This window comes from Melopsittacus undulatus, chromosome 4 (assembly GCF_012275295.1).
Source record: "Melopsittacus undulatus isolate bMelUnd1 chromosome 4, bMelUnd1.mat.Z, whole genome shotgun sequence".
NCBI lineage: Eukaryota > Metazoa > Chordata > Aves > Psittaciformes > Psittaculidae > Melopsittacus > Melopsittacus undulatus.
In genome coordinates this window covers 38234458-38306546 of record NC_047530.1, presented here as the reverse complement: position 1 = coordinate 38306546, position 72089 = coordinate 38234458, and the positions used below count along the sequence as shown (strand labels likewise).

Below are 72089 nucleotides of genomic sequence, written 5' to 3'. Positions count from 1 at the left end.
AAAGTGAAAAATGTACATGCATTTTTACTCTGATATCTATGAGAAAAAGGTGTGATGAATACAAAAGACAGAGGAAAACATGAGTATCGATGTTGTATACTTTTCACAATGTACAACTGTATATAATTGTACTGTATTGTATAGAATGTACATTATAGTTTGCAGGATATATACATGCTAGTTTAGCTGCTGGCCCTAGGTAGCATTCTGTTTCAGTTAATGGAAATGTTGTGTGGCCAAGTTTTCACACATAATATTGTTTCAATTAAAAATATAGAAATATTTTCCTCTTGCAAGTCATTCTGATCCCTTTTTTATGCATTTCTTAGTATAGTACCATCTTTAAATTGCTGCAGGGGCTTGTGGGTTTCAAACTTCTCATTTCTTCTGAATTTTTATCCTCCTGGTATTTAAAAATCATGATAACTGATAAAAAACAAAACCCTGAACTCATGAAGAAACACGAGGTTTAAGTTAGAAATAGAAAATAGCTTAGTATGCTAGTGGAAACAAATGGTGATATTTACACAGTCTGTTTATTCTTTCACTTGATTTTTTTCTCTCTGCTTTTTATGTTTATCCTTTCCATATAGTAGCCATATTCTGATCTGAGTTGCATTTTTGCGTTTCCAATGTTTGAATTTCCCATCCATAATTAATACTACTCTAATAATCTTTAGGAATGACTTAAGGTACTACCCTTCACCATCAGTTGTCCAGGGCTATTTTTATGAACAAATGCACTTTAGCAAGGGTGCAGTCTGCACTTTCTCCTCCCTACTCTGCTCTCTTCCATTCCCTGTCACCACTGACAGCAGTGGAGGTGACCCAGGAAGTATTTCCCTCTTTTGTACTGTCCCACTCCATTTCCTTCCTTAGGACAAACTGAAAAGAGAAATCACCAAACTGCAGGGGTATTTGTAGACTTCTGGAGCACAATACAAGTCTCCCCCTGTCAACTGACTGTTGAATATCTCGTTGAATTTTCAGGGTTGGTTTTTTGTTTGTTTTGGTTGGGTGGTTGGTTGGGGTTTCTTTGGTTTGTGGGATGTTTCTCTCTCTGCTCCTCTTACATATTCTCCCTATCCTATCCTGATTACTTGCCTTCCTTATCCTATGCCACTCAGTTTTCTTTCCACTGAGTCTCTTGTAACTAATGTATTCATAAAAAAACAGGTGTGTCCCTTGCAGCCTGACCAGTCTGTCTAGCAGAAGTAAAATCTAAGCTGGTCTTACCTGGGGAGCTTATTCTCCATAAACAGCTGAGAGATCTCCATTATCAAGGGATAGGAGAGAAGTGATTTGTATTTCTAAAAGCACAATAAGAGGAATGCCAAAGAGGAATGAACAACCACACTTGCAAATAAGGATCCCATCTCAGTCTTCAAAGTCTTTCTATCCAGAAGAAATGCCCTATAGATTCAGTGAATCAACTTTCTGGAGGAAAGACAAGCCAATAGTCTTAAATAGTGTGAGGAATGCTGACAAGCAAACCACTCCTTAATCTGAGAAGAGGTTGGAACGCCACGGTAAGAATAGCAGGTTGGGAACTTGATACCATCTTTGCCTTTTTTATATTTTGTTAAAGCAAAAAAGGGACACTTCTATGAACAGCCAGCAGCAGGAGTAGCTCCTCTGAAACCTACTCTGACCAGAGAAGTGGGCTCCTACAAAGGGTCTTGCTGGACCTGCAGAGGTGAACTCTGGACTGTGGGGAAGTTGGAAGCTAAACAGGAGCACAGTGCTAAGACTTTCCTCGGCATTGCCAAGTAACTCTTGCACCATAGAAAGGATCATCTGCAGTCACAGGGGCTGAGGTCTTGTGAAGCCCCTTTTGTTTCTCCCTTCACATAAGTTTCTCCTGACTCACATCACACCTTACCTGCAAGCTGCTGTGGCTAATAAATACTAGGAAGGAATGAGTTACAATGTCATCATAAACCAGGTGACACACAAACTCCTTCTAAGCAGTACATAGTCTGATCAAGAAAGAAACAAACAAAAACAAACAAAAAAGCATTTTTGTAGAAAATAACAATTCGTGTTTTGACAAAAAACAAAATTTGGAGGTTTCTGTGTTTATATTGAACTAAATAGCAAAATGCACTGAGATCAAAGGTTTTAAATTAGACTCTTACAGAAAATATCTTTTTACTTAGTGCAGAACTGGGAATATTTCTCTTCAAAAGATATACAACCTTAAATGAAATCTAATGCAATAAAACAGCAATTTGAACTCAGAATTGTTTTTCAATATCTGGCTATAGAGCCATATAATCACTGGTGCTGAATTCTTAAATTGAAGTTAAAAAAGATGGATAAAGCAATAATATATAAATGGATATCAGTGGAAAATAAGATTATTTAAGGAGTCTCATCTCCTTGGTGGATAAAAATAAGATATTCAGGTAATTTTCAAAATGCAGAGCTATCTTATACAATGGAGACAACTAAAAAGTACCATTTGCTAGCCTGCAGTGAATGATTTGTAGTCATCAGGATCCTGCAGGTAATTGAGGATATCTGCATTGACATATTCTGCACTACTGCAAGAATACTATTGTAATGAACCAGCACGCGTACGAGTGTAATTGCCCTCTAGTGCACAGCATTGGAACTGATGCCAACTGTGCCATAGGACCGCACTGTTCAAGAAGGAAAAAAGATCCTGAAAAAGAAATCAGAAATGGAGGGAGTCAAATCCAAACCCCAGTGGTATCAGAGGCTCTGACTAGCCATGGGTGTGATAATGGAGGGAATCCGGTTAGTGCACACCAAAGCCGTCCTGCGGTCTGAACCCATGTCTCCAAGGTAAGTGGAGAAGAATGGGGGATTTTCTTCAAAACCTCAGGGCTCCTCCAGACTCAAATGCTAACACAGACAGGGCCATTAGCAGCCTAGATAACCAAAGGCCTCTTGTTCTGCATCACTTCCAGTTGTTTGCACAGGGTCATGTTTCACAGGAGGCTTAGGGTGGAGTTCCATAACCTTGTAGCAAAATCTGATCCTATCAGAAGGTATCTGATCATATCTGAATGTATCAGTAGGAAATGTTCCAAAGCTGCTGATTCTTTCCTTATGTGCAAGAGAATGAGCCCTGTATTCCCCATGCAAATCACAGGATGATCCCTTCCATGCTTGTGAGCAAACATTGAACTAAAGTCTGCAAGTAAGTTTGTAGCTCCAGCCACTTAGTTGGGTATTTTCGTGGTATTATTTCGTACTGCATCAGATGTAAGAATTTGCCAGTAATGGAAGGGAATTATTAGATAAACCATTGCACAGGAGCAAGGTGCAAAGGAGCGAGTTTACACAGCAGATGAGAGATGATGTTAGGGCAGCATGAAGATGTAAGGTTGAGAACACAGATAAGTCAGAAACCAACTTCACTCATTTGACTGCTTGTGGAATAGCCATGGTGAATGAGCAGAGGTAGTGAGGAGTGGAGTCCCTGTCATCCTCCCAAAGCAGGTGGAGCTTCTGCAAATGCTTTATTATGACTAGCCTTACCACAGCATCCCCACCCTGGTCCCTCGCACAGCCCCTGCACCTTCCCCAAGTAGAACTGGTAGGGATAGAAGGCAAATACTAAAGGCCTTTTTTTTTTATTTATTAAAATCTCCTAACCTGTTTCCACTGATCTTGTTATCTCTAGCTGCAAAGTAGCAGTCACTGTTGTTTTAATTAATTTGCCTTTTCTTGCTTGCTTCAGTCCTAATTCCAGTTTGCATGGGTGAGCTGCCCATTCTTTCCCCTCACTACACTTCCTTATAACAAGCTGGGTTCTAGCTGTTGAATCTTCTTAAGGTCGGGATGAAGCCTGGATTCCTTTCAAGCCAGTGGTAAAATTCCTACTGACTTTCACATAATTTTTTCCCTAGTGATTTCAGTATACTGTGTCTTCACTATCTGTCTTTATGCAAGACCTCATCAAAGTTTCAAATCTGCCAAAACTGTATTTGAGAGTTTATACTCTTACTAATAAGATCTACACATTTTTAATTCATCAACTTAAAAGAAACAAGACCATTTCTGCAGATCATTTTCCTTGTTATTGCACCATTGTCCTTCATTTCAGAAAGAATAAATACATTTCCAATGCAGTTAGATCCTATCTACAGTAGCACCAAAGAAATGGCCTCTACCACCAGACATTTGCAGCAAAACTGTGTTATTACATTTAAATTTCCAAGATGCAGTAGCCAGCAAGTTACTAGAGTTCTATTATAGTTGTACTACATGAACTGCACATTGTTATGGTAATGACAATTTTTTTCTTCCCTTTGAAGTAGCAGTGTAAATATGAAGAACATCACATTGGTCTTGGAATGATATTTTCTTTGCCTCCACTTTGTGTACCATGCAGTAATCAGAATTGCATAAGAAAAAAATTAAAACACGATGTAGCTCATTCAGTGTTCCTGCTAGCTTAACAAAGGTCAAAACTAAACCAAAGCATCTGTAAGTATTAACTTCAAAGTAAGTGAAGTAAAACATAATAGTACTTTACCTGGCAATCAGCCATGACATCCAGGAATCTGGTCTTCAGGTTCAAGGATGGCCCTGGGGCAGAATTCCTATCAACATAACTGTGCTCTGAAAGCATCATGGTGGTTTACAGTGGTGGTACAAAAGCATCATTGTTTCTTCATATAGTCATAATAAAATATTACAGCTGACCAGATGGTGGAGCAATTACATTTCCATAGTCCTAAATGGCTATTTAGCTTATCCACTTGTGAACTGTTAATTAAAACTGGAAAAGATATCTTTCACACTTAAAGGGAAGACATAACTATATAGGACATGCTTAAACAAAGACTTGAAAATTATGTTAAACCAGAGACCCATTACCTTCACCTTCGCACCCACCCTAGTAAGAAAGAAAGTCTTTGACAATAGGGCTGTGGCATAAGCAGATGAAAGGCAGAGAACTCAGGGAGCTGAGCTGTCCCGAGAGCACATGTGCTCAATAAATCACGTTGTTTGCTGCAAACGAATGGAACCCCTCCAGCTGCATGGGTGAACACATGCTGCACTGAAGATCACTCACGCACACAGAGAGAGAGGGATGAGATTCTCTGTGAGTGTACTCCCTCCCCCAGAACCAGATAGTATTGATACTGACAACACTCTGTGCCATCAGGTCACATTTCTGTGGGTATTTGTCTTAATTCACCTGCAAAACAGTCTGTGGGTTCAGCTTTATGGAATAGTTAATAATCAGTGTGATATCAAATTCTATTACAAACTAAGGTTTAATTTAGCCAAACAGATACACAGTTTGAAATACTTATCTATTAGGATATGAAATGATATGATACGGATATGATACAATATTAAGATATGATAAAGTCCTATATTGTCATAAAGTGAATTTTTTCACTATTGCCTTGATATGGGTACACAAGAGCTAATTCATTAACAACCAAAAGAGTCTTAGGCCTGCAGTGAATAAGGCAGGGAAGGCTTTTAGGAAGAAACAACATCTTTTATTGGACAATCTCATTTAAATGGAAAAAGAAAAGATAATACTTCTTTACGACAAAAAGACCAGAGTTGAGAGGGGTTTAATGTAGCTTAATGCATTCACTTTAAACCTCTCTTGTTAGTTAATTCAAGTTAACTTTCCTGAGTGCCTCTGTGTAGGTTAACCCTCAGGCTTCTGCAGATGGAGCTGTGAATGCCCTCAGCTCCCATCCAGCCTCCAGTTGAAGCCATTTGAGTTTCAACCCTTCTGTGATATCGTTCCTTTGAAAAGGTAAGGTAGAGATTTCTCACCACCATTGGGCCACAGCTGCAGTGTGCCCTGTGGTACCAGAGGGCAAGGAGAATGTGCATGCTCACCGCTGTGGTCTGTGCAATGCCCTGTCTCCCTTTCCCCCCATCCTGTTGATCACAATTCTAATTCTGCTGGAGGACTGCAACTGCCTCAAGCCTATATGGGCTTTTCTCTGCCTGTGGAGCAGGAAAGCAGCCTACTCTTATTGTCCATGAGGCTAAAATTACGCAAAACTGCTTGAAATGTAAATTAAAAAAAAAAAAAGAGGAAGGAAGCCTATGTTTCATTGACCATACAATGGCTTCAGGCACCAGCAGAGCTCTGTCATTAACATGATCTTGGTAACCTGGGTTCATTGAGAAAAAAACGGACTTCAGTAACTGGAGTTTGATGCTATTTGACAACAATTAACATACCAAATACTTTTATAATTTATATTGGGTGTGCTCAATGTACATTGCTTATCATTTCTGCCCATTTGATTTGTCAGTCATTTTTTAAGTCTTCCTTCTGTTAAATGTAAAATTTTTGAGGGAGTCACTGAAGTGACCTGGACACCCACACCAGAAAGACTGCACCATTGCCATCCAGAAAGAATCAGACAAGTAATTACAATTTTTCTTTTTCAAAGGTTTTCTTTGTTTCCTGTTAAAGTTCCCTATGACAGTAATTTAAAATATATGGAATTAAATGTTAGAAATGATGTTTCTATCCATTAGGGAAGATCTTTAACTTAAATTGTCTCCCATAGAGACTACCCTTTCAGACCTGTCCCCTCTTTCCTATGGAAAGCTCACAGCTTTATAACTACTTTTGCTCCAGATCCCCAGGCTCTGCTGCTCCGTCCCTCTCAGGAGTACCTCTCCTGTGCCTGACCAGAGAGGAGATCACAGCAAGGTTCTTCTCAGCCCACTGGTCAGGAACACTGCTCTCTTAAAGGACAGGCATAATATTTGACTTCCTGGGCAATATCCAGGGCAGTAATTGGAAGTAAATAAAATGACAAGTGATCAGCTAAGGAAACCTGTTTTTTTTCCTTGTTGTGGCAATTTCTGAATGAAGACCTAGAACAAGAGCTCTTTCTCACAGCTTCTGGGTCCTCAGCTAAGACCTTATTACAGTTATTTCCTGATGATTCCTTAGGCATCATCAATTCCTGGTTCCTGTGTCCCTTTATCTTAATTCTGTGCTGTCCTGTAGAAACCTCTCAGGTAGTTTAAACTCTGCCTTTGATGGCACTACTGGCACATAGTGAACCAGCACTCATATTCATATCCAAAGTCCTGGACAGACTTGTACAGCCTGTCTTTAAGCCTGTTTTTACCTCCAGGGCTTCACTCACATATCAGTGAAAAGTAGCACATGATGTAAGTATGAAGAATTGGATTTCTTAAAAGCATTAGAAAGCATGGGCTTTCAATGAAAAATAAGGAGTAAAAGTAGAACTAGTTGCTGCATCTTGCTTGAGCCATGTCTGTAAAACTCCATTAAAGAAAAAGAGAATCTGAGCTCCAAGAGCAGAGCCGGCTCGAGCCTTTGCAGTATGGAAGGCCAAGTGGTTTGGTTTCTATTTTTAACACTTTGTTTATAGTGAAAAGCAAGAGAGTTGGGTCTAGCTGTATTTTACAAAAAAAAAAAAACAAACGCATCTTTAAGTGCGAACTATACAAAACATGCTAATACTCAAAACTCCCAAATTTAAGAAAGCTATAATTAACATTGAATAGAAATGCTTATGATGCAAATTGGAGGTACCATACTCACTTTTCTTCATCTAGAGAATACCAAAGTTACTTCACAATGAATTACTGTAGGAAGATTTTGGTGGTAATTTTTTGTTCAGCAGTGTTTGTGCTCATTCTGCATTTAGTGAAGTGGGGCATCCACATGACTGTGTGTGCTTTGGAGACAACAACTGAAACCACCATGCCGGGAGAGTCTATGGGTATGACCTTTAGCAATATGTTAACAGTCCCACTTGCAGACTATTTGCAGGAATCAGTTTTCCTTCACTTCAAAGTTGGATGCTGAATTATATGACTCTCCAGTTCCTTTGACTGGTCTTTCTGTTCTCTGAAGATTGACTCATTTCCTGTATTTGAATAAGATAGTAAAAGTGGATATAAAATATTATTTTGCAATTGTAATCAGAATAGCTCTCAGTGTAGATATTAATAGTGAACTCTAAGGCTGTGCCTGATAACAGCTGAATTTATGCTTTCATGGGCTAGATTCTGCTCTCATTTATTTCATTGTAAACCCAGAGTAACTCCCAGAAGTCAACAGACTTGCTCTGGATTTCTGCAAAGATAGCAGAGGTCTGCCTCTTGCTCTGTGTTTCTTCTGCACTGATGGGAGTGACATCATCAATTTGGATATATGAATCAGGATGCAGATGAATCAGGCAAAATTAAAAGCAGCTCATTCTCTAAACAGAAACCTCTGCTTTTTGAATGCATTTGTATAAAGAGAGCCATTACCTCCCTGCCTCTCTGGCCCTGGTAGATCCTATTAACACCTCTATCAGCTTTTACCTGTCATTTTTCACTGCAGTTCATACAATGTTCTCCAAAACACTGAAGCATGAAAACTTGCAGATTTCAAAACAAAGGTACAGAAACAACAGGCAGAAATTAGGTATCTTTTATCAAGGAGGCATGTGGCTCTTAGACTTTTAAGGAGAGGCTGTTGAGCAAGAGCTCTTTTGGAATGCAGTTTGGCTGTTAATTCTTGATTTTGCCAGCTGCTCTGTTGCCTCAGACTTTGCAGAAGTGTGTGCATACCCATGTGTGCATATTTGAAGCAGTGTGGGAGGATCTTGTGCTGAATCTTGTTTTGTTAGTTAGAGTTCAGAGGCTGAACTGCAGAGCTTAATTCTGAACTTTACCTCTCTCATTAATTCAGATCATAAGTGTTCCTTTGGCACACTTTCCCTAAGCATACAGAGCTAAAACATCAAAAACAGTAACACACTGGAATTTCACCTGATCATCCAATGCCAGTTGTTTCCTCTTTTGATGCAAATATCTATCATGGCTTCTTTATTCAGTCTAAAGAAGGAAAAGAAAACACAAACCTCTCTTTTCTCAGACCAAGGCAAGTAGCAAAGAGTATGCTCTGCCTGCAGGCTGGGGCAACTACTGCAGGGCACATTTTGAGTTACTTTTCTGTCTCAGAGAAGTTAGATGTTAAATACAGAGCTTCGCATTTCTACATTGCTCCCTCAGTTCTGTGGTGACTTAAAGATACACACTAGGAAACAAGCAGACCACAAATGCACTTCACACACTGTAGCCCACAAAAGAGATGCCAAATGTTCTTAGGGAAAGGGGATGAAAGGCAGCCTGGTGTTGAGGTGCTGCTAGAGACTCTGCAAAGGTCAGGGGAAGTTCAAGGTTATCTCTTGACACTCGTTAGTATATGTGGATGACATACAACCTTCATGCCATCCCAGCTTCTCAGTGGATGTCTGGCTCCTGGGCCTCCAAGGTGATTCAGAGAGCATTATTGTCATGACCAATGCCAATGTGACTGCCTCAAACCCTTAGTTCAGTGCTAATTCCATTGCCTGCTCTCGCAGCCTTTACAGCCATCATTCATCTGGCTGAAGGCCCTGGTCCTCTCTTTGAGGAATTCTCCTTAGAACAATGAGTATGCGTGACACATGCCAGATAATAATGACCTACTCAATGACCTAAATGGGACTGTGGGAGGTAGGGCTGATAGACCTAGCTGGATGCCAGTTCATTATTAAGGCTGGGTTTAAAAATGACACCATTTTAGTGTGTTGTTGCTTGGCAGACTCTGCCTGTTCAGAGGACCCTTGCAAGGGATCTCACTGGGGGGTACTGTAGAGTGAAGAGCTGTCAATGCATATGAGGAGGTCTGCAGGCAGAAATATTTTATTAATGAAGTGTTTGGCTCTGTTGGATGCTGTGGGAGAGCAAGGAGGATGCGCCAGTGCTCTTCTCACCTTGAGTAAGACAGAGCAACTGGAAACGATCCAGTGCCTGCAGGAGCTTGCAATCATGGTAGAGAACAGTTAATGCTGAAGGGCTGCAATACAGCTCTGAGGGATGGGGAACCTTTCTTGTCCAACAAAAAAAAAAAAAAAGTGAATGTATGTTTCTTGGACATTATGTATGAATATCAGATTGAACTTAATTAGGAAAAAAAATGCATGGTAAGATGCTTGGCACATACAACAAAAGGCACCAATGGACATAGTTTGACATGGACTGTCAGGTGCAGCTATTTCTTAAAGATATCTGTCCCCTTTGGGTTTGGCTGTGATCACAATTATATTTCCAAATATGTACTTGCTGATGTTTTCATTTCTCCAATGCTGATGACATAAAAGATCTTTGCACTGGGTATGTTGTTTGCTGAGGAAAATTCCACTTGAACTCCAAAGGAATCTGAAGAATTCTGACAGAAAGTTTGAGGGGGCAGGATTTTGCTTTGCACTTTCTCTTGACTTTGGTCTGCTCCCTTTGAAAACAGCCGTAAAGCTAACATTGATTTAAATGGAAGTGTAAGTAAATCAACTCCGATTGCTTTTGGAAGCCCTGCCCTGAAAATTCTGAGTTCAAGAAACAACTGATTTTATTTCTGCTGCTACTTTGTGCCTTACAGTTTAAAAAGAAAGAGCTGCCTACTTACATGTCCATTAGTGTGAGTTAAATTGTTTTTTATAATCTTTTTTTTTGTTTGTTTACCTTTAATTTGTAAAGTCTGGAAAAAGTAACGCTGTCAAGAGTTGCACCCAGGAAAAGGAAAGGAAACACTGTGCTAGTGTTGAAAAAACTTATTTTAACGTTTTGGGACAGGGTTTTGATAATTTTTGTGTGTGTTTTAGGAAGCAATATGTAAACAGAAGCAATATTAATTTCAAAATAACAAATTGAATTAAATGTTCAAATTATTTAAATAAATAATTTTTTTTACCCAGAAAAAAGCTTTCTACCTGAAACTTAATTTTCTGGCTAACTTAAAAAATGTTTGCCATCTGTTTGAATTCCTTTTCAGAATTTCCTGGAAAATAGAAAATGTAGGTCCTGATAGTTGTAATATGTGGGAGATGTTTCTCTTAGCATTGCAGAATGAAAGGATTATTATATTTGCAGAGCTGTTCTCTTACTAGCAAGATTTGTTATAACATGGTTGAATACAAGGTATTTTCATCTTCTGAAATAAAGAATGTTGCTCTTATTTTTAAGGCAGAGACATGCATTTTGGAGAAAAGGGTTGAAATAATTTGGGCTAAAAATATTTGAGCTGCTAGTGTGCTAGTTCACAGATGAGAAGTTTTTGAGTGGATCAATAGGGGAAAACTAAGTAGATGCCAGAGGTCTGATATTAAGCATTAGTGGGATTGCTACTGGAAAAAGAGCTTGTGTTTGTCTACCTGCTCTTGAAAAGCACCCCGACATAGAAAAGTTACAAGAAAAAAATCTGAGAAATCTGTCTACGGTAAGAAAGTGTGTCTACAGTAAGAAGGTAAAGAGGTGCCATCTTTTCCAGTTTATCCAGAAGATGAAAAGCAGGCTTGACCATGGTCTGTAATTTCTACAGAGAAATGATTTCTGATAGCCCAGGGCTCTTGAACTTTGCAGACCAAGACACAAGTAGGTAGAAAAAAAATCAGACTAAAAATAAGGCAGTTTTATGGTGATGCTAATTAACTTTCAGAACAACTTGCCAAGAGATGGAGTGGATTTTCTGTCATTTGGAATCTCTAAATCAGGATTTTTTTTTTAACTATGTATCTTCCTGCTCATCCTTAGGATAGAGACAATGCACAGGAATTACCAGCTGGAAACCTCTGTCCCGTGTCATGCAAGGTATTAAGACAGTCCATTCTGGCTGTAAGTCTGTGCATATATATTGCAGATAGAGGTGACAAATAAAAGAATAGAAAGAACCAGGTAAAAAGGTGCAGAGGTTGATGGCAGAGTTGTCTGGTTACTGGAGATATAATTATTCTTTAATATTCAATTTTTTATTAATTTCTTTCAGGCTCAGTCTTGAAAGGCTTAGGTCTTAAAAATTAAATGTAAGAAGAGAATGTAGCTGGAGGGATTTGCCACGGGATGGGTTTTGCACAGAAGGCACAGCCAGAGGTGCTGGGGGTGGGGAGGGATAGTGGAGAATTTGTGAATTAAGAGCAGGCTGGCAACCTGCTTATTGTTGCTGTTGTTCTTAAATCTATAGATTCCAACGGGAGTGGATTATATTTATACAGATGTTCAGAAAGAGGCTTTTGCTTGAAACAGCTCCTAATGCAGGTGAAAACCATGTATTGATTACTTAAAGAAAGTTAAAATAAATGCAATTTTTTCCCTATTTCCACGCGTTGCAGCTTTTGGCCTATCCACTCACAGCTAAAAAAGCATTCTTTCCTGATAATCAAGCTTCAGCTGTCTGAATTTCAGGCCGAGCCTCTCATCTTGAGCTTTGCTGAAGAGCTTCTTTAATTAACCATTATACCACAGATGTTATTGATTTTTTTTTTTTTCAAATCTGGTTGAAACATCATTGTGCTGGATCGTCGCCAAGATGAAGGCCTGAATTTTTTGTGCACTGCTTTTACTCCTTCTGCATACCTTATTAGTCTCCATGTCTGTTAAGTGCAGCCCGTAGTATTGACTCAGAAAATATAGCATTGATTTTTACCCTTGCAGCCGTGATCTAAGGGCTCCTAATTTGGAATGTGGAAACCAGAGTTCTGCGAGAAGCTTTATTACTGTACACTTCCTACAAGTAAGACCATTCACTCTCTTTACCTTTTTTCCAGACTTTTGGTGTAAAGTTCTCAGAATTGTTCTGTTACAAGAGGAACAGAGCAATGTGTCCAACACGTCTGCTTACATGTGTGTAAATAAAAATATGTTTATATATGTTAAAAAATATATGCGTAAATAAGAAGTCTCATTGGCAAAGATGCTGTTCACCACAGTTTCTAATGATTTCATCCAGGTTGAAGCAGCTTATCTTCTCTGCAAACCTGTTTGCTTACCTCTAGCTGCCTAAGCGTAAGGTCTTTCAGCATTTTGGCGGTGGTGTTTTAAAATTGAGTGCATTTTTCTCTTTTAGACTCTTACTGGGATATGTGGGTCACTTATTAACATGGTGTAACATCTCTGGTAGAATTAATCCCTGAATTTAAGGAAACGGTTAGATCACGTCTGTATTTTTGGGGGGAGTGAGGGTGTTGTGTGTTATGCTTTAGCTTTTCAGAGAAGCTGAGCCCAAGCCTTGAGTGAATCTCAGCCGTCCTAACAACAGCGCATTCCTTTCAAAATACGTCTTCCTCTGATGATGAATTCAAGAACTAAAACAACGACAATAGGTTCTTAAATTCTGATAAGATTTCTCTGAGTCTAGTGATACGTTATTTAAACATAATTTGGAGCTTTTAAAATACTGTAATGGCATCTCTTGACCTTTCCAAAATCACATGGAGCAAGAGATGGTGAAAAATGTTTATTTACTCTGCATTAGAAGCTAAATCCCTGTTCCTTCTTAGAACCGGTAGTTCTTTTATACTGGGGAACTCATGCATGGCACTTCCATTCTTCAAACAAGAGCTAGACAGTCCTACTTGAACTGCAGAAACAATGACCTGCAGTCTATCCTATGCCTGAGTGATAAACAACAATGCAGACCTCTTGACAAGCTCTGGCATCAAGCGTGGAGTCTTGCAGCTCAACATGTCTGCTGAACAGAAGTTAGAAAAAGAAAAGATCATCTTGTAAACAATTAATTAATGTTTGTCATGAATTATCATTTTTACTTCCTTCTCAAGAGGCTCAAAGGGAATAAAAAGGCATTTTTGCAGGTGGTGGCATTCAAAGTAAGGGCAATCAAATGTTTGAGAGCAGTGGCACAGCACTTTGAGTCTCTAAGGGTGAATGGTGCTAGGATTAGAGCACAGCAGGGGGTTGAGGGTTTCAGGTGTGAAGCTTAATGTTTGTGATCAGCAAAAAAAAGTCTTGAATTTATCTAAACTGCTCTTCTGCTAACAGTACTTCTAGCACATAAATGTTCTGAAAGTGACAAGTGTTCTCATTGCTCTTCTAATGCAAACATGATCTGCATTTGAAAGATGCATCCCTTTTGCCTAAATTAGAATGTGCATCACAAAGAGCGTAAGATGATGACCCAAAAACAGTTCTTTACTCTCTCTCTCTCCCCCCCTCCCCACCTCCCCCCTCTCACACACATACACACACACACTTCAATTCAAGATACAGCCACAAAAATGCAAACTTCCACTCCCTTTTACACAGCTACCAGAGCTGCCACTCTGTCCATTATTCTGCCTGCACCGCAGGTTTGTAATTAGGATGCTTTACCACCGGTGCTTCAGTTCTTATCTAGCATCATTCACACAGAGTTTCGTGTCTTTGCAGCGCTGTGCACGAGTAGCTCAATTTTATTTCGGTCAAGCAGTTTTCAGGGATTTTATGCTGTGCCATCCTAATGCATGCACACTCCTTACCTCCTCCCCCTGCTTATATTGCTGAGCACCACAGAGAAGATAGCATGACAGGAGTCCTACCAATAAGTTTAAGCTATCCTGAGGAAATTAATGGGTTTAGGATTTGCCTAAGAACATTTTCTATTACTGTGAAGGAAAAAAAAAAAAAGAAGAAAAGGTTTTAGTAAATAAGACTAATAAACAGATTGTACAAACTAATTTCTGTCTCTCCTGGGACCACCTATTTTGCCTTTTTGGAAAATTGTTTTTCCTCTAATGTTAAATAAAATCTTTGTGAGCAGCAGGAAGAATACGTCCTTAAGAAAAAAAAGCGTTTCGCAGCACAGGTTAGAAATGAAAGCAGCAAGGGAAACAACTCTCAGATGTATGTACAAATGTAGGGAAACCTGCATGGATCCTCTATTTTTGCTTCAGATATTTTCATGATGCAGTATGCTGTTACAGTTTGGCATCCGGACGGAGCGTGCTGCGTTCTAGAATTTGAAAACTGTGAGGCAGACAGCGCAGGCTGCAGCCACCAACCATAAAGGTAACTATATATAGGTATATTCCTCCATCTTAATTGAACAATCAGAACAGGAAGTATTGTCTAATGATTTACTTCAGAGGCCTGAGCTGGCCGTCTAAAACTGGGTGAATAACTTTAGCTTTCAGTTCATAAGCTGGTCAATTCGTAAAATAAGATTTTTAATTGGTATAGAAGCTAATTATCTGGGAATTTTGATGTTTGCCATTGCCATAAATTAATAAATTATTTTTATAGATATACATTTTATATATATTTATGAGATAGAAGAGAAAGAGTGGTGAAGTAAAATAGCTTCTTTTTTTCCAGTCTGTCACATAAACTGATACGAACTAACAGTAATTGATTCGTATATGTTTACATCAGCTAATGTCTGAAGTTCAAGGACTAGATTTCTGTTCACCCTGAGTTCCTTTCACCTTTCTTTGACAGTGTCAGGGACTCCATGATGCAGCACTTTCTCATCAGAAAAATCTCTATTTGTCAAAACAAATTAGTTTTAATCCGTGCTGCGGAAATACCTGTTTCTGGGCAGTGGCACAGGAGAAAGCGTCTCAGCTTTAGTTTAGCCCAGGGCTATGCTCTGCAGGAGTAACCAATCTCCACCTCAGAGCTCTCACTCCACTTGATTTAGGCAAGGGTCTGGATGTGGTGTTTCCAACTCCAGTGAGTCTCTAAACCTGTCTTTCAAGTGCCAGCCAGCTGGGCTGGAGGGAGTCTGTCTCTCTGATTTAGAGTTGTCTCTTTTTGGGTCTTCCATGACCCGCACTCAAGCAGAGGGCTGACCTCTAGGATCCATCCATGCATTCTCACCCTTCCTCGTTGATTCTTTCTTGTTTGCTTGCATTTTGCAGAAAGAACTAGACAGGAAAGAAAGGTCTTCTTGAATCCCAGTAAATAATGGGGAAAGGGCTGAGGCCCAGGAAAAGCTTTCTGCCCAGCTTAGTGCAATTCCCACAAAAAAAATTTGAAGAGAGAACCCATAATTTACATCCCCACTTTAAGGACCATTTTACACTGTCAAAGTGGCTTTAGGGGTCCCATAAATGGCAGGAATCTTGTCCAAATTGTTTCTGCCTGAATTCCTGTGGCTGGCCACTCATTAGGATGGAGGCAGGAAATAAAAAATACCAGACAGTGCCATGGGACTGTTTGTTTGCTTTCCCCCTCTCTCCCACTGCCCCTGCTTGCCCAACATAACTACCCCCTCCTCTCAGAGGAACCAGTGTTTGGGGGGGACTGAGATGGGACCTTTTCTCTGTGTCGGTCAGGCCCCATGTCAAAACACTCCTGACTCCTGGAAGTCATCTCTGCTGAATCCTGAGGCTTGCCAGTGCCAGTCAGCTGCTGTTTGAACTAAGTCCTGACCGCAAAATCAAAAGTGGGTCCAAAGAAAGCTGTAAACAGTGTGCAATGAGCCATTTGAAGGCAGCTGATGCCTCATTTGGGGTGACATGTTGTGGCTGATGAGTGTGGATGATGTGGGGTTTTCGATAAGTGCCTCATCAGTATCCTCATCATGATCGTGTTGCTCAGCCACGGCGTGTGCCCTGACTTGATTGTAATTGCCTGAATCTGCTCCTGCTGCTCAGGAGCGCACAGTAATATGCAATAAAACAGCAAGAAGTGAATGTTAACCATCTGAGTTCTGACATGGCTGCTTGCAGTTCAAGTTTTCCATTAAGGACAAAAAAATCTATATAGACACACAAATATGGATATATAATTGCATGTTTAGAATAATTATTGTTTGTATATGCAATAAACTCATTTTATAAATAATGCATGATGGCCATATACAGATATATAGATAGGTATACCTACATACATTTTCTCTCTGACACCTGTATATACCATATACAAATGAACATCACATGCTCATGGTGTGTAGGTAAATAGTAGAGGGATGAAGAGCATCAGGACCATACTTTGATTCAAATTTTTAAAAACATAAGCAGAATGTGTAGTTAAATCTATGCATAGTCTTCATAAATCTTAATAACACATGTGCATACAGATAAGTAATTGATTTTTAGATGCAGTTAATCTACTCATGTAAATGTGTGTGTGTGTACTTATGCAGGTGTGTGTGGGGGGGTAATGTACACAAGCATATGTGCTTTGTACAGCTAAATTAGTCTTCAGAGAGAACACAATTTATTTTCACAAGTTAGTCAGTTTGGATTAATTCCACAGCATAACTGGTAAGGAAAAAATAACCCAAACCCCTAAACTTTCTGAACCCTGTTCCTGTGAATCTGACAATACAAAGTACTGAGAACTTGTGCCCAGGGGAAGCTTTTCACATCTGAGACTTTTCGTAAGGTGGGAACTGTCATTAACCTGTTGGGGTCTCAGTGTATGAGAGGGGTTCTGAAGTGGTATGTTTATGCCCATTGATGGTAACAAGAAGGAGCAAGTTTATTGACAGCTTGTCAAAAAGTAGAATGTATTTGGAACGGGGGCTATGCTCCTTTTTAATAAACAAGTGATATGGGTAGTGTTCTTGACTTTAAAGGTATATTCAGCTTTGGTTATAGGTCAGAAAAGTAATAAACCAAACAGATTAGGGTTGTATAATCATGATCTGTGGTGTCTCAGAGTCTAATACTTACGCCCTTGCAGTCAACAGCTTTGGGGTTCCTGTATGCATCTGGTTTTTTGCCATCGTTTGGGAGACATTTAAATCATAACATTTACACAGGCAAGCTCTGTTTGCATTCAGTTAATGCTTGATGGAGTGAGCACGTGGGTTTTCTTCATTTCCACTGTGTTATTTAAGCATTCCAGTAAAAGTACACCAAAATGTTTCCAAAATATTATTTGCAGCTGCTGTTGCTACTGTGCATCATCCTGCATGCTCTGTGCCTGCGTAAGGAGGCTACCACTGTAAGGTATGGTCCTGCTATAAAGAAATATCAGTATTATAGTGAAGGCGGAGAAGAGAGAGGTTGTTCTTTGCAGACCAAAATCACCAGGGCATAGGATTTTGAAACCCTTTAAAAATAATTCTCTTTCCCCAACTCAAGCAAAATTTGCACTGCCTTGGAAATATCCTTAATATCTTCATTACAGAAAACAAATCTGTGCAGATTAAACACTCTAAATCTGACCATTTGAGAGGTAAGACAATCATTATAATTATAAATACTCCTGTTGTCATGTGTGATCAAGTGGATTCGTTGTTGTAGCTTAAATATATTAACTTTAACCCTTTTTAATTACGGATTTAGCACAAAGCTGACAGAGTCCCTCCTAGAATCCCACATTCACCCTGGGCCTCTCTTTATGCTCAAAATATGTAGACAAATAGAGAGGAATTCCAAGGAGGATAGAAAACATGACTGAGAAGTTGGAAGGATTTGTTTATGAGGAAAGATTAGAAGAATGAAATGGGGAGCTTTAGTTAAATGGGATTAAAAGCAACTAATCCGCACAGCATTTGTGGTTTCAGAGGATGAAAACTCATCTTTCCTATTAAACTACACTTCATTCTCCAAACTGGTATATCAGATATCTGATTACCGCTTTACTTATTTTAAAATAATTTATACTACCAACGATTCCGATTTTTCATCATTTTTAAAAAAAACTGCTTTTGTTCAGCAGAGCAAAGTGATAACAAAGGGATGGGTTGTAACTGGCTACAAGCATACAGATTGTTCAGACAAGGAATGGCATTTCTTGACTTGGTAAATATTGATTCTGATTATCAGCAGACAGAATTTTTTAAAGGGAACGATAACTGGACAAAAGCCCAGATTTTCTCTCATAGCACCTACAGGTAGTAGAAGAGTTTTCCAAAAGGGAGGCTAAGGCACAGGCTACCAGTCCAGATTAAGAACTGGGGCATGGTTTAACATTGAAAACTACCTGACAACCCTGAGCTGCTGGGCTCTCGAATTAAATAATTCTTGCACTTGATATTTTTTTCTTTCTGCTCTTTTGTTCTTTTTTCTTTCTTTTTTTTTGTTTAAGTATCCATTGCCTTCACATACACACAAACAACTTCAGATGTGATTTATTATTATCAGTCGAAACTATCTTGAGAAAAATTTCTTTGTTTTTCCAGGGACTTTTTAGACATTCAGAAAGAGGCAGTATGTGTCCTGAAAAGTTTTTATACTAATTTAAATTAGCTCCAAGGGAACAGCTTTATGCAAGCATAAACCAAAATTAATGAATTGATGAATTGGGCCCTACAACTTGGACCTTTCTGAGACCTAAATAGCAAACCACAGAATCTCAAATACAAGGAAGATGCAGCTCAGTGTGAACAGGCTGATTTGTTTACTTTGCAGGATGAATGTACCTCCACAAGAAAAGTTTTCTTATGAAATGGAGGATAAACAATTCTTTCAGATTGCACTTTCTACTTACAGCTCATGACAAGAAAAACGTTCTTTTCTCCTCAAAGATTTGTGTGGCGTCAGGATTCCTTTGCATAAAAGAAATACTCCCTAATAATAAGGTATAAAGGAGAGTAAAACAAAACAAAAAACAATAAAACACAAAACAGAATGAAAACCTAAGATTCAGCATACATCAGTTACAAAAATTTTTATAGTCTGTGTTGTGTATAAACAAATGTCTAGATTTTGTTTATCTCTATTGTTTAGAACTCCTATCAAGTCCTGTCTGTGCCAGCTGGGATCAACCAGTTCAGTACATTTGTATGTCATTTCTAATTCCAACCTGGTACTCTTGAGCTTGTAAATGTTAATGCAGCATTTCTTGACAAATGATCAAAGAAATCCTACCAGATCCAAGCTGGGCGGCAAATTTGTCCTTCCCTCCTTCCTGAAATCCTCCAGTCCTACAACACACATGGTATTATCTCAGATTTTGATTTTCTCTGCCCAAGCAGTATTCCCAGGAGAGTGGAAGAAACTGTTCTATGGGCTAGATATGCTCACCAGGTTGCCATCCTTGAAACAAAATGAATTTTCAGAGACACTGATTTTGTCCAAGCAGGCATACCAACGGCTAAATAAGGTTCTAGTTGCCATTAATGGGGGATTTAATGTTAGGTAGGAAGAATGACATCAGATGAAAATATGATTGTCTAATAGTAATGTTAGAAGTCATTCACTTCTTGCAAGTTGAAAAGGATATTTGTCTCATAAAGAACTTTTTCTTTCTTTAACAAGCTGTCAATTTGGAATTACAGTTAGAATTAAATTCTTAGTTACTCTGAATTATATCTTTTGCACAGTATGTATGAAGGTTGCAAGGAAGAAACTTGTCCATGCTGCACGTTAGGACACTGTACAGTTTTACTCCTGCTCTGGGATGACTCTCCTAAAGGCAACACATGGGAGGATAATTTGTGACCCATCTCCTCCAAAGGATTTTCAAGCTCTCCCTTTTACCAGACCTTTTTTTCTGTTCAGAAAATAAACCTGCTGCACACCTGAATCTGACTCCTTGCCAGCAGCATGTAAGGCACTCTCAGAGCACCAGCGGGACTGGGTGGGCTCTTATCATCCCTAGTACACTTTCTGTATAAAGGATGCCCAAACCTTATGTCCTGTTTACATCCACTGGCAACATCCAGGACTCTCTTGGAGTGCTGTTGGTGTGGTCCGCAGGCAGGGGGATTGTGCCTGGACAGGCTCCCCTTGCTCAGAGGAGAGAGCACTGCTCAGCCCAAGCCATTGTGTGCAACATAGGTTAGAGCAGCTGCACTTTGGGTGAACTTTTCTCTTGCTAAATGATGGCAAGGGAAGGGATTCTTCTTGCCTCACCATGGCAAATATTCTGCCATCACCCTGAACATGACCCAGCTGTTTCCATGTTCTCAAGATACCTTCAATGATAAGGGGTTTTTTTAATGTTGCCAATTTGTGGCATTTGTTCTACACAACGTATAACTGCCAAATATTTATGCGATTAACATCTGAATACAAGCATATTTAGCAGTGCAAAGATGTGATTAGTCTCACCAGAATATGATTTTTTTAATGGATGTGGCTCCTACTTTCCAACAAAGATTTAATAGCTGAGTCCTGCCGGGAAGTCTCCATTTACTGAACTTTTATAGCTTTAAAATTATCCTAGGGTACATTTCCTAGCACACAGCGTGGCACAACACAGAATTTAAATGAAATGCAGTGTTCATAATGAATGAACAAAGTGTGTAGTGTCAATCACTACCCTCATCCTTCCCTTTTATTTTTTTTTTAGACAAAATCAAGTTAATGGCTGGTACTGGCAATGGACATGGCTCTCGTGCTTGGGAACAGCATTTGTCATCTTCAGCTTGGAGACCTGGAACAGGAGGCTAAGAGTCTTCAAGCACACCTTAGTGCAGCTCCTCAGCCTTCTCCACCTCTCTGGACTCTGCTGGCATCTCCAGCGTGCAGGGGAATGGCATGGAAGCAAACCGGCTCCCACAGCTGTTTTTGAATCTCCTCACTCTCAGTACATGCAGGGAGACAGGAGCAGTGGCAATGGCACAGGCCCTTCCCTTTTGTCTCACCACAGGTACCCACAGTGCCTGCTGAGGTCCAGCTCAATATGGGCAGCTCCAACCCCTACCAGGTGTCCCAATGGACCCAGGCTCACAATGACCAAGCTCTGCTAAAAGCTCCTGGGCTGCAGGAGCTAGCCATTGGGACTTCCCATGATCTTCTCCCAGGTTGGTTTTTAGCCAAATGTACTTTCTCCCTCTTTGCATCATTGTCTTCAAGAGCAGAAAGTGGCTCCTGAAGCCTCAACCAGCAGGCAGATGCCAATTTGCATGTCAGTGCATTTGCAGATAAAGAAATACAAACAAAACAAAGAACAATCTCAAATTCCAAGCTCCCGGCCACCTTCTGTGATTTCTTCACACAGTTAAGTGAACTACAAAAAATAAACAAGTTGGTTGTTTCTGTGGAGAGAAAACCCAAACAAACCAGAACATACCTAACGTTTCATCACTAACAATGCTGAGGCTGGTCAATGGTCAGCTGAATTGCCTTCCACACGCAACTGAGGGCTCAGACAATGAATCTGATATAAGTAGCTGGGTGTGCAATAACTGCAGAATCAGCATCTTGTTTTGAAAGGACTCCTGCAAATCCTGCAGGAACATTTCAGTACTAGATGGTGTTGCTATGGGCACCAGAAAGAAGCTTAATATAAGAGAAACTGTCTTAGGAATTCATGGGGGATGGGTATAAACAGAATACATAGATAGGAACCAGAATGTCCCTGGCACTAAAAAGCAAAAGGCATTTTGGGGTTTTTAATGTTCTGCTAATAACATTTTAGGGTAGGTGTTTCCAGAAGCAAAATACAAGCTGGTACCTCTTTTTCAAGTTGCCTAAAGTGAAAGATCAGAAAACAAGTGAACAAGTTCTGTAAGGTATATCTGCATCCTGTGTAGCAAAAGCATAATAAAACCTGGATGCTCCAGAGAGATAATTTTTCTGTTAAAAATAGGACTGAAAAATGAGGGAAATAGAAGAACTGCGGTTCCCTTTAGGGAAAAAAACGGGTCTCACTTTGCCTTTGAGTAAGTTCAAAATATAGGTAAAAATCAGATTGGCAAGAGAGAGCTGGATGATTTAATTCATGGCTAGATTTCTCCCATTCTGGCTATCTCTCTGCCAGTATAGACTACTTAAGTGGATGAAAGGAAAGAAAAAGTAACCAGTGTAGAATAACTGCATACTGTATATCTCAAGACTGACAAAGAGAATGCAAAATTAAATTCTTGATGTGAAAAGGATGGGACAATGAGCCCCTCTCCCCAAGATACCTTCAGAGAGGATTCCATTTCAGTGCTTTCTTTCGTACTTGCTTGCATTATTTTTCATTGGCATGTCCCAAAGAAAGCCTGAAAACCTTTTATTATTTGTTATTTTCTTTTTCTTTTTAGTAGGTGGTATAAGTTCTTTTTTATATATATTATTTTCCTGCCAATGTTAAAGCATTTCCCATTTTTCTAGTTTGTTTCTGACACCTAGCTGTGATCAACAATACTTCCCACTGAATCACTTCTTTCATCTATTCAGCTTCTGTTATTTCCCTTATCTCCTCTCCCCCCTTCACCAGCTTACCTCTCATTAACCCTCAGGGTTCCAAACATATTGTATGTCTCCCAAAGATACATATTTTTATTCAGACACAAGTAATTCTGGCTTGCTAGCCTCAGTTTCCATAATTCCCTAATAGAATAGCTGTGTGTAGTACATACTCTTTACAGCATGGTGAACAATAAACCCAGACATTAATTTATACTTGTGCATTGTATGCTCTTCCACTTCACCTTTTCCCCCCTCTGAACTGATAGTCACATAAAAATTCATTCTTCTCTAATGTAGGAAATGAAATATAGTTCTATCTACACAGAAAAATCTGCCTGGCTAGCAATTTTGTTTGACCAACAAAACTATAATTTTCTAAAAGTCACTTTAACCCATATATTTAAAATCATGTTTTAACTTTTAAAGGTAGTAGTACTGATACATTAAGGGTCATTTCTGCTAGTATAAAATATGAAGGGGTTTCCAGGAAAAAAGCTCTCCCTTTTGTGTACTAAACTAATGTATTTATAGATCATTTTCAGATGTACAACTGCCTTCACTATTCTGAGGAAGAAAAATATGCAAGACCGAAGAGATTTATCTCCTGAGTTTTAGCTATAACTTTTGTGATTGAAGCTGGTGAAAGCAGCTGGAAATATATCCAGCTATTCATGTAGACTTCCCTCTCTGCTATCCCTCCAATTAACTGTATAACCCAGCTCCAATTCTAAGGTTCTTTCCCAGCTAAAATTCATATAAAGATATTAAAGGTGCTAAACTGTGTGAAAGGATTAATCTGTCTCAACTTAAAAGCTAACAGCCGTATGACTTGATGTTTATAAAACAGAAATTATTTTTTTATTTTTTTTAATTTGGGCAACATTTCTCCTGGTTTTATTATATAAATAATCTTTATCACTTGACTGTATAAGGTATCTTTCACCAAAAAAACCAATCCATTAGAAAAATGAATATGTTTTTTATATTTTTAAATTAAATGTTTATACTGGTTTATGGTAAACCTCAAAAATTCAGTAAGATTCTAATGCAATTCAATGCAGTCTCTTGAGCAAAAGCAAATTACACCCAAGAACATTCTTATAAACATTCAAAATAATTGGCATCACTAAAAATTTGAAGTTTGTGCCAAGAGCAAAATAAATATTTAAGTTACATTTTGTGCAAGTAGTCCTTGCTAATTTAGTCCTCAGAGGTATTCAGCCCTGTATAAATTCACCTCTCCTTCATCTTATGTTTATTACTGCAAAAGATTCGTTTTCTGTTACAGGGAAACTCACTGCTGCATCAAAGGTTTAATTGAGCTTTTAAAGTATCATGATTGTCACTATAAAATCATGCATCCACAGTAAGCACATTTCTAGAGAACTTACAGCTTTAGACTTCACTTAGAGAAAAAGCCTTATACTTTCCTGCAGGTTCTGAATGCAGATTTACTATAAAATAAGTGAATAATAATACCAGGTTATTTTGGAAAGTGTTCTTTCATGCAATCACTGCATTTAACACAATCCCAAAATGGCAGCCCAACAGGTGGTCCTTTCACAGCCTTCAGCCCAAACAATCGGAACAAAAAGGACACCAAGAATCGAATGTTCTTCAGGATTTAAAAAGCTGTTCACTTCTCTTTGTTCATTTTCAGATTTAGCCATGTTCATTATTGTTGAGCCACAAATGCAGGACATTCTTTTTTGACATTTTGCCATAAATAGACACTGACTGAGGCTGACTAGCCAGCTAGCTGCTTTGTCACATGCAAGCGGAAACTACTTCACAAAGCGAATGCATTCCTGGTGCCTCAATGGCCCCGGCAAGCACCGGTTGTGACATGCTGCAAATCTGGCAAAGTCTAGGTTAACAAAAGTATGGGTGACAAAGGCTGAAGTTTCTCTTCCTATATTTTCCTCCACAGTAAGTATTTAATTCTGGCCTAATGAATTTGCCTGGAAGACTGGGTGTCACGTTGACAGGCTCTTGAATGTCTGAAAATATATTTCTGCATTGTGGGCTCCCTTTGGAGGGAACTTTTAGTTAACCGGTAATGATGGACTTCAGGGGTGAAATCTAAGCTGAAATGCTTGTTTCTCGGTATTTTAAAAGTTGTGAAAGTTCCTCGTTACAGTGTTCTCAGTCTCAACATACGTAACAAAAGATGGGCCCCATCCTATGAGTCTTTAATGATGCAAGGAGTCTTTACAGCTGCCTTCACTGCTCTGCGAGGAATTACTTACACAAGTAATGGGCACAGAGGCACAGATCAAGATTTTTTCCCTTGTGCATATGAATAAACATGAAAAACACGTTTTGTAGAAAAGACAAGGCTATAATGGTATCTATCTGCTCAAATATAGTAAGTAAATTTATCTTCAAAATTTCCAATTTACCAAGTCAAATCCTCTCCTACTGCTGTGTAATCTAAATGTACTACACTCAGCTTGGCTTGTTTTGCCTTCTTTTTTCTTTGTTTTGTTTGGTTTTGGTTTTGTGTTGGTTTTGTTTGTTGGTTTGTTTTTTGGTTTTGTTTTTGACATCTGCAGACAAATTTAAAACTTCCAGGCCCTCCCATTGCTACTACCTTGGGGATTTTCCAATGCCCATGTGAGCCCAGGGCTTCTGACACCTGCTGGAGTGTGGATGAGACCTGCTTGTAGGCAGCCCTGGTGTACGGGTTCAGGGTTTGAAACTAGACCCTTGTTAACCTGTTAGATTGAAATTAGACTCTGTTAACCTTTTATTTTTGTCATTCAGTCTTTGGTGGAAACACTGAGTTGCTTCCAACTGTCTTATGAAAAGATATGTTGCACATATAAATCAAAGATAAATACATATTAATCTTCAAACATCTACATTCAGAATCACTTATAACAGTGAAAAATATATTTGGTCACTGATGGTTACAATTCCAGCACACACACAAGGAAACACATGTCCCTCAAGTCCTACTGCTGCCAAAGGCAACAGTGTTGTCTACAAGAAAATAACCTTTAAGTACAGCAGTCTTGCCTATGTTAGTAAAGCAGCAGCTATGCTGAGCAGTGAGTTATTTCCTCTTCAGTTCAAAAACTTGAAATCAGTAATGAAAAAACTCAGTGTTGAACAGCTTACTGAATGAAGCCGGCATTCAGCGTTGTTTGTCATCCAGATGTTTGTTTTGCGGTTTACCTGAGCCTGTTGTACGTGGAGGAACCAGTTTACAAATAAAATGGCAAAAGCCACGACCTGCCGTTGAGACCCTGAAGATACTTGGGCAGATTCCTTCACTGCGGGTCTCCCCTTCCAGGATCCTAAACCCACTGAGTGATTTTCCTCTTAAACCTTCACAGAGGGCTGTGGGTCCTCATGGTGTTCCTCCAAAGGAGGAGGCTCCTGCAGGGGTTTTTTGGTAGCAAAAGTAAGATTGTTTAACTTTTTAATAGAGGAATGTAAAATCCGTACCCTTGGAGATTTCAGGGGGAATCATTCAGTAACATGTTTAGGCAACAACCAGCCAAAATAGATGATATGGGATGAATATGTGTGTAACAGGATTTTAGCTTATTCCAACCAGAAAGCACACATAAGGCAGAAAAAAGAGTACAATGATACAAAAGTGGGATTTGAAACTGTTTCTAATTTTATCCTTAGTTTTCATTTTATTCTGGCCTTACTATTGTTTTAAAATTCCCTAACAAGTGTTTTATATCAAAATATCTTTCATAAAGGAAAATACTTACACAAAACATCTGCATATATTTCTGCAAACCCAAGTACAAGTTTCAAGTTAAAACTCTGGGGAAAAAAAGCAATTCTGTTTGTGTGGCAGTGCTGATTTGAGGGAAGAAAAGTAGGAGCTACAGGACATAGAGAAACTTCACTAGAATAAATCAAACAGCACTGAAAGTCAATTAAGGTGGAGGTAGAAGGAGGGAAGCATCCAGCTTTACCTCTCTCCAGACAGCAATAAGTCTCTTGCAAATTTAGCTGTCAGAAATGATTGCTTTGTTTTCGACAAGTGGCATTACTTCCTCTTATACTGGAATTAAAATTGATTGAAATTGATTCATGACTTTTCAATATTTCCCACACCCCTTCATTCCTTTCAATTTGAAGACATTATTTCAGTGAAATAAACACAGATAGAAACAGCATATATATGTTTTTGGGGTTTGCTTTTTGCTTTTCCTTTGAGATCTCTAAGTATTAAGATGACAGAATGGTGTAACTAGTGTTTTTTGACTGGGTAGTAATTCATTTTTCATTAAAGAAATGCTTCCAGAAATGTCTTCCACAAGGAGCAAGGTTTTTAAAAGTAACTTTTTACTGGGAAAAAATAAAAGGAACAAAACAACTACAAACTCAGCAGCCACACAGAAAGGTTCAGATCAGAACAAAAGTTCTGCCATGCTGCTGGGAAGGGTTTCTCATGTGAAGTCTTGCTTCTGCTGTCAGACCCACCTCGATGAAGGGCAGGAAGCAGGCTGTGACACTCAGCAGTAGGGCTGGCCTGGGAGCAGGGACAAGGGGGACAAGGAACTGCACCAGGCAGGGATGCATGGGGGAAAACAGCCCAGCAAAAGAGCACTGAGGAGTTCAAGGAGCTCGTCATGACATTTCATAGTGAAACTGCCTGCAGAGAAGCTCTGCCTGAACTGCTTTGGCTTCAGCAGCTGTAAAACTGTCTTTGGATTCAGCTGCAGGACCAGCTTACCTAAAGTCTTGCAGCACAAGAATATAGCATAGTTCAGGGATCTTCACTCTGTAACATTACCGAAACAATATCATATTAGAAAGGCGGCTTATTCTTGTCCCAGATACAGTATGTCATAGCACCATTTAAAGTGCAGGACCCAAACACATCCCAAACAATTCTTGGTATATCAGGACAGCAACCTTGCAAGACACCCAGTCTTTATGAACCCCATTTACCTACAGGGAACAGTGGGATAAATCATGGAAAGCCCAAACAATTTGCACAGCCCAAACGATTTGCACAGAGCTCCACTGTTCCAGTCCCTGCTAAATCTCAGCAGAGAGAACTGTAACCATGTAAACATCCTTTCTCCCAGCACAATGAAGTTTGTATTTAGTCTAATTGAATATTTTGTTTTTCAGAGTCTCTACCCCTTTGCTGACTTTTCGTCAACTGCAGAACCCCACATGAAGCTACAGTGTGGTGCCTTGCTTTAAAATGGACACCTGCATGTTTGGAGAACAAGTCTTATGAGGAATGGCTGAAAGAACTGGTGTTGCTTAGTCTGAGGAAGAGAAGGCTCCTGGAGGACATTATGGCTCGCTATAATTACTTGAAAGGAGGTGATAGTGAGGGTCTGTCTCTTCTACCAGCAGGTGATAGAACAAGGGGTAACTGCCTCAAGCTGTGTCAGGGGAGGTTTAGATTGGATATTAGGAAAAACTTTCTTCACCAGGAGGGTGATCAGGCACTGAAGCAGGCTGCAGAAGGAAGTGATGGAGTTAACATCCCTGGAAGTGCGCAAAAAAAATATAGATGAGGTCCTTTGTGACATGGTTTAGTGGTGGACTTGGCAGTCCTGTGGTAAACTTTGGACTTGATGATCTTAAAGGTCTTTTCCAACCTAGTTGGTTCTGTGATTCTATACCACCCTTATATAGACCCCTTTGGAGAAGTCCAGGGACTTCCCTTATCCCAGGCAGTTTTTTCAAGCATTCCAAGCACTGAATAATGAAAAGATCACCAAAAGCATGGCAGAAAAAGAGAGGACAAGGGCAATAATCTGCGGAAGGGAGAGCAGCTGAGAAAGTAGTAGTGATTGCATAGCTGAATTGTCAAGAGTGGGAGTGACTAAAATAAATACAAAGCACCTGGAGTCCTAGGGAATCTGCTAGGATACAGTGAGGAACATTGGATTGTGGAAGGATGACAGGGCTTCCTTCTTGCCATGAAGGTATGCTATATTTTGGTAATTAGTATGTGCTAAACCTGTTTTTCTAACTCTTGCTCTAGTAAATCTATTACCTCAGAAGGAAGCAACCTGTAAAATTTATGATTGTCACACAGCACTCTCTGGATGGCTGACGAATTGAAAGGATATACAAATATTTTGTAATAAATAAAATTTCTGGAGTTACAAAATTGACCATAACAATCTCTCTAAAAACTAGATTGCAAAGCCAATTCCTTCCTTCGTGAATCTTCCAAGAGTCCCAAACCTTGGTTGTAAGCTGCAACATTGATATTAACTGACAGAAAACCAGTTCCTGAAGCCTGCAGCCATTGCAGGCAGAATCATGGGGCTCTGTGTCATTAGGAGTCAGAAACATGTTTTGCGCTGATGTGAGATGTTCTGAGGGACTAATCGTCTGGCTTTCTTCTGCACAAAACAGTTCTCCTCTATGTAGTTAATGAGCTGATACCCTTTAGACTTCTTGGTGTCTGTGTAACCTGCAGCAGCAGGAGCCTGTCAGAGTCACGTAACCAGAATTGGTTCCTTCCTCTCCTATCAAACTGCTTTTTCTTTGTTTTCATTTCCTCTGTGCTAACAGCCCTTCTGTGTGGCATCCTACAAGGTCAATCTCTGACACTCTCCTTTAGCCCATCTTGTGTCACACTGGTCTCTTTTCTACCATCACAACTATCTGCGCTGGGTAAGCATCTTCTGCAACTCCACCACCTAGAACAACCTTATTTTGTCTCTTGTTGACTCTCTGTCTTGTTTCAAATTGCATTTGAAATAGCTTTTCACCTTTGCTATACCTATTTTTCTCATTCCCTGCTGCTTGCTTGCCTTGTAATTGCACTACAGGCACTCAGTGAAACACTTTGGCACAGCTGAAAGAGAAGTCTATATACACAAATGTTATTGTACTTAAGCAGAATTCACAAGCCAGAAGTTTGTTGTTTGATATATGTTGTTGTAAAACCAAAGCAGAGAAGTAACACTGTAAGAAGTGTGGGTTTGGAACTGATGCTTCCTTTAACCTTTACTGGAGGATCTATCAGCATTGTTTCTCCGTGAGTAAGAAGAAATTAGCACCAGCAATTTCTAAGATATGGATTTTTAAATACTTCAAAGCATAGTCATTTTGTAGTGTTCCTCCTTTGCTGTTTGGGACATGTAATAATGAATTGTGAGCGTTCAGTGTAGAGGAGAATCTCCCTCATCTCCACAATGTAAGAAATGTTTTTGTACATAGCTTTTACAATGTGTCAGTGGAGATTTTCTACTGAACTCAGAAATTCCTGTATTTGTTTGTCGTGTGTTAAGCTGTGGTAGATGATTCAAACGTGGTGTTTCTTGCTGTACCCTGTACCTAAAGTTACAGGCAGTAGAATCTGCTTAGCTGTGCTGTCTGAAGTGGCTGACTTCCTACCATGGTAGTGTAGTCTGTATTAAACAGAAGGCTCTTTCTTCCCTCCTCTCCCATTTTATGATGCTATTACTGGCTGACAACAAATTCTGACAAATTAATGTACACATGAAAGACTCAGTCCATACATTTTCTTTCCTTCACAAGTTTTGTGCAAAGGCTGTAGTTTAGGACTTGAGTTTGCTTGATACTACAACTGTTAGCCAGAGGAGCATCTGGTTAGTAAAACTCCTTGCTGGTTTTCTTCAGACTTGTAGTGGTAACTGTTCCCTGTGCGGTGGTCAAGCAAGTAGCTGGCGTACTTAAGCAAACGTCTGCAGTATGATGTCTACAAAATTACTGGCGTGAAAGTGTACCTCTTGTTACTGCAATAACTCTGCGTGCATCTTGCTCTCTTGACATTATGCATGCAGGTTACATGCACAAAGCTGTAACTGCATAGAGCCTAGGTGGGACTACTGGGTAATTAGGGGCACTTTCTTCACTCTTTGAATGATTTGGATGATTCAGGGTCTGGGGTTGATAACAATTCTTCTGTACGAAGACAACTACTGTGCAGGTTATTCAAACTACTCCCCATGTACTCAGAAGACACAGAGATTATAATAGAGCAAGAGCTAGGTTTACAGGCCAGCATTTCACAAGGACTTGGTAATTAATCACATTTGTGGCGTTACAAAAATGACCATAACAAACTCCTTAAAATTTAGGTTGTGGAGACAATTCCTTCCTTGCAGGGGTTCCAAAGGAGACTCTCTGCTGTAAAACACCTAGCCAGTTTCTGTTCATTTTGACAACTCAAAGGGTGGTGGGAAAGTCTTCATCAAATGCAAAATTCTGTATGTATGAACTGTGTATAAAATAATGTAGTGTATGCATGTAAAGCTGTATGAGAGGCTACATACAGAGTTACTAGAATTACCATAGAACAGGCTACAGAGGAATAGCTTTTATTCTCTCACAAGTGTTAGCAGGGGTATGATTCTAGTTTTGAGCCAAATGAGTTTGTGACAATTGATTTAGCCTGGCTGTTGCTACAAAACTTCATAATAACAGGCACATTGTAGAACCAGTAAAATAGGTCATAATTAAGTAAGAAACTTCATTATATTTATGTATAAACAACTTATTTGTATTCACAGTGGATTGTCTGCACAAATCCATTCTTCTCTCAGAGCCAAATAGAAATTTAATGTCATTGTTATGTTTAGGTGAACATCACGCTCTTATATTCCCCTCTGTTTGGCCTTGAATAAAAATCAGAGCAACAATAACAGAAATGGTATGAAAGTAGTCATGAACAGTAGCCCATCTGTACTGGACAGAATTCTACAAATCAATTAGACAGTCATAAAAAGCTAAACAGATGTGGATGAATCAACTGTGGAAATAAAATGGATTGAACTCTTAAGTTTAGTATTCATGTATAAACCTTTTTAATAACCAAGATGGGTAAATTACACTAATTAACCTTTAAAAATTTAGATGATTTCTAAATAATAGCTTCAAACAATGCCTATTCTTTTCATTGTTACTTCTAAGTGTTTTGCCCGTGATAAGGCAGTTTTGTTAGTTAGATCTACAGAGGTAGTTGTTTGAATGTACTTTTTCCTTATTTCTCTATCATTAGGCTTTCTACAACATACTCCCACCTCTCCCCCATCAGGTAGTGCTTAGAGTCAGAAGAAATCAAATCCATATATCCTACGAAGCAATGACAAGAAAACTCATCTCCTGAAGACCACTTGAGTTGGGTCTCGCTGCTCTTGGGTGGGATAGATTATCCAATATAATAGAAAATCCTTTTCCTAGCCATAGAAGCATGTTATCTGGACTAGGGCAATGCTTTCAACAAAGGCAATGTGTAGTCCAGCACTTTTGGACGTTGCCTGGATCCTCAGCAACCTGCAGGGCGGTGCATACTTTTCATCCACTTCCTGCCATGCTTTGAGGTAGCAAACAACTATGAGGGGATTATACAGGTTCATGTTATAGCACAGCTGAAATCAGGGTAGGGCTACAGAAGCCTGAAGTACTCAGCAAGACTTCAGCAAGAAGGGTTAGAGGAAGGACTTGCTTTAATAGGGGAAGGCAAAAGCCATCTGTAAGGGAACCTTTCTGGAGACATTTTTTTTCGCTTTTCAAAGCCCCTTTTCGTATCTTCATTCAGGAACAGACAATTTGGCCCCACAACCGTGTAAAATGTTTGTTTGTTCTTATTGGTGCAAATGATTTGTAAACTCGTCAATAAAAAAACAATTCAGTGATTTAACTACTTCTCCTTCAAATAACGCATCTTCGGTATTCTGCAGTTAAAATTCCTCAGTGGTATTTTAAAGTCTTAATTAAAACAAAAGAAGTAACTTGCAATGTATTTTTAAAAATAAATAAATAATCCAGCACTGATCACAATACATTGGATGGAATGGTGAATGGTTTGAATTTCCTAAATTACTGATATTACCTGCTGGTATGAGGGCTGTTCAAAAGGGCACTTCACTTTTGGGTTTATTTATTAAAATCCAGCACTCAACTGTAAGAAATTAGCCTCCTAGAGATGAATCACTCCCTACTCAGAGGAGCCTGAAGCAAAGAAACCGAGCATGCACACATTGCAGAACTGCACGGTAACACAAGCTCCAATGTTTTACTATATCTCTCATGCAAGGTGCAGCAATGTGAAGCATTCCTAAGGGCAAAAAATGTTCTTGGTTGAAAGTGATGCTTAGACATCTTCCTCAAATAGTTAATGCCAAATTTACAGTGCTGTACAATTATTTTTTTTTATCTTGTAATTGGAACCCCATAATAACTCGGGTGAAATGTGAAGTACAGGCTATTGGATGCTGGCAAAACCTGGAAAGAACTCTAGATTAACTTTCAGGTAAGCCTAAATGAGGAGACAGAATTTCTCCCTCATTTTATCTGGGAAATTTTCTGTATTGCAGCTGGGACCCAAGTCTGTCTTGACATCTTGCAGTGGAAACCAAGCTATCCTTTCAGGTCTTGGATGGCTGCAGAGACTTTAAACATTTCTTCAAAGAATGGACCTTGAAAACACCAAGGCAGAAAAGATGCAGCTCAGGTAGGAGCCTTGGCAGCCTGGAGTGCTTTGCAATTTCTCTAGAAGGACACACCATGGTCATTCTCTCTTTTCCTGCCAGTCTACAGCTCAGTAAGCTTGTTGGTGTTGGTAAGGTGGAACAGTCATACCCTGGAACAGTGGTAAACGTGTTCTGGGTTAGTTAATTAAGCAATGCCATTCCAATCACCTGCAGCTTTAATATATGCAGATTAGACACGTGTGGGGTTCACTGAATTTCATCTGAACCTTGTGATATATCATCCTGCAATGGGTTGCAGTTATGTTCAGTGCAAGAGATCCTCAACAGGGAAACCTATACAAAATTACCATTGTGTAACGCAAATCCAGGTGCTCTTTATCTACTACCACACTAGGGGTTCACATTGTCCTAAGAGAATTGTTTTTCTTACTCTTGTGTGACTCCAGTAACAAATCCCAGAATCCAGCTATGGCATTCATGTATGACTGATCTTAGTAGATTTCCACTACTGACTGGGTGAAGGAGCAGGGGTGGTGGTGCTGAGACCTCTCAAAGATGAGATTTTTACTGAACAGCACACTTGCTGTTGAGCCTGAACTAATGAAGAATCCACTCTATCATTTTTATGGCAAGTGTGTTTGCTCATGGTCAGAGATGCCCTCTTAGAAGAAAAAGAGATGCAGATTTTCTCAAATTGCTCACAAATTAAAGAGCTCTGTACTGATAGCCATGCAGAATGCTTTTTCCCAGACAATAGTTTTTCTTGCTATGCCACATATAAGCTGCCAGCAGTAAAGGTGTTCCACAAAAGCACTAATGTCCTTTCACAGGCAAACCTTTAATATCTCTGGCATTATATATGCTGGAGGATGGTGAACTGGATCACATAAATGTCCTTCAAAAATGCTTCTGTATAGTTCTATCTATTCAGTAAATTCTTCTCTGTAGTGAACTTGCACATCTAAACCATTCCTTTGCCCAGTTCAGATGCAAAACTGGCCTTTTGTTAAGCAAGAAATGTTGCTGTAGTAAGCAGCAGCCACAGCAGTGGTTCTCATTACACAGGATTCTGGACGCCAGCAATAGTCCAAGAGGAAAACATTTTATGAGGGAAGGTATCCTGAGTGTTATATTGTAATACTAGCTCTAGCTGAAAGTGGAGAAGAGATATGTTTAACAAAGACATAAAGTCATCTTCTTAAGAACACTTCTGTATGTCCTTTTGGAGGAAAGGGAGGGTAGATCAGCCCAGCATCTGTAAAAACATCTTGGTCAAGGTGTTGAGACATGCCAACAAGACAGTAAACACTTCCCCTGCTTTTGTTTCACTTATGGTTACCTTTCAGACTTCTTCAACTACTGCAGCCCCCCTCAGCAAGCACTTGTAGTGTTCCAGGTGCAGAGGAAAACCAGCATAATAGGTAGTTCTTGAAATTGATATTGTAAGGATTATCCTACACCCCTTTTATTACAGGGGTGTGGTGGACTGGGGAGCTCATGTCTTTCCTCAGAACTAGTCCTTACAGTGAAAGTCAGTTGTAGAGGGTAAAGTGGCAGAGACAAAAGACAAGTAAGCATCAACTGGTAAGACAAGTAGCTCTGAATACCAGAAAAATGTCCTGCTCCCCCTTCCCTCTATTCATAAAAGCCATATAGCAGAAGAAGGGAAACTTCCAACAGCTTGGCAGCCCTCTGGAATCTGCAACTACTTTTAACATGCAACTCACAGCAGAGAATACATTTCCAATGAATTCTTACAGCATGGATGCATTAGCATTAAGCGTACAAGAAATGAACAACCTGAAACCAAAGAATGGCAAAGGTCTAACAACAAAGCAAGATGAACACCTTGACATTTTTCAAGTGTATCTGTAGCATTTATTTGATAAATTACATAGGGCTAATAAACTGCAATCCAGAGTACTTCTATGTTGTCCCTTAGCTATTGTCTTGCTACAATGCATCTTCATTATGCTTTCAACCCTTAGCTATTGTCTTGCTACAATGCATCTTCATTATGCTTTCAACCCTTAACTGCTATGTTGCTGTCATCTTGAGAAAAAGGAGAATCCCATGGCAAGAGATCTTTCAAGCTGCACACAATTCACTACAGAAAAAGCCACTTTGAAATTGCTAATGCAGTCTTTTTGTAACCATTGCTCCATTGGGGAATTCAGCATGTTTGCAATTTATTCTAAGTGACTCCAGATGAGGAGTGAAGTTTTGGTTTGTTTGGTTTCGTTTTTTTTGCCTGTATGTATATACATATGCACTTGTTATAATGTAAACTAACAAATAATTTAACATTAGCCAATATTACTCAAGGTATCTGCCACATGTTTATTATCTCTCCTAGGGCTTCACTCCAGAATTTTCCAGAGAAAATTGCACAGTGAAAATGCAGTAGTCTTAGCCAGCATGTCTCACCAATACTTGAATTAGTACACACAAGTAGAGGCTCCTTTACACAAGCTAAATCCCTTTGACTGCCCTTCCTGTCCCCAGCTGTAACAAGCGTCTCACACTTTCAAGTCCTACTGTCTGACGTGTATGCTGCTAGGCACAATTATATCCACGTTATATCCTTTTGAGTATGGCTCAAAAAAAAATATTTTGTAGACAGCAAGTAAAGCTTGTCTACCTGTGGTAAAAGTTGCAGCTCATTGTGTTGCTTCACCCATAACATCAGCTGTTCAGATTTTCAAGTTGTAATACTTGCATAACAGAAGTAGTCTCTATAGTATGCTGGATTGTTATGTAGCATACAGTCTGAGTAACAGTCCTACACATAAGCAGGTCACTGTCTTCAAATGCAGAAGTACCTCTTTGTATCCAATGCTGTATTTGAGGCACTCATAACTGCTTGGGTTAACCTCTCCATGGGTGGACACTGGAACCTGAACAGGTAACATATACTATGTTCTTTCTTGGAGCTCAAGCAGCTTTTGTCAGGCACCTCTGATGGCTCACCTTCAGAGAAGCATTACATGCTACAACATATATTAGTTTAGATAAGAACACAGAACTACAGAAAATATCTACTATTCTTCAAAGTACAACCGTGTCCAGTCAGTACTGTTCTTAACACCTGTCACAGAGACCGATACAGGGACACTGATAGTATGACTGCTATAAGCAGAAAAGTTAACATAAAGGAGTCCCTCTGTAACAGTTACTTCTAATCCAGAATGAGCACAGAGACAGCAAATAAAGTAAGAACTGGTATAAACAGAAAGTGTTTTATTAAAACAAACAAAATCACACTTCAGTGTGTGGCCAAAGGTCTGACCAATTTAAACTATGTACCAAATATCCATGCTTCAGAAGTCATATAGCATGTACATGGAAGGAAGGGAAGCTGGTGCCTGCTGGCATGCTCCTCAAAACCTCCCCTGGAGTGGTCTTTAGAATATATTAAGTTTGTTAGTAGGGTACAAAGTTTGAATTCCTACAGGGCATGGAGGAAGTGAAGAACAGGTGTCTCTATTTACATATATAGGATTTCTATAACCATATTTTAAACAGAAATCTGTTGCCATTCTAATAGTAGTGGAAACGGTGACAAATATGGACAAAATGCAGGCAAGCATGCATACTGCGAGGGTTTTTTTTTTATTTTCTCTTCCTAAGTTTATTTATGAGTATTTAATTGTATTTCGTAAGTCTATGCAAACTACTGACGTGGAAAGTATTCAAAAGATAGCCCTTTTGAATACCCAATAATCAAGAATTACATGTGAAATGTAGCTTTTTAATGTGGATTACAACTTTCCACATATGAACAATGCTGCAGTCCTCCTTTATAACAGAAGGGAATGGATTAGAATGTTATTCCGAAAACATTCTTCATTTTACAGTAACTATTTAATTAATAAGACAGTTTTTAAATGAGCTCTTCCAAAACAAAGCTTTCAAGATCATCCAAAAGGAGGTTATAAGCATGCTTTGCTTTCATTGCTAAAGTCATCCCCGATCAACACTACTCAGGTCTATGGTTTAAGTATGTGTAAAGCATGATGGGGATTCTGAAAATACTTTTTTTTTTCATCGAAGAAGCCGCTCAGCCTCCTTGGACTTGCTCTCTTTTGTCTTCCTCAGTAATGCCTGTTTTATGGCATTGATCTTTTCATCAAGTTCAGCCAATGAATAGTTCTGCTAAAAGAACAAAATAAAAACCACAATCATTTACATTTTGTAATTGCCGGAGAAGTGGCCTAGCACTTTAAACTTGAGGTCACTGCATACTGCACTAAGTGATACAAATACACTTGCAGAATTGTCTGAATCTAGTCTATGGCTATTAAAGTTGAAAGAAAAAGACTTCGAAGAAACTGACAGTCCTAATCATGGATCAATATATCCATACTGTTTCCATTAGATGCTTATTTAACCTGTTCATGAAAAAACCCCACCAAATGTCTTTGATGTTAAAACACTGCACAAGCCTACCTCAATCTTATACAACCCAGCTTTACAAATGAAGGGGTTTTTCTTCCTATTGCCCAACATCAATGTCCTCTGTGCCCACTTAACCTGACATTTTGTTTTATCTCTTCTTACACAAAGAACTGGTCATTGTCCTTATAAGCATATTTCACTCGATGGAGGATTTTTTTTTCCTCATGTAAACAAGCCTAATTCCTCAAGTCTCTGATGGCCCACATTCCATTCTAAGCATTCTCCCCATCCATCTGCCTCCAAGTGTGATGGCTAGTAGCAGTGTCCCAGCTGCAGTCTCATGCTGAGAAGAAACTCCCTTGTGGCCTAAGGTGTGTAATTAATGCATTCCCTTATGTGATGGTGTTGTGAAAATTACAAGTCTTATTGACTCAGGTTAGTATCTCCTATAACATTAGGTCTTTCTGAAATACTTTTGCTGAGCCAGACCTTTCTACTTTTATTGTCTCTTCATAAATGAATAAATACAAATAACTATAATAAATTTACCAATAAAGGAAATTAAAAAATAATTCAAAACATCAACAATAACCACGAAGCCACAAACAAATCAAAAGAAAAGCAGAAAACATTATGAAGAGTCTGGTAAGAATTTGCAAATTGTTTGTTACCCCCATGTTGATTAAGAACATTACAGATTCATTTTATTCTTTCATCTTTCTAACTAGTAAAAACACTAAATAACCTACTCCAGTATAAACTCTTAGAAGATTCATTTCACTGTGACATCCATTAACTTTCTGTCTTCTTTCTCTTTCTTTCCCAGAAAGATATCCAATACTGATGCAGCTACTTCTGAGAAGTTAGATATTTGCTTGATAGAACTTCTGATTACTTTTCACCCAGAACATCCTAAACTTAGGGTAAACAAAAGTTAACAGCACTTACGTGAGGAGGTTGAATCTTTCTCCTCTTGCCAGAACAACTCTAAAGAAAAGACATAATCAAAAGAGACTTAATGTTGCACTGACAGAGGACCACAAGTAATTCTGTAACAATGTTGACAAGAGTCTTTAAAGTGCAGAAAGAACACTGACTGCCATTCCATGGATTAAAGAAATCTTTTTTTATAATTAAGTACTTTGGATCACGAGAAACACTACTGGAGAACATTCAGAAGTTGTTGAAGCTTCTCCATGCTTGGCAACCAACAACTATCAACTTAACTGAAGGTTCCTTCAGACAAAACCAAGATCAATATCCAGCTTTTGAAACTGTCAATATTTTTCTCCCCCAAAATTTCCTGTATCCACACCAATATTTTTGCAAAAGTTTGGACAAAAGAATTCTAATTACTGTACAATACTACTATTGCCACGACCACAAATTTTTCACAGACCCCCCATTCTAGAGAAGATCCTAAAGCCCTTTCTGTGTAAGTCTCATCCTATAAAAACGTATGGTTTAAATTCTGGTTTCCAACAACTTGAAGGAATAGCCTCACAAATAAAGGGTTTTGTTGGTCTCCAACATAAACAAACAAAAAGGCAATATTGCCATTGATTTTTGCAGACTCTTCTTTGGCTGGTCACATGGGAGAATATATAAATTAAAATATTATCAATAGTAAAAGAGACAATGTTACATGGGGAAAGAACAACAAAATAACAGACAAGAAATTTCTACAGCCAACCAGAGCTCGATGTAGTAACAACTAATGTCCTCTTTGTCCCGATCTTCTTTTGTGAATGGCAGATAAGGTTTACTATTCAGAAAGAAACAGAACTCTGCGTGAAAACTAGCAACACAGAAACAAAAGTCATAGAATCACATGGAACAATTTTTAAAGGGCTTACTCTCTCATTGGAAGTTATTTCATATACCTGATCTTTTGTAATCAGATAATGTACAGAAGCCCAAAGGACTCAAGCCACTAATGATTTGTATCGAGATAAAAACTTCTGTCAATTTTCTTGTCATAAGAAACTGGTAAGTGTGGAATTTTTTGCAAAAAGTATTCATCTGAGCAGGTAACATGCTTCAGCCACCTGCTCGCCAACCTGGCTGGGGTGGGGAGGTGGATGGAGTGGGGAGAAGGAGGTGCAGAAATCCAACCTCTATAAAATTGTGAATCTCGGGTGGTGACTGCAATTTTTTTCCCTCAAATGTGTACCATTTTCTTTCAAATGAGAAATTAGGTAGAAATATGAACTTACACAAATGGTCCAAATAAAACATAACTATTACACCAAGTCAGAGTTCTCTATCAAGGGTGTATGCCCTTAGGTTTTGTCTGTACATCGAAGACATAAGAACAAAAGTCCTGAATGCATTTAGATATGCTAAAAGAAGATGAGAGAATTTCTTACCACAGATTGAAAATATTCAGGAGACAGTCCTTCTAGCTCAAGGATTTTATCTTCAAGCTTCTTAATTCTCTGATAAATGTCTCTTGGTACAGGACCACCTAAATACACAAATACAAAGAAATCATGAAAAGTGCTTGAATAACTTTTTAAACTAAAGATTGCAAGTTTTACACGTGAATCGTTTGAGTCCAGGTACCAACCAGTAGCTGAAACAAAACAAGTGGACAGGATAGTAAAATGGAAGGGTAATTAATATGATTCAAGGTAAAAGCTGATTGATAAACCACTGCAGTCAGTGAAGGCAACAGACAACTTTATGCAGGTGGCTGAAATATGTCTGACAAAGTCCCTGGAACAGCTAATGATCACTCTAATGATATATTAATCACACAAGCAGATGGGATGGCCAACCACACATGAATTCAGCACTGATATCCAAGATTGTTCTGAAGGAAGCCTATCTCCACTGAGCTTCAGAAGTTATGAGCACAGATATGAGTCGCACTTGACAAAGAATAGCATTTGCTTAGGCACAGATGGGAGAAGCAGGGGTGGGGAATGTTGTGTGGAATGGAATAACAGAGATTTGGAAAAAACAAAAACCAAACAAAAAAAATGCACAAGCCCTTCCCCCTCTCCCTCTGCCAAAAAAATCAACCAAACAAAAAAACAACAAACCTGCATACATCACAAAACCAACAGCAACAAAAAAACCCACTTCAACCCATTTGCTGTTTGCAGCTATACTACAGCAGGTTGGGCTTGTTTCCCCATTTAAGAACAGAACTAATCAAAAGATCAGCCTCAGAAAGCACCTAGGTACCATGCTACACAGCATTCTATAAACTAAAATCACTGTTTATCACAACTAACTACTGGCTATCCCAACTAAAATGACAGTCTGGTTCTGAACAGCAATGACAGCCAGAGCCTTAGCAAGCTTTTACTTATTCTTTTGCCACCCATTTCCATTTATTTCTAGGTCTGTTAGGTAAGATAATTCTATTGTACAAACTACTGAAATAAGCACTAATGGGTTTTTTTTGCCATTCATCTATTTCCTCACTTCAGACAGACCATTTTGCAGGTAGCTTCCCCCCTTTCAGTTCTGCTCTCTCCTCATCACTCAGCAGCTACTAATTGAATCGGCTGACCTCTCACTCTTCTTAATATTGCTAACTCTTAATGTAAAGGGAAAAGAGCAGTACTAGCACTAGAAGAAGCTGTTCAGATAAACAGCAGATGAGTCGAGAACAACTCTTTCCATCATTAGAAACCAAAACCAGTGAGCAGGTAGCTGAGGTAGATTACCTGCTCAGATAACTACCTTTTGCACAGCTGCTGGGGTAAGTAAAAAATGACCTTGAGACCTTCAGCACTGAACGCTGATTTGGACAGGAGCTGAGCTGGAATTGCATGCTTTCCTCTTCCCCTGTACTGTAGTTTAAAAACCTGTTCTTTCAAACAAAATTGTCACCTATTATAGGCAGAACCAGGAAGCATGGACCCCTCCTTAGCTACCCCCAGTCATCCCTGATATGCATAAACTCCAAAGCTGCACTGTAACCTTAGTGCTGGCCAGCCACTTGCAAATTCTATTTCCAGGCACAAAATCCACCTTAATTTTGAGATGACTATACAGCTAAACATCAAGCTCTGCTACCTCAACAGTATCTGGGAGTATTCTACTTTCTGCCACAGAAGGTATCCATGAAGCAAGATTTAATCCTAACCTCAGTTTTTCCTGTTCAGTGGGTCAAGGCAGAAGGACTCCACTGGCTTTTGAGAACCCCTACCTCCAAATATTCCAGACTGGTTTAATCCCATTCTGAAGTGCCCCTCTTTCATTGGCCACCACATCAAGCATACATTTACTAACTCAACATCCTAACCTGGGTGTGAATCTGGGTTCCATTTTGGTATAAGAACCTAAACATATGACTGTAGTATTTGGGGTGACTAAACCCTTCCATGGATCTATCCATTGTTTTCACAGTCACAGTTTTTATAGACTTGTCCAGTTTTACTACAGTAATGATAACTAACACAAACTGACATACCGGTGGCAAAATTAAAGCATGATACAAACCTGTTTGTAATCGTAAGTGTGCTTCAATGTTTTGCAATCTCTCCTCAACAGCTTGGTTTCCACAATCATGAATGGGGACATTGGCTTTGTGACTGGACCCATGCACTCCTTCAGATCTAGTCTGAGGACCATATGTATTTACTACCCTAGAAACTAGGTAAAAAGAACACAAATTGAATATACATACACAAGAAACACAAAGTACATCTAACTAAAGCAATCAAAATGCTAAAATATTGTGTTAAATCAATTATGTTAAATCAGTTTCACAGCAGTCTCTCATGTGAAGGGTCCCACACATAACAAGATCAAAGGTTTAAGTAAAAGTATTTTCCTATTTTTGCACAAGTAACCAAACCAAACAAAAAACCCTAGGACTTTACATATGCAAAGTAAAAGAATTACTCATACATTCATGTAGAACATCAGTATCAAGAGCTTGTCATCAGCTGCTGATTAATAGCAGAAAGCCCAATATCTATGTCAGCAATTGCACATGTGAGCCGTTGTGAATGCAAAGAAAAGGCCAGACCTAGTATTACAGGAAGCATCATAAATACATGAAGATGAGGGGAGGTAAACAACTAGAAGAACCGCTACAAATCTCGGCAAGGAAGTTCTCTTCTAATTTTTGTTATTCAGGTTAACAGCTTTAATAACTCTTCAGCTGCTTCTGGGTCTATCTTTTCTCCCATCCTGAACCACATATTTATCAGAACATTTTCATCCTTTCTCTAAATTACGGTCCTTTCTCAAGTCCCTCCTGACAGGACTACTGCAGTGTACTGCAGGTTTAAAGACTATGTTGGAACTCCAGACACTGAAGCACATAATTTCTTGCCCAATACTTCATAAAGGTCACATCACATTTTTGCTTCAGTTTATGCTGGTTTTACTTCCAATTGTTTTCTAGGTGTTATTCACATTTCAGTTCATGAACTGTTCGGTTTTTAGTTACTTGAAGTGCAAGCTTTTCTTTTTTTCCTGTAATATGCTACCATCCAAGTTACAAATTAGTTCAGTTTAAAAAATGTGACTACTGAAAGCAGTTCTTAGTGAAAGATTATAAACTCAAACTCACTTCCCTATCTCCCTCTTAACTCACCAGACCTTTTACTAATTATACCTATCATGCTTCACACTATTATTCTCAATTCACAATAACGAATTGGTTTCTAGAACCAGTATCAAGGGGATAATTGAATACTACACTACCACTCTTGAAAATGGACAAGTTACTTTCATTCTCATTTTGGAGGTTTCATTTATTTGTTTTTAAACACAGAGTAACTTTTGTACACCTAGAGAACAGTAGATAGACAAGCAATCTTTTATATGTAACTTCTGCTGGACAATCATTTCTGCACTATTTACTCTTTTCCAAAAGGTAGTGCCCAGCTCAACACTTCCCATAAACCTGTACCTCAGAACTTCCATTGTGTCCCAAAACTGTTTCTAAACCCATCTGGTTACACCAACTAACAAAAAATATAAGATAATGTTATTGAATCTCAGTTCCTCAACTGGACTGCTGTCATTGCCTTAAACAAAAAGCTAAGAACTGTTCTGTTTCTCTGTCCCACTTTATCTTCTGTATCTTTCCTTCCAGACAATAAAAATAAGCTACTTTGTTTTTCTCTTTAGAACATAACCATCAACTTAACAAAGCAGTTACAGGATTGAAAACCTTGGAGATGTGAGGATGTAAAAGTACAAGACTCAAAAATCAGTATGTTAAGTTTGCATTTTTTGAGCATTCTATAAAAAGTTTTAAAGTCAAAAATTTATCCATATTGTTCTATCTGGACACTTAATAAAGGGGTATTAAAGTAGTTGCTTACCCTTTATATGGCTTTTAAATCCAGGATAGGGTGTGAAAATTGCATCTGTTCTGGCACAGCTATTTTCTAAGTAAATAATAATGATAGAAAAAGTGAGGTCCTAATTATGTCTTTATAATTTAAAATATTCTAAACATCATCAGCTTTGAGGCTTTTAACAAATCTAATGAAAATTTTTCATACAATTAAAACATCAGAAATATTTCTTTCATTCTACAAACACACTCACTATAGTTTCACACACTTGTATGGACCTACTGGTTTTAACTGGGTAAGTCACCTATATAAATGTATCAATCCAAATTTCTTCCAATTTACATTTTATATGGTTCTTATCTATCATTGTGTTTCTCTGTAACTTATGTCTTTCTTCCTGTAGAGAAGTCTTTTCCCTGCTTACCACTATTATTCTGGTTTTCTGTCCTTTTTTGAAACTCTCCTCCCATTTTATACTGGTCTAACTACTCATCAGCATTCTTCTATCACCTTCCTGCATGTATTGATGCATGCGACTTCTTTAATTTGTTTTACCATAAAGGCCTACAGTTCAGACCATCTTAGTTTATTCTAATGTTTATATTTTAATATCTGTTAATATATGTCAAAGTTTTACACATCTTTTATTATGCCTCAACGTACAGAGGAAGGTCTTTTCATAATTTCTTCTGTACGTAATTAATTCTAGGAATCAGTCTTTTACTGTCTAGCATATTCAACTAGATTTCAGCTGTCATTTTCATTCCAACAAACATTCAAGCAGTTAAACTCTCTTCCTGTAAAGCTTGAGGAACAATAAACTTTGATCTCTAAAAGCATATCACAGAGACAATGCACATCTGGGTTCACAGGTACTTAGAAAATGTCCCCATGTACTTATGTATAATAAAGTGTCTTCACTTTTAAGATGCATTTGGTTACACAGTCACTGATCGTGCTAATGGGATCCAGCCTGACAGATGAATTTAAGACTGGTTATAGATACAGCAAATTGTGCCAGTTGGTGCATTAAAAACACCAACACTGTGACTAATGTTGAAAGGAAAAAGTTATTCTAAGTAGCTAGTAATTCAAATTGATTGCAAAAAGTACTTCTTTGTAATTTAACTAGCATTAGGTAATAGTCAATTTAAAACTTTAATTTGAATATGTAATTCACAAGATATTTCTGAATTGCAATTCAGTCGACTTTGGAAGGAACATCTAGCTAAACCACTAAACAACAGTTACAAAATCATCTGATTTATTATAGTCCTTAAAATGAACACAGTAATAGCTACAATCTTTCTGTATGGGATGTATTAAAGGGACTACTTCCTTTTTTTGTCTGTCTGACAACATCTGCAGTGCACATGCAAATTCTTAACTTTAAAACAAAGTTACTCTTAAAATGAAGTTCTGTTTTAAATATAGAATAATGCTTTTGAACAAATGGAAAGGGAAAAAAAATCACCAAAAAACAAACCCCAAACAAACAAAAAAAAACCCCAAACCAAAAATCAAAACCAGCCAACTTAAACTGCTATGAAGATTAAAGTCTGGGTATCCAGTTACCTTGATTACAATCAATAACATTGCAAAATTCCCTGACATTATTTTCATTGATCTCAGCTTGTTTCCTCTCGATGAAGGCTGATATCCGTCTGTCAATCTGCACATAGTAAACATGATAGCATATATCTATTTCATTCTTGAAATTTAAAATTCAGAAAGATCTTTTACTTTTTATTTTTTATTTAGGTAAATCACTTACTTCTGCTTTTCCAGCTTTTATTTGTACCACCTCTGGATCAAAATTAATATGAGCTTCCTTCAGATCTCCTAAATCATAACTTGCATACTTTTCTTCAGTCTGACAGTTACCATCATAAACACCTAAACTTGTTTCACAAGTTTGATTGCCTGTTTTACCTGCAGGTTCAATATGGCCTATATTTTCCTCTTTAATCAATGACTGGAGTTTTTCTAAAAGAGGCTAGACAAAGAAAACAGTATGTTAGGGTTATCAAAAAACCAACCAACCAACCAAACCCCACAAAAATCCCCAAAAGAAAACGCAAAACAGCCAAATACTATTACAATTTCTAAAACAGACCAACTGAGATAATTTTAGGAATTACAACATCTGCCTCTGATGTAACACAGCAATAAAATTTTAAAAAAGGGGAAAAAAGGCTATAGTTCCAAATACTGTGCACACCGTGATTCTGGCCTTTTTGACCTGTGCCTTTTAGACGTTTGTATAGGAAAACTCCGAAATTTCTGCAAAAAAACTGCCTGCTGCTCAACTGTTACTAGGGAAATCAAAGTGTCAATCATTGGCATCGATGCCACTTAATTAGCATTTCATTCAAATGCCTACTCAGAACAGTAAGGCTTAGTATTTTTCTTCCTTAACATGAAAGCCAATGCTTTCACACTGTAAAGCCTTTACTTTACCACCACAGCACTACATTCTCCACTTGAACCTGCAGTTGCCCAAGTGAATGACAGAACACAGACATGATATATATTTGCATTATCCTGAACACATGCTTTTCTTGACACGGTTTATTATCTACTTAGGTCATGAAATTAAATGAAAGAATGCACTGACATTTATAGCAGCAAAAAGAAATGCTTATTTTACTGCAATAACTCTTACACAGATGTAATAACAAAACCCCAGTACATATGTATGTGTTACCCCCTTTTTTAAATTTTTACCAGTTTCACCTAGTGTGAATTTCACTGCTTATTTTCCCTCTAGAAATTATTTTTTTCTTAAAGACAACATAATTTTTACCAGTTACATTTCCTGAAATGAATCACGATTCCTACTTGCAGTGTTCTTACAGTTGGATGTGATTTTTACTTGCTTTTATCTTGCATATTTTCTCTTTTTGTTCATCACACCAAAGATTTGGTGGATGTCTGGACAACATAAAGAGTCTTTCTTTTACCTACAGACAAGCAAATATAGGAACTTCCTTTTTAACCCTCTCAGTACTACACACTTGAAATAATTCATTGACTGGCTGAAGCAAAACATTAGTACTGAAATCGCCACCTTTTACAGATGAACTATCAAGTCAAAACACTGTTCTGTTACCAGCTGACAAATTGCTCACCCTCCCTGCCATGCAACTAAATTACACATACTTTTGGCAGGGTTGGAAAGTTTCAAATAGTTAAAAGAAATGACAGTAATGGTGACTGGCTACTTGGCAAGATGAGACATTAATGTCAAAGAAATTACTCTTTAAAAAAAAAAAAAAGCTGAAAATATATTTAATTGCAGTAAGACACTCCAGGATGTGTCATGCTGGGATAATGCCACTTCTTGAACCACTGAAAGCACTCCATGAGCCTCAAAACTCACCCAACGCATGGAATCATTATCATAGCATGACACACACCTGCCGTGTCTTATTGCTTAATTATAACCCACCATAGATGGAAATGTATCACATTTACAATGCAAGTCTAGAAATCAATGAGGCTGCGTTTATTCAGCCTGCTCACCTACAGTGGCTATTCCCACCACTAATCGGAAAAATCCATAAGCGTGAGTACCAATGAGACACAGTGGAATCCCAAGCATATAACATTTTTGCACTATTTTTTGTTAGACATAGCAATGTAAGAACAAAACCAACTTAAATTTTACAGTTTGGATAACATAACTACATTCAGTTGTTGATCATTTTTATCAAGTCAAATATGTCCAATGAAATACTTACCTGCAAAGATAAAATATGCTGCTGAAGTGCACTGAAGAGCAACGTTGGCTGAAGTGCTGATGTGCTTTGAAGCTTGCTCCAATCGATTACAACTTTCACGATACCATCTTCAAGGTTAAGCTTCAAAAGGACAAAGCAAACATAACAAAAAATTATGTTGTTATGTTGTATTAATGTCACAAAAGTATACAAGACTCCTATAGGACAACAATTATGTTCAATCTCATACAGATCCCATTTTTATATGAGGACATTTGAGAGGTTTGACATTAATTATAATTCAAGCAGCTGTCATTTTCAAAGAAAGCTAGCATTTGTAGAGTATATTCAGAAATTAAAAAAATCCTTACTTCATCACACTTTCATTGCATTAATTTGGTCTTTAACTTCAGTTGATTCTCAATTCAATTAACTACCATACAAAAACATACTGGTCAGGTTAATTACTCAAATCTTTTAAGAGATAACAGAACTGCCAGGAGGAAGAAACATACACTCAGGATGGCAGTCTCCTGTAAGTTCATATATTTTTTTCCTGAGATCTGCAAGGCTATCTATTCCTGCATGACCAAGGTCATGATACTGCACCATGCCACATTCTTGAAATTATTACTTGCTGTTAATCCAAAGGAGACTTTGTTTTAAAAATAAGCAATAAGTAAAAATCTTGAGGTTAAACAAGCTCTAGACTATACAGCACCACTATCAAACCCATTTCCAAATCACACTATTTTCCTTTATATGCATTCAGACCAAAATAACAATTGCCATAGCCTATTCTCTTTTCCAAGGAACTGCAATATTTAACTCCCAAAGCAACAGAGACATATATGGTGAATCTGAAGGTTTATTTAAAGCAACTATGTATCTTCTGAAGATTAAAAATAAACTTTCACTTTCTAATACAAAGCAGCTTGTTAATAATCATTAATGAACTACACACTTTCACACCCACTTTTGCTATTTGTGTTGCACTAAAGCTTTTCACAAGATCTTGAAGCAACAAGCACTTTCCCAAAGCCAAGTACATTGTTCTCCAACCAATCTGTAAGTGATCCCCCAAATTCTAAATACAGATAAAACTCTAGCTAAGAATCAAGAGGACCTTTAGGTACTCTATTTGAGACACAGAATTTCCAAGTCGAGTAAATATTTGTATGACTACATCTCATTCCTTCCATTTTCTTAAAAATAAAAACAAAAAACAATAAAACAAACAAATACAAAAAAACCCAGAAACAAACAAAAACTGAGAGACACCTCAAGCAGATGACAAAAGTGACCTTTAACATATGGTCTAAAGATATTTAACTTTTAACAGCACCAAATACTATGGACAAGAACACAGAATGCAAATGTACTTGTTTCCTAAATCCATCACACAGTGTATAAGGAAACAATGAGAACTAAACACATGAATGCCTCCATCACTCTGAGAGGAAAGCAGTGGATAGAGAGTTGTTCAGGGTTAGTTTTAAACCCCAGCAGTATCACATTTTTGTATGTAAAGAACTATAAGCCTGAGCCTTCCTTCTTTAGTCAAAGAACAACTTTGTTAAATCCAGTATTAGATTCCAAGTTACACAGCAAAGGCCTTGATCTGACTAGATATATAATGTATTTTAGGTAATTTTCACACAAATGGTTGTTCCTGTGCAGTACTTAAACTACACAGGATGTAGAAAAAAAAGTAAGAAAATATTAGTTCTAAACACCTTACAAAAATCAAGAATTTTAGAATTTAGTAAGAAGAAAACTTTAGGAATTTAGCCACTGTGCATGGGATCATCTGAAGCATGTCTTTCTTCCCAAAGAATCTGCTATACTCTACATTACAGTGCACGGACAGTGGAAAAAAGGCATAAATGTAAGTCACTATAATGAAACAAAACAGGAATCCTACTGCAATTTCCTAATAAGCCCGTTTTTTCACAAAGAATCAGATGATGTGTGCGTTCATATCACAGTGTATGACTCCTGTGCATACGGTTCAATGTACAAAACCAACAGAACCTCCGACTTGGAATAATTTAGATCAGGGATATTTTAAACTCATAGACACTGTTTTCAAATATAAGAATAAGCCTCTCCTGCATCCAAACATGTTTCCAGTACGACATAATTAGTTTTCTCATCCTTCTACTTCTAAGAACTATGACAGGTTTATACATTCTGTGATTTGCTAACATCAAAGCCTTTGCATATTTACAAGTCCATAGTCTATTCTGTAGCAATTTACAGGATCATAAGTCATTTCAGCCCTTTGAAATTGTTTTATGAAAGACACTGTTACTTGGGGTTTAAAAGAACTTTTCATGATTGGTCATATTGGTTTTAAGAGTTGTTATCCCTAGATGTCTTCTGTGCTTCAAATGACTGCTCTAGTAAAAAAATTCCTGTGCCAGAAATGTTCCTGTTTATAGTCCAAACTGCTAGCATAAATCCAACTTAAACTACTACAATGGATCATAAACTGTGACAGCTAATCTGGCACATGTGCACTCATCTCTATAAAAGGGAAATGAGGAATCAGTGGTTTCAGTCAAAAATGCAAGATGGATTGTTTTAGTCAGTAACCTGGTAGAGCACCAGTTAAATCTACCAGAACTCAAGTGCTGGCAGACAAGAGTTTAACTCAACGACTGGAAACAATCACGACTGAGCAATAAAATGGGCCTCAGCTAAGATGCAGCAACCAGACCCCTACTCATAGTTCAGTGCAGTGCACTGTAAAACTGGTTTGTTGTCATGGAAAGAATACACTCCAAATGCCAATGAAGACAATTTTACTCTTACACTACAACTAATGTAAGTCTACTGAGGCAGATGCAGCAACTCTAAAGGATCTCTTGCTATTCACTGCGCATGCTGAAACAATGTTAAAAGTTACTAAGCTCTCTCCTGTTACATGCTAGACATAGAGCAAACACTGGCAAACAAGTAAGAGAGAAAGTAGTAATTAATTTAGGTTTGAAAACAAGTAAATTTGTGACAAGTACCCTAGTTAGAGTTCAGGAAACTTTCCCTTTATTATTCTTTGTGGTTTTCATGAATACAAGAGCTCAACTTTTCCCTCATGTTAACACTGTTAACAGCAGTATGAATGACAGTATCTGCCATCTAGATAAAAAGACAGTCACTAGCTCTTTACTGACTACATTTAGAATTTTCACAAGAAAGAATTATAGGATATTTCATCTTTCATGCATAGACAATTTTCCTGTCTCAGTAATCCCATGAATCAACAGCATATGATCATCAAGTTGTTTAGCACTGCACTCCCATTCAAAAGCTAGGGTAGTTTTTAATCACTTTAGTGATAAGAAAACTGAGACTCTCACTACCCAGCGCCTAACTTTTCAGGCTCTTAATTCTGGATGACTTTTGTTTGAAAATGAAAATTACTAGCAGACTTTGTGACTAGAAGCAAACATAATACAAAATTCTATTCAGACGCAAGGTGAAATATTTTAAAAAATAATTTCACATCAGGCAGCAGCTACTACTAAACTGCCTCTGTACCTAACAGAGGACATTTCTGAGCATTTCTGTAACATAAGCATATACTAAATTATATTATCTCCTGCAAATATCACTCTTCATCTGGCCCCAAACCTTCAAACTGCTAATTTCAGAAGCAAAGGTGTGCTTCTACCGCCTTCATAGAACTACATATATGCTTCCACAGTGGAAAAAGAATTAATCTGTAAATTATTTACGGTAATAATTGTTACTAAAACCATCTCCTGGTAAGGGCCTCCCAGCACTACCATAACATCTGTTAAATAATTCATAGCCACTACTAAATCTAAAGTAGGTGTGTTTCAACTTAAGTACCACAGCAAAGCTGCTTTAAAAATTCTGACCCACTGAGACTCACTGTTTGTTTCATAGCATGCTATTACCAAGCAAAACTAACTTCAAGCTCCTAATAATTTATTTTGATTTAATGCACAGCCAGCTTTTAGTAGCTTTTCAATCCATAATCATTAATTGTTAAGATACAGCAATTAGGCATACTGCAGTTTGTCGTGGAAGACATCATCCACCAACTACAAAGTGACATGAGCCGTCCCGTTACTGGAAGGCAAAAGCAGGGTGAGGGCACAAAGCAGCAGCCCGGGCCTGCCCACGCCAGGAGGGATGCAGCCGGCCCCGCCATCCCAGCCCTGTCAGGGCTGCACCGCTCCTGTGGCCAGGCGCTAACAGCCTCCAGAAGCGATGACGCTCCCTGCTTGTGCCAGACATCTTTTCTCCCCGGCGTCGCACCCTACCCCTGTAGCCCAGAAGGGCTCCGCAAGCCGGGGACAAGCATGAGCACGCCCTGCTGCGGCCCCCAAGGCGGGGCGAGGCGAGGAGAGGCGGGGCGAGGCGAGGCGGGGTGTGGGGCCCGCGGCTCCCGGGCTAACTGTGCACCAGGCTTCCCTGTCCCCCCGCCCGGCACTCACCTGCCCCGCCAGCCCAGCCAGGCAGCGCAGGGCGCTGCTCGCCACCTCCGAGGCCGCATGGTCGTCGCCGATCTTCGGAGCGTCTCCGCCGGGCTGCGGCGGGCTGGGGGCTGCTGCTGCCGCCGCCATGACACCAGGCCGAGCCGCGGCCGCCAACAGAGTCCCAGGCGTCGCTCCGCTATGACGAACACCTCGGATGGCCGAGCCTGGTGGCCCCGCCCCCGAGGGCTGATGGACAGGAGCTGCAGCCAACCGCGGGCCGGCGTTGGGCGAGAAGGTGACCGTCTTCGCTGCGCTGCAGTGGGAGCTTCCCTTGTGGGCGCCTCAGGCGGCTGGGCCGTGCCACGGGGAGCGGCTCTTCTGGGGCAGCAGGGCGCGGGCTTGGGGAGGCAGCCGCAGGCCTCAGTCACCTTATCCTGCCCCCCCGGGTTTCCGTGCTGCGGTGTGGGGAGGACCCTCTCCTACAGTACGATTCTCCCAGAGTGGCGAGCAGCCCCTTTTCCCAAGCCTGAGGGAGCATCTTAACTTTTGCTCCTTCCTTGGACGTCTCTGGGACCCTGCAGCGTTTCTCAGCTCTGGTCCGTTGCATCCAGTTGTGGTGGGTTGACCCTGGCTGGGTGCCAGTTGCCTACCAGGCCCCTATCCCTGGCCTCCTCAACAGGACCAGTAGGGGAGAAAATAAGATTGGGAAAAAAAACTCGTGAGTCAAGATAAAGACAGTTTAATAAAGCAAAAGGAAAAGTTGTGAGCTCAGAAGCGAAAGAAAACAGAAGATTTTATTCTCTACTTCCCATCAGCAGGTGATGTCCAGACACTTCCCCAGAAGCAGGGCTTAAGTACACATAGCTGTTGCTCCAGAAACAACAAATGGCTACTCTTTCTCCTTCTTTCTCTTACATTCATAGCTCAGCAGACACTGTATGGTATAGAATACACCTTTGGTCTCTCTGGATCAGCTGTACTGGTTATGTCCCCTCCCAAGATCTTGCGTACCCTCAGCCCACTGGTTAGAGGAATGTTAGGAGGAGAGGGGGATGTTAGAGAGGCAGCTACCACCTTTCTAGCTACCAGTACAAAGCACAGCACTATAAGGGCTGCTATCGATAAGATTAACTCTGTCTGAGCCAGATGCAGTACACCACCAGGTAAAAGACCACTTCAGTGGCTGCAGAGTCAAGTGTGTTGGCCCACCTGGCTGTGTTGCTTTGGCACCTTCAGTACCACCCGGCTTCGAACCCTAGAGTGCAGCAGCAACTTGTGGGACGTCCCTTCTATATGAGATGGCCTAACTTTCCTCAGCCTGTCTCCTTTCTGTCCTTCAGCAACCTCCATGGAGCTGTCAGCACGGGCAGAGGGCAAGCATATAGGAGTACCTCCACTGAGTGCTTGTTCAAGTATGTAGATTACTGAACGTTTTTCAGTTATGCCTTTCTGGTTATACCTTCAGTTGGTTACATTAACATGTGCTTCTCTTCAAAACCTTGACTCTTCTGGTTACAGCAAGGTTGTTTTTTCATCAGACTGGAACAAGCAGGTTTGTCAGAGTACTCTTGATTATGGGGCTTGCAAGACTGTTTTTCCTCTTAAGACAGTCCACTTGATTTCTTTCCTAAGACAGTATGAATGCTGACAAAGATTCTTCTACTTAATGTTTCCTTTGATACCCTAATTTTCATCCTTTGACCTTCATATCTCTTCCTATTCCTCCTTCCCCTCAATATTTTTATTCCATTGGGAAATGGTGGGTGCTGTTTTTATACAAAGCTTAAAGCATTCTTAAATAAAAATGTTAGAAAGGCAGATTAGTTTATTTTACTTGCATTTTGGGGGGTAGTTTGAAGGCATTCCTCTCTAAAATATCCAGATAAAACTTAGCTTAATTTAGTGGAAATAAATCTCACTAAACCAAAGACATAGTATTCTGTCTCTCCAGCAGACAAAGGTTTGAGAAGACTCAAATAGAGAAAGCTCTCCTCATTTCCAGAGGAAAATTAATTCCAAAGAGGACTTTAAGTACTAATGATTACCAATATATTTAATGGAGAGCTGTGCTTTGCAAGGATATCTTATCTAAGGTGAGCTAGATTGCATTTGACTGGATTCAGATGATGAGAATCACTCTGGATTCAGAAATGCTTAAATTATTGCAGAATGTGTTCCTGATTTAGAAGCCCTGAAATTAGAGAAATTTGCTTAATTCCGTCAGATTTACTGGTTTTGTCAAGTGATAATATCTTGAACTCACCCACAGAGCACGGTAGTCAGTTAAGAAAGATTGTGAAATTTTATTTTGCTGTTCTGTTCAGCAGTGCTTCCAGCTCACTCTCAAGGACTGGCTGCTTCACCCTTGCCTGCTTCTTACAGTTTTATCTCTGGACAGACAGTTGAAACAAGCAAAACATAATAATCTCATTTGGATCAAACCATAAGGTTTTCAAGCATAAAGGAAAATACAATATCCTTTCCCCCTCCCCCACCATCACTATAACATTGAATAAACATATAAGTAATCTGCTGGCCAGAACAAAATATGGGGTAACACACAGGCATTGATTGTTGCTTCTCAGAGTTGGGGGAGGCAATTCATTCTGACTGAACCTCCAATGACCTTCAAAGATAGAACAAGTCCAGACATTTGAACCAAGTTTTAACTTCAAGTGATGAATGCTCAGCTACCTGATATATCCCACTTATGAAGCTTTCCTGGAGCAGTGGAGCAGGTGGTACCTACTTTAGCAGTGACTAAATGTAGCTTTATTAGTAGAGAGACCTAAGATCTTTCATTAGCTTTTGAGTATGTTTATTGAGAGGTTGTTTTGGGGTACAAAATGTTTCAAAAGAAAAATAGATAACCACATACATGTCAGAATGATACAAGAGGTTATGCTGCCATATGCATTGAAATATAAGGGAGGATGGATGAATGTGCAGGATGTAAAGAGATGGAGGAGGTGATGTACTGTTATTTATTCAGTGATCGTTTAAAAAAAGTAGGCCAAAGACCATGTCTGTAGAGTTTTTGATGTCCGCTTATTATTTACTAATCAGAAACTGGATCTTTGCCTTCTTCCTGTTGATGGCAAGAAAATGGTCCTCTCTTAGAGAAACAGTTATGATTCCTATAGGTCAAGATGGCACAGATTTTCTTCCTACTTTCATTGTCCCAGAAGGCCTTGATCCATGCTGCATCTGCTAGCTGAATAAATTTGATATCATCTTAAATTTCATAGATTAAATTATGTAATGCATTATGCAAGCATGAACAAACAGAAATATTCCAAAATAGTTTAAGAGATTAGAAAAATGAGAGTATGTGAGAAAATGAGAATAGGGGGGAAAAAACAAATGCAAATACAGCTAAGACAAAGTATGTTAAAAATTCATATCTAATGAAAGAGACAGACCAGAGCAGAATGGTTCCAAAAGATGATTATATGCTCACTGCGTGTAGTGCACAGTAACACTCACAAATGCCTCTGGCAGTAAAGCTGGCCACTGTAAATCCAGGCCTCCTATAAAGACAGAGGAAATTACATGGCATCCTCACTAAAGATGCTGAAACAATAAAATATTGGAAGCTCTCATTGCTGGAAAGATACTGGTAATTTGGAGGGAATTTGTCAAAAACTGGCAAGAAGTGGGTTGCTGGAGAGAGAGATATTAGTTTATAAAGAGGGATCAGAAGATTTAAATAAGTGTAAGTTGGCAGTAATGTCCACTTTCAGATATTTTAATAATGTGACTACTGAGGGAGGGAATAATATGGAACTGCTTTCAACATTCAGGGCTCGAGTTATCACTATAATATTAAATCTTCTGCAGCTTTGATCCCCAAAATAGATCTCTGAGCCATATAAAAGCTTCTCCCACCAAAACCACCTTCAACCACAAAGTTCTTCAATAGTGAATATTGTTGAGTGAAACTAATTTTGAAATGGAAAAGATTTTTTTTTTTAGTTTTAGACTATTTCTCCTTTTTATTTGGTTCATAAAATGATAAAGATACACACTTCTTTCTGGCCCCAGAAGTCAGAACTGCCTTTAAAAACTTTAAAATCACAGTAAAGTTTAATAAATTGACACAAGTTCTGTTTGCTGGTCACCACTGTTATAATTACTAGCACTATTTCTTCTGTTGAGTATTAGATTAACATAATTTCTGAACTTGCCCTTTAATTTTGTCCCTAACACCCAAAGAAAGGTGGATGTTTTGGGGAACACCAGTGGTTGAGGTTTGTTATGCTAAAGAGTGAAGTGCTAAGCTAAGAAGCCTGTGTAATGTATAAGCAGATTTTTCTCCTGAATCAGAAAGCTCAAGCTGTGTACTTCTGCTTATGTCAGCTGTAGCACACAGGCAAAAGAGACTACAACACTTCAGAAAAAAAAAATTAAACCAAAATCATTAGGAGCTTCAAAGATAAAAACAGTGTCCTGAATTCTGCCCAGAGCCCCAGGCAAGTGCTGCAACTTGGCAATGACTGCTGTAAATGTAGTTTTCCTTAATATTCTGATTACCAGTGCTGCTCTAAATTATCTCAGTTTCTAAATAGAAAATTGGTGGTATCCTACCCACTGGATTAAAATAGAATATGACAAAACAAATTCCCCTCCAGAATAAAAGTTGTTATTTATTTTTCCAGTTTCAGAAGAGCACTTCACTTCTGTTGCTACTTGGGTACCCAGGAAAAGGCATTGCTCCAAACAAGGTTATGGCTCCTGGCTCAGCAAGATGTTTAAGCTGGTGCCTAATTTTAATCGCTACCCCAGCCAAGAAAACCTCAGCCTGTGTCCATAAAATGTAGCCATGTTTTTATTAACTTCATCAAATAAAGGCAATTTACAAATTAGAAATTAATTCTTCAATAGGAGCTGCATTCCTTCAAAGCAAGTGTCTTTGCTGATCTTGTGGTTTTTCACTCTACCAAAATTTAGAAAGCCCTCTTCATACAGGATTGGAATGGGATTCATATGAAATGACCTGTGGGAAATACAGCTGTGATGTATCTGCATTTCAAGAAAATAACAACAACAAAGCAGTATAAATTTCCTATATTTATGACTTTTAGTAATTTCTAACAAAATGCAGACTCTTCATGAGGCTGTTGCCAGCTCTATTTTGGTGTCCTTATACTGACACACATATAGACCCACGTGGCCCTTCTTTTGTGAATATTTTTACCCTTAAGACTTTCTGATGCTACTCCATGGTCATTATTTTACATGTCTTCATTGAGTAATTTTACACCATATTTAAGTTTTCTATACCTGTCTACCCCCTCTTTCTTGCTCTGTCTGCAAATAAGATTAGCACCCTCTACACAAAATTCTTCAGTTCAGTTATATAATTTGGGATCAAGAACTCCAAGGCCCAGCCCAACAGCTCTACTTAGAAGTCAGTGAACTATTACAGTTATTCTGTGTTCACAAAATTTAGACTTTTATAGCTACTTTGAAAGGCTTGATTATAAACCTCCTTCCTATAATTTCCTTTCGAGACTATCACATGAAAATGTAGAAGGTGTCTTGCGGAGTAGGTGTCTATACTCACAGTGTTTCTCGTCTGTAAACTGTCAGTAAATTGATACAAGTATTGTGAAATTAAGCACTCATACCTGAAGATAATCTAAAAATTAATAATTTTCCACTGCATTAATATGTACATGCTGCACATATTATATATTTATCTCGGGTTTAATGGGATACTTGAAAATCTATATTTAACAGGGAAACAGGAATATAGCACATATACTTCAGAGAAACTTTAACTTTTGGGATTCCTTGATTGCTGAGTGCCTGATTTTAAAAGCTGTAGCTTGCATCTTTATTAGTATAATTTGACTATTATTTCAAAAGTAATAATAGTGGTGGATGCTTAGGAATATTTAAAATATGGTTCTTCAGTTGTGCTATGTATAAGCTTTTCACAGAGCCTAGTTGGGAGCAGACTCCTTTTCTAAACATGCAGTCTTCCTAGCTGTCATGGTCTAAACCCAGTCAGCCATAAATCAGCCACCCAGTCTCTCTCTCACTCCCCCTCTTCTTTCCCTCCCCTCGCGACCGAAGGAATGGGGAGGAGAATCAGAAAGAATGTAACTCCCACAGGTTGAGATAAAAACAGTCCAATAACTAAGGTTTAACACAAATCACTACTGCTACAACCAATAATAATAATGATAAGGGAAATAACAAGGGAAGAGAATACAATACCACCCACCGATACCCAGCCCAACTGAGCAGTGAATTCCCGTTCCAGATAACTCTCAGTTGCATCCTAGGCATGACATGCTGTGGTATGGAATAGCTCTTTGGCTAGTTTGGGTCAGGTGTCCTGTCTCTGCTTCCGCCCAGCTTCCCCTCCTCCCTGGCAGAGCATGAGACTCAGAAAGTCCTTGGTCAGACTAAACATTTGAGCGGTAACTAAAAACATCAGTGTTATCAGCACTGTTCCCAGGCCGAAAGTCAAAAACACAGCACTGCACCAGCTACTAAGAAGGAGAAAAAATTACTGCTACTGCTGAACCCCGGACACTTTGCCTTCTGTGTGGAACTGTTAAGTTGCTTAAATTTAAATTTACCTCCTGCTTCAGCAGTTTAGCGTACAAATTTCTGTACTCCAGTAGGTAGACAGTTATCTAATAGACCACATCTGTCATTACTGCTATGATCAGTTATTCAGTATTCTAACAGGCTTCTCCACTGACTTCAGGAACTAGGTCCAGATCTGTTTAGTCATGAGATTCATGGACTGATAGCTGAAATTAGGGACCTATATTATGTAATTGAGTTGAGCCTCTCAAAATAGCCTTAAGGAGTTAATATATTCATATTGCAGAGTAAGATAGGTACCTAAATCCTCTGGATATATCACTCTGTGTTCATGCCACCTGCATAATCTTCAACTTCTACATCTGTACAAATTAATACATAATGTCCTTTTTGGATATAAACTAACTATAAAGTTATTTGAACAATTTCCATTGTATTATAGTAAACAGACAAAACAAAAGATCACTCTCATCTTTATACTGTCAGTATTTTTCTAATGCCGAAGAGGCATTTGCTAATAGGGAATATGGAGTCTTTGACATTTTGGGTCCCAATCCTTCAGTGAAGCTAGTCATGCACCTGCTTACTTTGTACACACATCATTCTAATGAATTCTAAAGGACTATTCATGTGCATAAAGCTAAGCCTGTGTGTAAAAGCCTTTGCAAGACTGGGCCTAGGTTGTAAGTTTGATAATGACCTGAGGCTGATTCAACAGAGAACAAGCAGTCCTTTTTAAATGTTGAGAAGTGTAACTCCAGCTCAGCTGCACAGGTATGGGCAGTGCTAAGAAACCTTGTTCCACATGGCACTCTCAAAAGTGGCCAAGAAAAAAATGAAAAAGGATACCCTTTTCATAGATACAACATAGATTTTTTTTTAATTATTATTATTTATATCTTATAATACAGCATTCTTAACCTTTTTCATTCTTGTCTTCAGCTTGATTTTGTTATGTCTATGGATTCCATTTGAATAACTTTATTGCAGGAACTCAGAAATATTCCTGGTTTATATTCATATAAATATATGTATATCACCTGTATGAAAGAGTAGAACTGCTTAGAGAATGGTAATTGTGAGCAATCATAGCTGTGCTCTTTGGAACATTTTTGCTTGAGGAGAAGGTAAGACCAGCTCTGTTTCATGAAGAAGTGCACGGAAGAGCTTTCCATATTTACTTGTTCATACCATGCCATATCCTGACTTCTGCTGCAAGTGCTTTGTGCTGCACTGCAGCAGTTTGTGTTTTCAGAGACAGCACATCACCTGCAGGAGCCTTCTAACAACATCAGGGCAATTCCAGAGGTTGTGATACATCTCTTGAAACATTTTTCTTGATAATGCTTCCATGAGTTGTTACCACCAGGAACTTCCATAGAACTTGATAACAGAGTTGGTTTTTTTTCTTGTGTTTAACATTAAACATGCAGACAGCCTGACAAAAATCACCATGAAAAACCAGTGAGATTACTTAAATGGAAACTGAGTTCCCACTTGGAGCTATAGATTTTGGCATTTAATATGCTAAGTGTATGAAATAGGCATGCTTATGCACAATCACAAAAGAGAAATATTTTCTTTTGCATAAGGCTGTTGTTTTATCATGATCCATTCACTGCTAAAATAATCACTCCACTCTGTGGCCTTTAGGTAACATTGACTATGAAACATCACTTGCTTGTTAGGCTTACTAAGATAAAGTTGGTAAAAAAGAGTGAAAGAGTCTTTGTCCTGCAGCTTAATCAAGTTTTAGTTGCACTAGACTGGTCCATCAGAAAATTCCAGTTTCCTCAGTTAAAAGATTAATTTAATAATCTCAGATGGGTGAAGCAGTGAGCAGATTAGGCATGGAAAAAAAACATGCCAAAGCTGCCATGGGTGAAGGTGATAGTCCTGGGACCACCACTGCTGGTTTTATTCTAGTTGTTGGCCTTGGGGACAGGTCAGATCTTTTGCTCAGTTTGACACAGGAAAAAGAATGAAGAAGGTACTTCTTATAAAGCATGGTTCTCCTTTCCTAACCTTTTTAATTATTATTTAAGTGAAGATTAAAGTTATGGAGTTGGAGAGTATTTTGCTGTTCTATAATTTAGCAGTCAGGCTGAAGTTTCCTTTATGTTCTTGCTGTTTTTACGCAGGCAGGCTAGAAGATGGACATTTGACAGGCCACAATAGACTGCTCCTTTCCCAGGTATCTCCTGCTTGTTTCCTTTATCTCTGAATAGGAAATGGCTTAAAGGCACCTGTGTTATGAAGGTCCCAGGGGCAGCTGCCTGACTACTGAATGCCTGATTATGTGTTAACATGCTTTGTCAGATATTGGCAGAATCTGTTCTCTTCTTTTGCCTTTTCAGCAAGGGTACCATTGACAGACTGGCTACCCATTTATAGAAATGTTGTCCATCAAACTGTGAGGAAGGACAATGGTGTTTTTCTGTGGCCAGTGACTGTGGGAAACTTTTCTTTGGCTATTCAGGCAATTTTTGTAGCTTGCTCTGAAGAGGAGAGACTGATGAGTGCAAAAAGTACAATTAAGCAAAGCCAGACTTCAATTGAAGGCTGTAGTGTAGTCTGCTGTTCTCATTTTTTTATTTGGAAAAAAATCTATGGGTTTTCACGTTGCTGTGTGGCATTCAGCGGGGGGCTATTACAATCCTAAATTTTTTTTCTAGACCACCTAATTCTAAGTAAAAATTAAATGTAATGAGAGCCACTTGGAGTTCTGAATATTTTAAAGCATAATTCCCACAGAAGGGATTCGACCTAAACTGCGGAGAGCATCAGTTGGCTAATTATAGCTGCATTTTATATTACAGCAGGTGTCAGATGCAGTCATCTCAATAAAGTCCACATAATACTCTGGAAAATAACAAAAGCTTTTCTTTGAATGTGGGTACTAATTTCTGCTAGGTGTCATATGAGCTCTGATACTTCTTATTGGCATTAACAAGAGCACTGCAGCACTCAAACATGCTTTTTGCTTAGGATGAATTGATACTGTAAAGCACTTACTAGTCAGCCTTGGCAGATGTCGGTAGTTAATACTAGTGTTGCAGAGGTTGGTGTATAATGCAAAGAGTCTTATGTAAATACTTTTAGATGATGGGCTGGTTTTGAGAATGAGTGCAAGCCATGCACCAACTTACTTAATGAAAGCTAAATAGACAACAGCAGGGTAACTGCATTTCCTTTAGCTTCTATCTTATTTTAAGTTCTCTGCAAGTAAAGGGCAGATGGGAAAGCAGTAAACTAGGTAGATTAAAACATTACACTTAATAAGCATGTTATGCCTTCGTGCTATTTTCCCAATTCAATGGAAGCAGCAAGTTTGTTACTGAAGTGATGGCTGAGAAAGGTTTTTTCCTAAGCCTTGAAACTGAGATTCCCTAAATTGTATCTAAAATATCTTTAGAATTGTATCTAAATTGTATCTTCAGAACTGCCCATAAGTGGTGAAAATACAATCTACAGGCATTTGATGGTCACCTGACTTTTAATTTAAAGATGGAATTCTACAATTCCAAGAAGAATATATTTTAAAATATTAATGAATCAGTAAAATAAATACTGAAATGGGTAGCTTGTAAAGAAACCCTTGAATACAAGGAATTGTAATGACATGAAGTGGAATTTCAGGTATAATGGGCACAGTGAAAAGCACAGGCTGGAAAGCCTGCCCGGCTGATTGTGCTTGGCCTAACATGCAATAGAGGCACTTCTGAAGCTTGCCAGGTACCCCAAGAAGCAGTAAGATGGCAAAAGCTTCAGTACAGAATGGCAGGTCAGGTCAAAGGAGGCTTGTTGTGCCTGGCCCAAGCATGGATAAGGATAAGGGCTTCAGCAAAGAGTAATGCTAAATGTTAGGGTAATTATGCACCAGGAACAAACATCTACCATGTACTAGCAAAACAAAGAAAATTTGACAGATCATGAAAATCCCTTGACATCAGAATCTTCTGTAAGAGAAACAAGCCACTTAATGATATACTGTCTAGTGCTGTAGATCTCTCCCCTACATCATCTCCCCTGATGAAAGTACTCCCCAAAACCAGGCTGTCATTGTCTTTGGCTTAGAAGCCCATGGAGAATTGCAGAGGTTATAGAAATAATAAATGCAACATAACATAATAAATCTTTTATTTTTTAAATGTAATAAACAGCTCAACAAAACTGAACCACAAGTTCCAGCGTGTTACCTTAGCAACTCTATAAGAAAAATATAATCACAGGTTATGACATTTCATTTAATAGTTTGTAGAACTGCAATATAGTTTAAATTATTTTAACACATTACATGCTGAATATAGAAACATATAGGAAGCGCTTGATTTTGGTCTGAAGACTAAATGCAACAAGTAATTTGTAAAAAACAAGTGAAAGTAAATTAGAAAAATATATTAACAATACATGTATTTCTGGACTAACATACACATATTGTTAAAAAAAAAGTTTCTAGTTACAGTAATGAACATATGTAATCCATCTAGCCTCAGCCTGTCCAAAACCAAATACAGAAACCAAACACAGAGGTACAGAGGAGAAACCAAAGAGAAAAATAATTCCTTGGCTAATCTGTGCATGGCATCTGGAAGCAGAGGCATGTTTATGAGAGCTTTAGCTCTCACACGTGATGTTACCTCTAAGGAAAGACATATGAAAAGGCCTGAGAACAAAAGCCCAATTATAAAAGCTGAAGGCACGATTGCCATTGTTACAAGTGAATTTACTAATTTACCCTATTTATTCTGCATAGCCCCCTTCTGAAACCTTTTAATATTGAGAGCAGCCTGGCTTAACTTGGAAACCTCAGAGGAGTTCTGTGAAATGCTGGGAAAGTAAACAAGAGGTAGAGTTAACTGCCAAAACTGTGACCCTTGTTGTCCTTTGGTTGTCTCCCTTTTAGCCCAAAAGTAATGAGGGGGCCACCACTGTACTACATTGCTTATGCACTATTGCTTTCCCCTGTCTCAAATTCTTGGTGTTGCAGTGTGTTCCTCTGCATGTGATACAGAGCTGGGTTTTAAAGAATAAAATCTCATACTGCTTGTAGACATCCTATTTTTTACATCCTAGAGGAAGGTAAGGATAATTATCAGGAAGTAGAGGTGCTGTTGTAAAAAGTAACTTCCAATAGTGTCATTCAGAATTTATTACCCTCCACAGATTACAGAAGCCTAATGCCTTCTTCGTGATGTCCCTGAGGATTCTGTGGAAGCAGGCATGTGACATACAGTTCCTATAGTAATGACTCTTACTGCCCTATATATGACATGAGTTTTATGTGTGTGTAATTCCCCTTGATTATTCTAAAAACCTGAATGAGTCTAAGATAATTTTATGTATCACCTGCTGTGAAAATTGCTTTGGTGGCAAGCAAAATCAACTACTCCATGACCTACACTTCTTGATATTAGCAGTTATATGAAACTTACTGCACTCTCCTTTCTCCACAGTTATTGCTACTTCTTCCATTTTTACCCTAAGATTACAGGGATGCGGTTGCACAATACAGGCAGAACAGATGGCAGCTGAAGGTCCATGTCTGCCAGGTGTCTGCATAACAGCGGAGTCAGTGTATGCAGCTGAGCACAGCTCACTTTCTGACATAGATGCTCAGTTCCATTTCTCTGTCTCATGGCAAATGAAGTACCCTGGCAAATTTTAGACTATACTCAACTACCCAGTACTTTGGCAGGCAACAGGAAGTCTTGCTCTGAATTAATTACAAATGCTTAGAAGACAGAAATGTTTCCTGCCTTCACTACTGTGGATGCAAAGGATGGACTTGATGTAAAACACTGGGAAAGTGTAGGATCTATAGAAATAGAACACCTATAAATACAAACAGTATATAAATTATCACCTATACTCAAAGAAATCTTGCAGGAGATGTGCTCAGATTTGCTGGCAGACTCCAGTAAAGAGAGGAAGACAAATCTTTAGAAAGGAAGTCATGAAGTCCTATGATAACTAGGAGAGAAGAACTGGTTCTTGTAGCCTGGGAGAACAGGATGATATTCTGAGCTATGTGGAATTGCCTTCTTCTTGATAGGGCTCAGATGCATTCAACAGCTCATTTCTGATTAGTAGAGGTTCACAAATCAGGTGTCATGGGGAGAGAAGTCGTGTAATGCAATATATGCATCTTCCTGTGAGAGTACCAGTGATATGCCCTTTCCTATAGGTACAGCAGTCATATGCCAGTAGACAGTGCAGATATAAGCTCTTCCAGGCTAATGCTGCCAATCCCCATGTGTAAACAGATGCAATAGTTGGGAGACTGGGAACCTTGACTAAAGGGGAGGGGGGAGAAATCTAAGGAAGAAACAAACCATGTGATGCCTTACATGAGAAGCATTTTGGGAAAGAGGAGATTTTCACCATATAGGCTGAAGGACTTAAAATAGCTAGGGAACAAAGGAAGGTAGGAAATGCAAGAGGGAGTTATGGGCATGGTGCCTACTGTGACTAACATATTAAGGGACCAGAAGATAAGGACATAGGTTAAAGCCCTATGTCTGAGAAGGCTTTGTGCTTCTCCAATAGTTTTATAGGCAACTTTAGTTCACTGTCATTATGCTGATTACAATGCTGTGGATCCAAACAAACTGGGGAGGCTGGGTGAGGAATGTTGTTCCTTTAAGTAGCTTCAGATTACAGAAAGGGTTGGGGGGTGGAAAGAAAACAAAAACCACATGAGAAAGAAGAACTGAAAATTCCCAGAGTCCCACTGACCATCCTAGCTGTCAGGAAGGTGGTTTGTGCATAAGAGAATGACAAGGTTCCAAGGGTGCCAGCAGTGCTGTACTATTTGTAATGATTTTGTAGTGAGGTACAGGGATGACTTCATCTATTACCAGTGCTATGAAGAACTGAGCTGTGGAGTCTAACGGTGAAGAATTTCATTCCAAGCCTATGAGAATGAAAAAACGGTGCTTGCTGCACTGTGTGAAAGATGCACCTTCTTTGAGAGCTCACTTCTTTCATTAAAAGAAAAAAATAAAATATTTTAATAAAAATTAACACTTGATAATATGTCTGGGAACAAAGATTTGTTTTTCAGCTGTGTGACAAAAGACCATGAAATATCTTCATCTGGCCTTTCATTAAGCCACACTATCTTTAAGCATATTTCAAGGAAAGTAAAGAGTTTGGAGTATTAAAAACATATACAAAGATTTTGCAGGTAATATGTATGTGAAGGTTCAAGCAATCAGCCAAGGCCAGAGTACTTGAAAAAGTGAGGGGCTGTTAAATTACTATAATCTTAAAAATAATTACTGTGATACTTTGGAGAATACATTTACTATAACAAATATAGAACATATTTTCTAATTTCTATTATAGTTATCAAGGTCGTTCAGTGACAGAATGCAAAATCTTTTATTTTTCTTATTCAGATACTCTCAGGTGCATACATTCTACAGCTAATGTAGAAAGGCATTTAAAAATTGGAATTCATTAATGAAGAAATTATGTCTTTACCCAATATCACACAATAATTTTTATCTCGTGAACAGAGTTTAACAATACACAGGCTCAGTCTGGCATTATTCCACTAATACATGCCATTTCCAAAAGTGTGTTGCCTATATATTAAACACAGTGCACACACAAGTACCCTACCATTCCTTGAAAATGAATTTCAAATCCACATTTATTGTAAGTGCTTTGGGGCAAGAACCATCTTTTGTTATTAAACAATGCAAATGGGATCTTGGCTCATAATTGGGGCTCCTAAGCACTGTGAATTCTTTCACCAATGTCTCACATTCTCTTTCTGCCATTCTTTGTCCCTCTGCAGATTATGCCAGTGTTTACAAAGGTTGGGATCCCTTGCATCCTCATCAGTTTTTACGTTTGCCCAAGAATCAGATTCAGTTCAGCCTAGCATTCTTCACAAAGATAAAAGGGTGACAGATCCTAACACATTTGTGCTTTTGAAAAGGAGAAAAGCTGATTTCATCCACCCTAAAGCTGTCTCCAAGGTGAAATTGTACCACTATTGGTATAGGAAGTGGAAAGAGCCATGTATTTAAACTACATGCGGAGATGTGCTTGAGCACATGTTCTTATTTTACAATCAGAAAATGATGCAATAGCCTTATTGTCCAGTTTTTAACTACTGAAACTTTGCTTTAAATCTGATTTCTTCGTGATCAAAAGATACCTAAGACACCTCATTTGTGTCTTAAGTGATAGCCAATCTTCTTTGCATGTATGAGCTTCTATCAGTATTTTTTAAACTGTAATACTGTGCAAGAAGATGTATTACTGAATGCTTATTTTATAGCTGCATTACCTGGACAAACATATACACGAGTCATGCATTAATCAAACGTGACATATAAGTATGTTCTAGCATAAATACATGAGTGAATTTATTGAAGTATTGATAATTCTTTGTGATTTTACTGACAGTGAATAAAAGTGTGATTTAGTAAGACTAGAAAGAAATGTGAAATTATTAAAGACATACAAAGAGCCAGAAGGAGCGATACTGCCAAATTAGTCTTTTTCTAAGGTCTGATACTTTAGCCTGTAGTTAAAATGAGCTTTGCCACTGAAAGACCATTGTGACCATAATGCTTGTTACTTAAACAGGAGTGGTGTAGCAACAACTATTCAGTCGCAGGTTCTTAGGTTGTTTGTATAGTATAAAGCCAGTAGAAACCATTGCAATTCTCTAGCTGGACCTCCCACATAACATAGATCTAAGAATTTCATGAAATTAATTCCTTCTGGAATTAGAGTGCATGTTTGAGAGAACATGCTATTCTTGATTATAACATTTTCAGAGACAAAAAGATCTACAAAAACCCTGAGTATGATGTTTCAATAATTATCATAACAATGAAAGACATGGGAACTTTAGTCTAAATTTCTGTAGCCTTTAATTTCAGCCACTGAGTCTTGTTGTATATTGCCAAAGGTATAACAAGATTTGCCCAAACTGAAGGCATTGATCAATCTTCATGTTTCTTTATTAAAAACCTTATACAACTTGGACAAATCACTCTAATTTTCTTTCTGGGATTCTCTACAGGCAGAACTTAGTGTGCAGAAAGCATATGAATTCACAAGGCTTCAGCTACTCAGCTCTGGTTTGCCAGGCATACCCATCTGGTGAATGCTAAGTAGCTAAGACACAAAATACCTTACCTTAAAGAAAATTTTAATGTAATTTACAGAAGATTGTTTTTATTTCAGTTTGAAATGAAACAAACTGTGTCTAAAAAAGTTTGAACTAGCAGCAAGGAAAAAATAATGTACATTCTCTCCCTTTAGGCAATACTCTTGTGCATGCAGATCACATGAGGCACTGTTATCATTGTCATGTATGCATCAGGCCAGGCTAAACCTTACATTCTCAAAAGTATTTGATATGCTTATATTTCCATTTGGTCTGATCAGGGAGTAGAACTATGTCATTTCAGTTATGGTCTGAACAGCACATAGGTATAGCTGTAGTTAGAATTGTGATTACATTAGATTAGATTAGGATATCTAACTCATTTAAAGATCATGTATTGGCTTTAAATTAATTAGGAGGAGACAAAAAAGTTGTCAGGGAAGAAAAAGAGTTAATGTCAAAATCTTTTCCAACAAGAAGATCATTATTAATAGCAAGACATCAGTGGAATCCTTACCTTCATGGAAATCATGATTACAGGTTGCAAAGAGGTTAAAGAGATATAGGTACAGAGAATGTTGCTATTATTTTATCATGTGGGATATGTTGCACAGTATTAGGAGCGTAGATATGGATTTGGATGGTAGAACCACTGACAGGCATATGACTGCATAGAATTGCAAGATAATAAGTGCAGCTCATAGTCCCACATTGAAACCCAGTATTCTGCTGCTAAAGAGCAAACAGAGATGATAAGGACCTCCTACGAATTAGTAGACCTCTGGAAAGATCCAGAAGTCAATATTTTAAATACTGTTTTGGACAGCTGGTGTTACCAGCATCATCATGGTATTCCAGAAACCTACCCAAAGCAACACTGATATGAACCAGTTGTAGGAGATGTGTCATTGAGTCCTTACTGAGATAGATGTGCCGTTCCTGAGGAAGGCATTCTTCAGGTAGAAAATACATGGCCATGATTTTGAAGCATGTAGCTACAAATATCAGTTATGACAGCAGCTTGATGTACTGCCTGATCCAAATCCAAGGCATCCTTCTTAGAAAAGACCTGAAACTGAGAGCCAAAAAAGCTGTTAGCACTACAGGTTGAGATTGAGTACAGTGTTGAAGGGAGAAATCTCATCTGAATTTCTGCCACATCCTCTAACATCATATTAGCAATGTCAGAGATTTCTGATTAAGGGCCTCCCACTGAGAGAACTCCTATCAGCTTCCTTGTTCCTATGACAAAACCAGGCCATGTAAAACCATGTGTTGTTTGCTTGAATCCCATTACCAAAAAATGCACATAATTTAGCATCTGTGTTTTCCTCAGGTACTTCTGCCTGAGACACATTAGGATGGCCCAGCTGCAGGACTATCCCCACAACTGTGGGACAGTTCTGAGCAGGAATGTCCTCCCCCCCGTAGAAGTGGGGTCAATGTGCATACTGGTGTGCAAGTAGTGGGGGTCAGAGACATAAATGTGCATACACATATGGCAGACCAGGGTCAAGAAACACAAGTGCATGCTCTCATTAGGATCCTCTAATCACATTAGCCAGTCTGACTTGGTTGTACTTTGTCTGTACCTGAGCCTGTGGCTTTTATATCCCATGCTGTTTTAACAAGAGATGGAAGAGATCCAGTCAGAAAAGCCAGTCTTGTGATGAGATCTGGTCGTATTGGGCCTTTGTAGTTATGCTGCTTTTTTAGGAGTCAGGATCTTTGAGTTAGGAGGCCTAAACCAAAATTTTTGTAATTACTCTTGAAATTAATATCACCTTCAGATATTAATATGAATATATCATCTTACTCTTCCTACTTGGCTGTAGGCTGCATTTGTTACATAGTCTGCCCTTCTTTCCTTGTTTTGGGAGATATCTATTAAAATTATCATAAGCAGTTCACAATTTCTAGTCACATTTTTTTGTTCATATTCTTCTCACATTTGATTTGATTTCATTGATTTGTTGCCACATTTGATTGTTTTGATTTATTCTGTTCAGCCATCAAATTTCTTTACCATCCCTTGATCACAGGCAACCACTAATGCTTAGTTCTGCAAGTAATTCCCCTTTACCTCCTCACCATAAGGTCCAAGATGAAAGCCTACATGGCAGAAGCAACAATCTGAATAAAGATATCATCACCTAGGGTTTCTAGGCAATTCACTGATGTTTTGACATTAGAAACAGGAGAAACACAAGAAACACCAGAGCTCTTGTAGGTGACTCCTTTGAGGGATAGCAGAGGTTGACCAGTTCCAGCTCTATTCCAGGCTATCACTTCTCCTCCTTCAGTCTTTAAGTAAGTAATAACTGTTGGTTTTAACATCCCAGTCATGTGAGTTTCCTCTCAGGTCTCAGGAATACCAATGACATTGATTTTAGACTCATAATAGACCCCCCCCCTTTTTTTTCAACTGGGCTTCTAGCAGTGGTGCCTTGGCATTTTCATAATTTCTTTGTGCTCTTTGATGTCTGTTCTCAGCATCTCTATTTTTTTGTACTATGTAAGTGCTCATTTGTTTCCTCTTTCACTCTGTTCTATGAGTGCAACACCTCCTCTGACTCCTGTTGATCCTTCTGTTATAAGCCTGCTTCCTCTTCCACCCAGAAGCCACACAAACTGTGTAGCCTTCATTCACCCCTGAGATAAACTGGTAATCCATCAACCTTGCATCATTTATTTAATAATGCATCATTTAGGTAATAAATCACTTTTTGTTCTGTGTTGTGTATTGTCTTAGAGTAGGCTTGCAGTATTCTGTGATAAAGCATAATACTGCATCAAGCTGATTACCATCTTGTGAGCACCACGTTGTACTGGTACCCACAGAATGCATTTCCATTAACATCATCATCTTGGGATATATTTAAAATGTGGATATAAATAAGCAGGGCTTAGAAAAGTCATTTATCCTGCACATCATGTTTAGCTTCACTTTTCTCTATTTAAGCATCCTCTGACAGTCTTCCCTGCCTTCAGCTGGAAATAGTAATGCTGTTGTAGCAGTGGTGATCTAAGAATAGGCAGAGACACAGGGCATGGAGAAAGAGGTACATCAGATCAGCTGGTGTGATTGCAAAAGAGAGGCAAGATTTAAGGAGCAGCCTCCTCACCAAACTGTTACTGCAGAGCTGTGATCAGTGACTGCCAAAAAGCTTGTCCCCCTTTCCCACCTCCATTAACTTGTTTTATAGAAGATATTCTCTCTCTGTACCAACTGTGTGTATCCTAAATCACAAAGATATTATGTTGTTTATTTTAATTAATTTATGAGTTTTGTCTTGATGTCTTTATTCCAAACCTTGAGTGAGCAATTTTGGATGTACAAGTTGTCTTCTTCAAGACGAGAGGTCTATCTTCCATTTTGCTTGTGCTTTGAGAGTGTCTTTAGTGAACAATCTGGGGAATGTTTGAATTCCCAGATTAGGGCTATATCAAAAGTAACTGTTAAAAATCTTCCTACATATTGTCATTATTTTAATCCTGTTAGTCTCCCCCATGTTTATCCTGGTTAGGATTTCTCTTATCAGACACTCAAAAAAAGTAAGAGGTTGAAGGGTAATGTGATGTTAACACATTTATGATAGATTAACTATAGCATTTGTGTCTCAAACAGATGTCTGCATAGGTCTCGGAAGAAATGAAAAGCAAAATGCTGCTGTGCGAACTAATCCACTGTTTTGTCAAAATATTTCCAGAATTGCAGTCAGCTATAAATTAGTTTGAAGGATTTTTTCTGTAATAACAATTTTCAGCATGAAGCTTGATGTTCAAGTTGAAATCTCAAACTGCTACTGATATCAGAGAAGAAACAGAAAACTACTGGAGGAAGAAATAGCAGAGAATTTTTTAGCTAAATCTGTTCTGGTTTATATGATGTATTATGTAATTATGTGTTTGGGTCTTGTGGTAATGATATGTTATTTTGTATGTAAATTGATGCAATAATGAACTTTACTGAAGAGATTTTATAGTACTCTAAATTTGCTTGATATCTATATATCTCTATCTAAAATTGATAATTCCACATAATAAAAATATGTTTCTATTGAATGTGCTGCACAATTAATCTTAGATTCTTTAATTAGAGTTTATCTTAGTTAAGAATTTCAAGAAGGGATGTCTCCTTTTTTCATGTTAAATTTGTGACTTCTGTAAAACGGTATTAATTTTCAGACATGGATGTTCTCACCTGTTTTCTGTGAGGAATGTACTTCAAAGGTTTCTTGCTCCGATGTCCAACCATAGAGACACACAAAATTTTCAGTAGTTTTTGGAAAATATTGATGGTATAAC

At 38.6% G+C, this 72089-nt stretch overlaps 1 protein-coding gene across 1 annotated transcript; it reads right to left on the bottom strand.

Annotated features, from left to right (window-relative positions):
- Positions 1 to 36443: 36443 nt before the first annotated feature.
- On the bottom strand, positions 36444 to 52298 carry MBIP (MAP3K12 binding inhibitory protein 1). Its single transcript, XM_013129011.3, has 9 exons — positions 52100 to 52298; positions 47652 to 47771; positions 45683 to 45904; positions 45484 to 45580; positions 43933 to 43998; positions 42092 to 42244; positions 40003 to 40100; positions 38582 to 38620; positions 36444 to 37390 (listed from the first exon to the last, which is right to left on the bottom strand). Exons 1-9 carry the CDS (start codon positions 52226 to 52228, stop codon positions 37280 to 37282), a joined length of 1035 nt encoding a protein of 344 aa, XP_012984465.2. The 5' UTR covers positions 52229 to 52298; the 3' UTR covers positions 36444 to 37279.
- Between the last annotated feature and the right edge of the window lie 19791 nt (positions 52299 to 72089).

What these genes read in the sequence shown, in the direction of transcription:
- MBIP (XM_013129011.3), bottom strand. Translation starts at nt 52,228, where the DNA reads ATGGCGGCGGCAGCAGCAGCCCCCAGCCCGCCGCAGCCCGGCGGAGAC. An exon ending in CTGAATATTTTCAATCTGTG is followed by an intron (nt 38,621 to 40,002) that starts GTAAGAAATTCT and finishes TCTTTTCTTTAG; the next exon opens with AGTTGTTCTGGCAAGAGGAG. An exon ending in GAAAGATTCAACCTCCTCAC is followed by an intron (nt 37,391 to 38,581) that starts GTAAGTGCTGTT and finishes TTGTTCTTTTAG; the next exon opens with CAGAACTATTCATTGGCTGA.